Genomic DNA, 72,089 nt, shown 5'->3' with positions numbered 1-72,089 from the left:
ACCTACTCAGTCAATCAAACAGATTATTTTTACTTTTTAGAAACCTACAGGCTTCGCTAAATGCCTTAGGCCGGTTTCACATTTGCGGTTGTGACCGCAGCGTTTCTGCCATAAATATCCGCGTTGTGTATTCCTATATTTAACATTAGGGACGCATGCGTCTGCGATCGGTTGCTTTTAGCCGCGTTTGACGACGCATGTATCGTTTCGTCGTCTGTGGTTTGGCGCGGTAAACGCTACATGTAGTAATTTTAGAGGCATCAATTTGCCGCCTAGAAACATATGCGGTTGATTGCAGAAGGAATGCGCCAAAAAAACGTATTGCTGTCTATGTAAACGCATGCGTTCACAAGCACAAGCGTTTGCTTGTGTTCGTGAAAGCATGCGTTGCACCAGAGAAAAACATGTCTAGACACTGATAAGCCACCCCCCACATACAAGGAGATAAAGGGAGGGAGTGGACATTTGCAGGTCACTACTCAGCAGACAGCCAAGCAGAGCAGACAGACCACAGCACCTGGGAGCAAACAAGCCTCTGAACAATGTGAGTATATCCTAGCCAATGCCTTTATTTTCTATTTTCTGTCTCTACATGTCCTAATTTCTGCCATTTCTTTCTTTCTACATGCATCAGAATTAGTGTTGAGCATTCCGATACCGCAAGTATCGGGTATCGGCCGATATTTGCGGTATCGGAATTCCGATACCGAATTCCAATACTTCCCGCGTATCGGATACCGGAATCGGAAGTTCCCAGAATTCAAACTGAACGCAGCAGCCAATGAGGAATGATTGGAAGTGTGGGCACATCCTGTTTAGCATGGTGGGCATGTAAGTACTGGCAAGGCTTGGATTGGCTGCTGAAATGATGTCACTCTGCACTATAAAAAACGCTGCCGCCATTTTGCGCTCACTCTGCTGTGATTTCAGTTAGGGACAGGACGCTGTGTTCTAACTGAGGGCCAGTCGAGCTAGCTAATTGCTTTATTTTCCTTTCCAAAGGCTAATTTAGCAAAACGCTGTGTGTTCTTCACTGTTCACCTTGCTCTTGCCTTGCAGCGCTGTTTTAACAGCGTTCTGCAAGGTCTCTGTGTGTGTGTGTGTGTGCAGCTCACTCTGTAGTCTGTGTGCAGCCATATACCCGGTTGTATTCAGCTCAGGGGGGGTTCACACTGCCTCACACAGTTGTCCTTTTTTGCTCTTAGTGCAGCCTGCTGCACATTTTTTCTCAAATTTCCTATTAGTGTTTTTCCACCAGTCTCCAGCTCTATTGTAGAAAAACACTACATAGGATAACCTAGAGGGGGGTTTTTGGGCCTTGCAGCGCCGTTTACGGCTGTCTGCACGGTCTCCGTGTGAGCCCAGCTCGCCCTGTAGTCTGTGTGCAGCCATAGCCGGTTGGATTCAGCTCAGGGTTCGTTACTGGCTCATACCTTGAGAAAAATTTTACTTTTTTTCAAATAGTGCAGCCTGTTTAAAATTTGAAAAAAAAAAATTCCTATTAGTGTCTTTCCACTCGTATCCAGCTAAATAGTGGAAAAACACTATATAGGATAACCTAGAGGAGGGTTTTTTGGCCTTGCAGCGCCGTTTACGGCTGTCTGCACGGTCTCCGTGTGAGCCCAGCTCGCCCTGTAGTCTGTGTGCAGCCATAGCCGGTTGGATTAAGCTCAGGGTTCGTTACTGGCTCATACCTAGAGAAAAATTTTACTTTTTTTCAAATAGTGCAGCCTGTTTAAAATTTGAAAAACAAAAATTCCTATTAGTGTCTTTCCACTCGTAACCAGCTAAATAGTGGAAAAACACTATATAGGATAACCTAGAGGAGGGTTTTTTGGCCTTGCAGCGCCGTTTACGGCTGTCTGCACGGTCTCTGTGTGAGCGCAGCTCGCCCTGTAGTCTGTGTGCAGCCATAGCCGGTTGGATTCAGCTCAGGGTGCGTTACTGCCTCATACCTTGAAAAACAATTTCCTTTTTTTCAAATAGTGCAGCCAGTTTAAAATTTGAAAAAAAAAATTCCTATTAGTGTCTTTCCACTCGTATCCAGCTAAATAGTGGAAAAACACTATATAGGATAACCGAGAGGAGGGTTTTTTGGCCTTGCAGCGCCGTTTACGGCTGTCTGCACGGTCTCCGTGTGATTTAAACTAGCTCTGTAGCCCGATCTGCACCAAAAAAAAGTTAAGTTCACCAAACACAACTTAAAACTTGTGTAGGCCACATTTGAAAAATAATAAAGTTTAGTCCACAATTTACAACATTAGTGTTTCTTACACCTGTTAGGAGGAGCATTTCAGGAATAAGCACACTAAGGCCTTAGTACTTTTCTGCTTATCTTTATCTGTCAACCAAGATGAAGAGGGCAGGGAGTAGAGTTGAGCGACCTTGACCTTTTTAGAGTCGAGCCGGGTTTTGCGAAACCCGACTATGTCCAAAGTCGGGTCGAGTGAAATCGGCCGATTATGACGTAAAGTCGGGATCGACCGAAACACGAAACCCAATGCAAGTCAATGGGGCAGCATAGTCGGCAGTGAGTGGGGGCCAGGAAAACACCTAGAGTGCCCATTTTAATGTCAAAACCATCCATTCTTCTTAATGAAGCTTGTCAAGCGTAATTTACCTTATAATAATTGGAAGGCATTTGAAATTGGGGGTCATTTGGCTAAAGTTGTGGGGGGTAGGGCTGGTTCAAGTAATTAGTGGGCCCAGGAAATCTGGACCACGTCACGGCAGTGGAGCAGGGAGAGGTAAGTATTTCAACTTTGCAAGTGCTGTGAACCTGAGCAAGCAGGGGGGGCCCACTCGTTGGCATTGGCACTGGCACAGGGCCCCTCAAAGTACAGCGGTGTGTTTGCACGGCGGGGGCGCCTCCCACCGGCAGCAACACTTTTGCGTACTATGAGAGGCCCTGTGCCAGTGACGTCGCCAACTAGTATTCCTCCCCCCACCTGATGAAGGAACCTGCACTTTCATCTGCACCTTCCTCTTTGTCCCCGTGTAAGGTGGTATGGTATGCGGGAAGAGCAACCTGACTTTCAGCAGGGTCACAATGTTGTTGTGTAGCGTGCACGGGGAATGTTGCGTTATGGGTCAATGTACCAGCAGACTCATCTATCACTGGCTGGGCAATGGGCACGATGAAGTGGAAACACAGATATAGGCCCAAAGAAGAAAGTGGGCTAAATGCAGTTCAAAATTGGTAACACAGGAATAACCAGGGGGCATTGCAGTGGAGGACAACTGGAATGAGAGGCTGACACAGAGAGTAGGGCCAAATCAGTAAGTAGTCGAAATGCAGTTCAAAATTGGCAACCGTAGTAAACAGGCGGCACAGCTTTGTTCAGTGGAGGAGAACAGCAAGGAGTGGCAGACACCGATAGTAGGCCCCAACCCAACTAGTAGGCCAAATGCAGTTTAACATTAACAACTACTTAACGAGAGGCTGAAAATGGAATTTCAGGACAGGAAACCAGGAGAACAGCAAGGAGCGGCAGACACCGATAGTAGGCCCCAAACCAACTAGTACGCCAAATGCAGTTGTTCCATTTAACCACAATTTAATGAGAGCCTGAAGATAGAAGCTCAGGAAAGGCAACCTGGTGAAAACCTTGGAGTGTAACACAACCTGTCTCTACACCCCATACCAAATTTGTAGGCCTAATGCAGCGTAGTTTCCACCAACTACTAAACGAGAGCCGGAAGATCGAAGCTCATGAAAGGCAACCCGGGGAACACCTTGGAGTGTAACACAACCTCTCTCTACACCACGAAAGGGCTGATTCTTAGGAAGGAAGGCTGTTGTAAATAAGCATTGCGCGTCCGAGGGTGATTATATTCTTATTCGGTATCTACTCACCCTCGGACGCGCCATGCTTCTTGATTTGTAATTAATGTTTATTTGCAATGTGCTTTTGACTTACTCAATTATTTTTTTAATTATTGATTTTATTAAATTAATAGTTTAACATCTTATTGGAAATAATTTAAAGGAGACGCGACAGGACAACACTCGGTGGATGCCATATCTGTGTTAACAACTCCAAAAAACTTTCAGTTAACTTCTTGCAGGAGAAAGAAATTGTAGCTGTTGGACCTTTGTAGTACAGTTCCAGATATTTGTTGTGTGTTTGTTTTGATTGTTAAAATGTCTGCATTTGAGATCTCAACACGATCTTATTTTTTATAATCAAATTAATTTTTTTAATATTTTATTAGGTTGGTTCAAGGGGTACACGGGCCGCAGTAGACAGGTCACTGGAGGCCTAGTGGAAGGAGGGACCGCAGATGCGCCACTGTTTCACCCATACACAATTAGTAGGCCTAATGCAGCGTAGTTTCCAACAGCTACTAAACGAGAGCCGGAAGATCGAAGCTCAGGAAAGGCAACCTGGGGAACACCTTGGAGTGTAACACAACCTCTCTCTACACCACGGAAGGGCTGATTCTTAGGAAGGAAGGCTGTTGTAAATAAGCATTGCGCGTCCGAGGGTGATTATATTCTTATTCGGTATCTACTCACCTTCGGACGCGCCATGCTTCTTGATTTGTAATTAATGTTTATTTGCAATGTGCTTTTGACTTACTCAATTATTTTTTTAATTATTGATTTTATTAAATTAATAGTTTAACATCTTATTGGAAATAATTTAAAGGAGACGCGACAGGACAACACTCGGTGGATGCCATATCTGTGTTAACAACTCCAAAAAACTTTCAGTTAACTTCTTGCAGGAGAAAGAAATTGTAGCTGTTGGACCTTTGTAGTACAGTTCCAGATATTTGTTGTGTGTTTGTTTTGATTGTTAAAATGTCTGCATTTGAGATCTCAACACGATCTTATTTTTTATAATCAAATTAATTTTTTAAATATTTTATTAGGTTGGTTCAAGGGGTACACGGGCAGCAATAGACAGGTCAGTGGAGGCCTAGTGGAAGGAGTGACGGCAGACAGGCATCAAAGGCCTAACATTGGGCTGGCTGTAGGCAAGTTAAAATTGGTTCCAGGGGAACACGGCCATCAGTGGCCTGGTCAGTGTAGTTGTAGTTGAAAGAACGGGACGCAGACAGGCTTCGAAGGCCTAACATAATAACATAGGGCTGGCTGTAGGCAAGTTAAAATTGGTTCCAGGGGAACACAGCCATCAGTGGCCTGGTCAGTGTAGTTGTAGTTGAAAGAACGGGACGCAGACAGGCTTCGAAGGCCTAACATAACAAACTTGGGCTGGCTGTAGGCACTTTTAAATTTGTTCCAGGGGTACATGGGCAGCAGTGTATGGTCAGTGGAAGTCTAGTGGAAGGAGTGACCGCAGACAGGCTTCCAGGGCCTAACATAACAAACTTGGGCTGGCTGTAGGCACTTTTAAATTGGTTCCAGGGGTACACGGGCAGCAGTGGTCTGGTCTGTGGAAGTCTAGTGGAAGGAGTGACCGCAGACAGGCTTCGAAGGCCTAACATAACAAACTTGGGCTGGCTGTAGGCACTTTTAAATTGGTTCCAGGGGTACACGGGCAGCAGTGGTCTGGTCAGTGGAAGTCTAGTGGAAGGAGTGACCGCAGACAGGCTTCCAAGGCCTAACATAACAAACTTGGGCTGGCTGTAGGCACTTTTAAATTGGTTCCAGGGGTACACGGGCAGCAGTGGTCTGGTCAGTGGAAGTCTAGTGGAAGGAGTGACCGCAGACAGGCTTCCAAGGCCTAACATAACAAACTTGGGCTGGCTGTAGGCACTTTTAAATTGGTTCCAGGGGTACACGGGCAGCAGTGGTCTGGTCAGTGGAAGTCTAGTGGAAGGAGTGACCGCAGACAGGCTTCCAAGGCCTAACATAACAAACTTGGGCTGGCTGTAGGCACTTTTAAATTGGTTCCAGGGGTACACGGGCAGCAGTGGTCTGGTCTGTGGAAGTCTAGTGGAAGGAGTGACCGCAGACAGGCTTCGAAGGCCTAACATAACAAACTTGGGCTGGCTGTAGGCACTTTTAAATTGGTTCCAGGGGTACACGGGCAGCAGTGGTCTGGTCAGTGGAAGTCTAGTGGAAGGAGTGACCGCAGACAGGCTTCCAAGGCCTAACATAACAAACTTGGGCTGGCTGTAGGCACTTTTAAATTGGTTCCAGGGGTACACGGGCAGCAGTGGTCTGGTCAGTGGAAGTCTAGTGGAAGGAGTGACCGCAGACAGGCTTCCAAGGCCTAACATAACAAACTTGGGCTGGCTGTAGGCACTTTTAAATTGGTTCCAGGGGTACACGGGCAGCAGTGGTCTTGTCTGTGGAAGTCTAGTGGAAGGAGTGACCGCAGACAGGCTTCGAAGGCCTAACATAAACTTGGGCTGGCTGTAGGCACTTTTAAATTGGTTCCAGGGGTACACGGGCAGCAGTGGTCTGGTCAGTGGAAGTCTAGTGGAAGGAGTGACCGCAGACAGGCTTCGAAGGCCTAACATAACAAACTTGGGCTGGCTGTAGGCACTTTTAAATTGGTTGCAGGGGTACATGGGCAGCAGTGGTCTGGTCAGTGGAAGTCTAGTGGAAGGAGTGACCGCAGACAGGCTTCGAAGGCCTAACATAACAAAATTGGGCTGGCTGTAGGCACTTTAAATTGGTTCCAGGGGTACATGGGCAGCAGTGTATGGTCAGTGGAAGTCTAGTGGAAGGAGTGACCGCAGACAGGCTTCCAAGGCCTAACATAACAAAATTGGGCTGACTGTAGGCACTTTTAAATTGGTTCCAGGGTAACACGGCCAGCAGTGGCCTGGTCAGTGTAGTAGTTGTAGAAAGAAGGGACCGCAGACAGGCTTCGAAGGCCTAACATAACAAAAATGTCAAAACAATGGTATTGTCAGTGCCAGGCATTGAAGGATGTCAGCGCCTAGACTACACATTGGTGAAGCTGTGAGAGATAATTTTGCTAGTGGTAGAGCACTGTTTGAGCTGGGGGGGGGAACTGTCTTGTGGCCGGCGGTACAGGCACAGGGCCCCTCATATTACAACGGTGTGTCTGACGTTGGGTGCGCACCACCACCGCCAGAGACACTTTATTGTACTATGAGGGACCCAGTGGCAGTGCCGTCGACCAAAAGCGGCCACACCCACCTCTTCAGACAAACAGCACTCTCAAGGGTCCAAGCGCAAAGTGGCGATAGCACGGCCCCGTGTGGGGAGTTTGGCCATTTCGTGAGGTGGAAACATGTCGTATGCTGGACAATCAGGTGAAGAAAATTACGAGATTGGAAAAGTCATTCAGAATAGTCCACAGGCAAGACCTTTTCATAGGAAAGCTAGGTGTCAGCCGGGCAGGGTGGGGCAAAAGATTTTGAAATCCAGTTGTGGTTCATTTTAATGAAGGTTAGATCATCTACATTTTGGGTAGCCAGACGAGTCCTTTTTTCTGTTAGTATTGAACCTGCAGCACTGAATACTCTTTCTGATAGGACACTAGCTGCCGGGCAAGCAAGCTCCTGCAATGCATATTCTGCCAATTCTGGCCAGGTGTCTAATTTGGATGCCCAGTAATCAAATGGGAATGACGGTTGAGGGAGAACGTCGATAAGGGATGAAAAATAGTTTGTAACCATACTGGACAAATGTTGTCTCCTGTCACTTTGAATTGATGCTGCAGTACCTGTCCTGTCTGCGGTCATAGAAAAATCACTCCACAACCTGGTCAGAAAACCCCTCTGGCCAACGCCACTTCTGATTTCTGCCCCTCTAACACCTCTGGTCTGCTGGCCCCTGGAGCTCGTGTGAGAACGATCACGGGCGCTGTGTGCAGGGAATGCCAGAAGCAAACGGTCAACAAGAGTTGATTGTTTTGTTGCTAATATTAGTTCCAAGTTCTCATGTGGCATAATATTTTGCAATTTGCCTTTATAGCGAGGATCAAGGAGGCAGGCCAACCAGTAATCGTCATCGTTCATCATTTTTGTAATGCGTGTGTCCCTTTTGAGGATACGCAAGGCATAATCCGCCATGTGGGCCAAAGTTCCCGTTGTCAAATCTGCGGTTGTGCTTGGTTGAGGGGCAGTTGCAGGCAAATCTACGTCACTTGTGTCCCTCAAAAAACCAGAACCCGGCCTTGCCACGCCACCAATTTCCCGTGCCCCCGGGAAAGCTTCCTCATTAAAAATATACTCATCCCCATCATCCTCCTCATCCTCCACCTCCTCTTCGCCCGGTACCTCGTCATGTACACTGCCCTGACCAGACAATCGCTGACTGTCATCAAGGCTTTCCTCTTCCTCTGGTGCAGACGCCTGATCCTTTATGTGCGTCAAACTTTGCATCAGCAGACGCATTAGGGGGATGCTCATGCTTATTATGGCGTTGTCTGCACTAACCAGCCGTGTGCATTCCTCAAAACACTGAAGGACTTGACACATGTCTTGAATCTTCGACCACTGCACACCTGACAACTCCATGTCTGCCATCCTACTGCCTGCCCGTGTATGTGTATCCTCCCACAAAAACATAACAGCCCGCCTCTGTTCGCACAGTCTCTGAAGCATGTGCAGTGTTGAGTTCCACCTTGTTGCAACGTCTATGATTAGGCGATGCTGGGGAAGGTTCAAAGAACGCTGATAGGTCTGCATACGGCTGGAGTGTACAGGCGAACGGCGGATATGTGCGCAAAGTCCACGCACTTTGAGGAGCAGGTCGGATAACCCCGGATAACTTTTCAGGAAGCACTGCACCACCAGGTTTAAGGTGTGAGCCAGGCAAGGAATGTGTTTCAGTTGGGAAAGGGAGATGGCAGCCATGAAATTCCTTCCGTTATCACTCACTACCTTGCCTGCCTCAAGATCTACAGTGCCCAGCCACGACTGCGTTTCTTGCTGCAAGAACTCGGACAGAACTTCCGCGGTGTGTCTATTGTCGCCCAAACACTTCATAGCCAATACAGCCTGCTGACGTTTGCCAGTAGCTGCCCCATAATGGGAGACCTGGTGTGCAACAGTGGCAGGTGCGGATGGAGTGTTTGTGCGACTGCGGTCTGTGGACGAGCTCTTGCTTCTGCAGGAGGACGAGGAGGAGGAGGAGGGGGTGCGAACGGCTACAGACAACTGTTTACTAGACCGTGGGCTAGGCAGAACTGTCCCAAACTTGCTGTCCCCTGTGGACCCTGAATCCACCACATTTACCCAGTGTGCCGTGATGGACACGTAACGTCCCTGGCCATGCCTACTGGTCCATGCATCTGTTGTCAGGTGCACCTTTGTGCTCACAGATTGCCTGAGTGCATGGACGATGCGCTCTTTAACATGCTGGTGGAGGGCTGGGATGGCTTTTCTGGAAAAAAAGTGTCGACTGGGTAGCTCGTAGCGTGGTACAGCGTAGTCCATCAGGTCTTTGAAAGCTTCGCTTTCAACTAACCGGTAGGGCATCATCTCTAACGAGATTAGTCTAGCTATGTGGGCGTTCAAACCCTGTGTACGCGGATGCGAGGCTAAGTATTTCCTTTTTCTAACCATAGTCTCATGTAGGGTGAGCTGGACTGGAGAGCTGGAGATCGTGGAACTAGCGGGGGTGCCGGTGGACATGGCAGACTGAGAGACGGTGGGAGATGGTATTGTTGCCGCCGGTGCCCTAGATGCAGTGTTTCCTACTACGAAACTGGTGATTCCCTGACCCTGACTGCTTTGGCCTGGCAAAGATACCTGCACAGATACAGCAGGTGGTGCGCTAAATGGTGGTCCTACACTACCGGAAGGGATGTTGCGTTGATGACTAGCTTCATTGGCCGAGGGTGCAACAACCTTAAGGGACGTTTGGTAGTTAGTCCAAGCTTTCAAATGCATGGTGGTTAAATGTCTATGCATGCAACTAGTATTGAGACTTTTCAGATTCTGACCTCTGCTTAAGGAAGTAGAACATTTTTGACAGATGACTTTGCGCTGATCAATTGGATGTTGTTTAAAAAAATGCCAGACTGCACTCTTTCTAGCATCGGATACCTTTTCAGGCATTGCAGACTGAGCTTTAACCGGATGGCCACGCTGTCCTCCACCAGGTTTTGGCTTTGCCACGCGTTTTGGGCAAGATACGGGCCCGGCAGATGGAACCTGTGGCGATGTTGATGCCTGCTGCGGCCCCTCCTCCTCCTCTGCTTCAGAACTGCTGCCGCCTGCACCCTGTTCCCCCAATGGCTGCCAATCGGGGTCAAGAACTGGGTCATCTAATAACTCTTCTTGTACCTCCTGCGCAACTTCGTCTGTGTCACCGTGTCGTTTGGTGGTATAGCGTTCGTGATGGGGCAACATAGTCTCATCAGGGTCTGATTCTTGATCAGCACCCTGCGAGGGCAATGTTGTGGTCTGAGTCAAAGGACCAGCATAGTAGTCTGGCTGTGGCTGTGCGTCAGTGCACTCCATGTCAGATTCAACTTGTAATGGGCATGGACTGTTAACTGCTTCACTTTCTAAGCCAGGGACGGTATGTGTAAAGAGCTCCATGGAGTAACCCGTTGTGTCGCCTGCTGCATTCTTCTCTGTTGTTGTTTTTGCTGAAGAGGACAAGGAAGTGACTTGTCCCTGACCGTGAACATCCACTAACGACGCGCTGCTTTTACTTTTACCAGTTTCACGAGAGGAGGCAAAAGAGCTAGAGGCTGAGTCAGCAAGATAAGCCAAAACTTGCTCTTGCTGCTCCGGCTTTAAAAGCGGTTTTCCTAATCCCAGAAAAGGGAGCGTTCGAGGCCTTGTGTAGCCGGACGACGAACCTGGCTCCACAGCTCCAGACTTAGGTGCAATATTTTTTTCCCCACGACCACCTGATGCTCCACCACTACCACTACCCTCATTACCAGCTGACAATGAACGCCCCCGGCCACGACCTCTTCCACTAGACTTCCTCATTGTTTTAAAAACGTAACCAAACTAACGTTATTTGTTGCAGTCACACAACTTACACGGTGAGCTATAACTTCAGTATGATTTAGCTACCCCTTTACAGGTTGGTGAGACCACAGCGAAAATCAGGCCCAATGTTACACACTCTGTTTTTGGTGGCTGCAAATTAGAGAGATGCCCCACACGCAGGACTGTCACTGAAGCACAAATGTTAATATTAATGTCACACTATTATTTTTTTTTAATTTTTATTTTTTTCAGGAACACTTTAGAAACACCAAAAACAAAAAAAAAAATAGATTTTTGCAGGGAGAATTTAGAAAACAAATGTAACAAACTATATGCTTTCTATGGGCCACTGAGGGAGAGATGACGCACACAGGAATCAGGAGTGGCACACAAGCCCAGAGGCCAATATTTTTCTACCAATGATTGATGGAGTTATTTTCTCTGGTAGATTTTGGAACCCAAATCAAGGAAAAAAAATATAGGCTTTCTATGGACCACAATTGGAGAGAGAGAGAGAGAGAGAGAGAGAGAGAGAGAGAGAGAGAGAGAGAGAGAGAGATGGCACACCCAGGAGTCAAGACTGGCACACAAGCAGAAAGGCCAATATTAATCTCCCATTTTTTTGGGGGGTTTGTTTTTTTTTTTGTTTTTTTTTTCAGGGAGACTTTAGAAAAAAAAATAATAAAAAAAATATGATTTTATCAGGAAGAATTTAGAAACCAAATAAAATAAAATGATTTTTTCAGGGAGAATTTATAAAACAAATAAAAACAAAAATAGGCGTTCTATGGCCCACTGACTGAGAGTTGACGCACACAGGAGTCAGGAGTGGCACACAAGCCCAGAGGCCAATATTTTTCTACCAATGATTGATGTAGTTATTTTCTCTGGTAGATTTTGGAACCCAAATCAAGGAAAAAAAATATAGGCTTTCTATGGACCACAATTGGAGAGAGAGAGAGAGAGAGAGAGAGAGAGAGATGGCACACCCAGGAGTCAAGACTGGCACACAAGCAGAAAGGCCAATATTAATCTCCCACTGTTTTTTTTGGTTGTTTTTTTTTTTTTTTTTCAGGGAGAATTTAGAAAAAAAAATAATAAAAAAAATATGATTTTATCAGGAAGAATTTAGAAACCAAATAAAATAAAATGATTTTTTCAGGAAGAATTTATAAAACAAATAAAACAAAAAATAGGAGTTCTATGGCCCACTGACTGAGAGATGACGCACACAGGAGTCAAGACTGGCACACAAGCAGAAAGGCCAATATTAATCTCCCACTGTTTTTTTTTTTTTTTTTTCAGGGAGACTTTAGAAAAAAAAATAATAAAAAAAATATGATTTTATCAGGAAGAATTTAGAAACCAAATAAAATATAATGATTTTTTCAGGGAGAATTTAGAAAACAAATAAAACCAAAAATAGGCGTTCTATGGCCCACTGACTGAGAGAGAGAGAGAGAGAGATGGCACGCTTAGTACTGGCACACAAGCCCAAAGGGCAATATTAATCTCCCTTTTTTTTTCAGGGAGAATTTCTAAAACCCCAAAAAAAAAAAAAATAGGCTTTCTATGGCCCACTATTTGTGAGAGAGATGGGACGCTCAGGACTGGCACAGATGGCACGCTCAGGACTGGCACAGAAGCCCAGAGGCCAATATTAATCTCCCTTTTTTTCAGGGAGAATTTATAAAACCAAAAAAATATTTAAATAGGCTTTCTATGGCCCACTATTTGTGAGAGAGATGGCACGCTCAGGACTGGCACAGATGGCACGCTCACAACTGGCACACAAGCCCAGAGGCCAATATTAATCTCCCTTTTTTTCAGGGAGAATTTATAAAACCAAAAAAAAAATTAAATAGGCTTTCTATGGCCCACTATTTGTGAGAGAGATGGCACGCTCAGGACTGGCACAGATGGCACGCTCACAACTGGCACACAAGCCCAGAGGCCAATATTAATCTCCCTTTTTTTCTGGGAGAATTTATAAAACCAAAAAAATATTTAAATAGGCTTTCTATGGCCCACTATTTGTGAGAGAGATGGCACGCTCAGGACTGGCACAGATGGCACGCTCAGGACTGGCACAGAAGCCCAGAGGCCAATATTAATCTCCCTTTTTTTCTGGGAGAATTTATAAAACCAAAAAAATATTTAAATAGGCTTTCTATGGCCCACTATTTGTGAGAGAGATGGCACGCTCAGGACTGGCACAGATGGCACGCTCACAACTGGCACACAAGCCCAGAGGCCAATATTAATCTCCCTTTTTTTCAGGGAGAATTTATAAAACCAAAAAAAAAATTAAATAGGCTTTCTATGGCCCACTATTTGTGAGAGAGATGGCACGCTCAGGACTGGCACAGATGGCACGCTCACAACTGGCACACAAGCCCAGAGGCCAATATTAATCTCCCTTTTTTCAGGAAAAATTTATAAAACCAAAAAAAAAATTAAATAGGCTTTCTATGGCCCACTATTTGTGAGAGAGATGGCACGCTCACAACTGGCACAGATGGCACGCTCACAACTGGCACACAAGCCCAGAGGCCAATATTAATCTCCCTTTTTTCAGGGAAAATTTATAAAACCAAAAAAAAAATTAAATAGGCTTTCTATGGCCCACTATTTGTGAGAGAGATGGCACGCTCACAACTGGCACAGATGGCACGCTCACAACTGACACACAAGCCCAGAGGCCAATATTAATCTCCCTTTTTTCAGGGAAAATTTATAAAACCAAAAAAAAAATTAAATAGGCTTTCTATGGCCCACTATTTGTGAGAGAGATGGCACGCTCAGGGCTGGCACAGATGGCACGCTCACAACTGGCACACAAGCCCAGAGGCCAATATTAATCTCCCTTTTTTCAGGGAAAATTTATAAAACCCCAAAAAAAATTAAATAGGCTTTCTATGGCCCACTATTTGTGAGAGAGATGGCACACTCAGGACTGGCACACAAGCCCAAAGGCTAATATTAATCTCCCACTGTATTTTTATCAGGGAGAATTTATACACCCCACAAAAAAAAATACAGAAAAATGAAAAGGCTTTCTATGGCCCACTATGTGAGAGAGATGGCACACACAGGGATGGCACTCTAGCAGAAATGCCAAATTGCCAATCTTAATCTCCCACCAAAAAAAAAAAAAAACAGAGAATGTCCTACAATTACTATCTCCCTGCCTGCAGTAATCTCAGCCAGGTATGGCAGGCAGCAATAAGGAGTGGACTGATGCACAAATCAAATAAAAAGTGTGGACAAACAAAAAAGATAGCTGTGCAGAAAGGAAGGAACAAGAGGATTTGTGCTTTGAAAAAAGCAGTTGGTTTGCACAGCGGCGTACACACAGCAATGCAGCTATCAGGGAGCCTTCTAGGGCAGCCCAATGAGCTACAGCGCTGAGGGGGAAAAAAAAAAAAAAAACTTCCACTGTCCCTGCACACCGAGGGTGGTGTTGGACAGTGCAAATCGCTGCAGCACAAGCGGTTTTGTGGTTAATGGACCCTGCCTAACGCTATCCCTGCTTCTGACAAAGCGGCAGCAACCTCTCCCTAAGCTCAGATCAGCAGCAGTAAGATGGCGGTCGGCGGGAACGCCTCTTTATAGCCCCTGTGACGTCGCAGACAGCAAGCCAATCACTGCAATGCCCTTCTCAAAGATGGTGGGGACCAGGACCTATGTCATCACGCTGCCCACACTCTGCGTTTACCTTCATTGGCTGAGAAATGGCGCTTTTCGCGTCATTGAAACGCGACTTTGGCGCGAAAGTCGCGTACCGCATGGCCGACCCCGCACAGGGGTCGGATCGGGTTTCATGAAACCCCGACTTAGCCAAAAGTCGGCGACTTTTGAAAATGTTCGACCCGTTTCGCTCAACCCTAGCAGGGAGTAAGGCACGTGGGCGTGGGCGCGGAGCAGGGAGAGGAGCAGGGAGAGGACGTGGTGATTCTGTGCCTGCTGCGGGCGCCGGTGACTCGTCGTCACTCAGTTTCAGCAGGGAACAGTCCTTCATGCGCAGCTTTGTCGGAGAGCGCCGTGCACCGCTGCTACGTGAAGACCAAATTGAAGCCGTTGTCGGGTGGATGGCAGCTAACGCCTCGGCATCGACTTCAGTTAGTGCCACATCCTCTCAGGCACAGAGCACTGGAGAGCAGCCATCTGTCTCTTCACCACCTGCCAAATTGGCCAGGCAGTCAGAGAGCCCAGGACAGGAGCCGTCTCTACTTCTGTTCTCTGAATCTCTTGGCTTGGAAACAGGGGGCCAGCCAAGCAGCATTGGAGAAATGGAAGAAGAGGCAGTGTGCAGTGATGCCCAAAAGCTTTATCTCTCTGACTCTGAAGAGGCAGGTGGGCCAGTGCCTCCGGTGACCACAGCGCAGTACGCATCTGATGATGAAACTCAGGTGCCGCTTTCTGATGCGTACTGTGCTGCCGAGACTACCCAGGAGGAGCAGTTGGTGGCAGAGGGTAGTGGAGATGATGAGGTCCTTGACCCATCGTGGAGTGAGGAACAGGAAGGTGGTGGGAGCAGCTCTGAGGAAGAGCTTCCCCTTACGGGCCAAAGAGGGAGAGGGAGGGGGAAGACTGCGGAGCCTGTAGCCTCCACTTTGGCACCCGTTAGGAGCCTGTCTCTTTCCAAAGCCAAAAAGGGCGCTCCCAAGACTTGCAGTGCCTGGTCCTTTTTTGACACAGTTGCAGATGACATTTGTTTTGTCAAATGCAAGCTGTGTCATCAGAAAGTAAAAAGAGGTAAAAGTGTCAGCAACCTCAATACCACAAATATGTGGAAACATGTGCGGAACAGGCACGCGGTGAAGTTACAGAAACACAGTGAAGACGTAGGCCAACCAACAGCGGCAGCTACCACCCCTTCATCTCGTGTTGCCTCTTGCTCCACTGTTGTCCAGAGACCTAGTGTAATTCCACCCACAGCACCACCTTCCCAGTCATCCTCACACTCCCAGTCTACTCTACAGCCATCGGTAGTACAGGCATGGGAGAAAAGGCGGGCATTCTCGGCCAACCACCCCCGAGCACAGGCTCTGAATGCAGGCATTGCCAAACTGTTGTCCCTGGAAATGCTCTCGTTCAGGCTGGTGGAGACTGACAGCTTCCGTGACTTGATGGCATTGGCAGTCCCACAGTACAAGGTGCCCAGCCGCTTTTACTTCAGCAGGCAGGCTGTCCCTGCCCTGCACAGGCATGTTGAGGCAAACATAAAACATGCGCTACTGAACGCCGTCAGTAGCAAGGTCCACCTCACCACCGATGCGTGGACCAGTCAGCATGGACAGGGGCGATATGTTTCCCTCACTGCCCATTGGGTTAATGTTGTTGAGCCAGGTACAGATCATGCGAGTCCTGCCCACTCCAAGGATTGCAGGAATCCAGTCTGTACGCATCGACTCCTCCTCTTACACCAGTTCCTCTGATTCCTCTCTGCAGGATCCGTCACAGTCCACCTCCACATGGACCCGTGAACGTTTACCTATGACCGACATGAGCACAGCCGTGGCCAAACGTCAGCAGGCCGTCTTGAAACTAGTTTCATTGGGGCATCGAAGCCACACAGCGCAGGAGCTCTGGAATGCCATCAAGCAGGAGAGCGATGTGTGGTTACTGCCAGCGAATCTCCAGCCAGGCATGGTAGTGTGTGACAATGGCCGAAATCTGGTGGCAGCTTTGGCCCTTGGCAACCTCACTCACATCCCATGTCTGGCACATGTGCTCAATTTGGTTGTGCAGAGTTTTCTGAGGGACTATCCGGATCTTGATGCCCTGCTGCACAAGGTCCGCCTAGAGTGTGCTCACTTGCGGCGTTCCAGCTTGGCCAGATCCCGCATTGCTGCTCTGCAGCGCCGATTCCGCCTTCCGGAACACCGCATCATATGTGACCTACCTACCCGGTGGAATTCCACGTTACATATGTTGGAGCGGTTGTGTGAGCAGCAGCAAGCAGTTATGGAGTACCAGCTGCATCAGGCGCAAAGAAGTCGCAGTCAGCGCCGATCAGACTTCACAACCACAGAGTGGGCCACTATGAAGGACGTCTGCCAGGTTTTGCGTCCTTTTGATTATTCCACGCGGATGGCAAGTGCAGATGATGCACTAGTCAGCATGACTGTCCCCCTTATCTGCCTGCTTCAGCAAACTTTGCAAGGGTTAAGGGATGATGTGGTGGAAGAGGTGGAGGATGAGGAGTCACCTTTTCCATCAGCTTCTGGAGAGTCAGCGCCACGTGGTTCCTCACAAAGGGGTACGCAGGGGCCAATTTGTGAGGAGGATGAGGAGGAGTCAATGGAGGAGGAAGAGCTCCGTCCAGAGGAGGGAGCGACACAATTTTCCAGTGGTCAGTGTGTACAGCGAGGGTGGGGTGATAACGAGCGGGCAGAGATCATGTCTCAAGCAGGGGACAGCGTTTCTGGGCCAGTTGGCACTCTGCAGCACATGGTGGATTTCATGCTGCAGTGCCTGAGAAACGACCGCCGCATCGACCACATTCTCAACATGCCTGATTATTGGGTGTTCACCCTCCTCGATCCTCGCTACCGGGACAACGTCCAAAACCTCATCCCTGCGTTGACCCAGGAGCGTAAATTGCGGGAGTACCACGACACACTGGTGAATTCCATCATCTTCTCCTGTCCAACTGAGAGGAGTGCTGCTAGTGCTTTACAAAGCAGCTCAGTGCGTCGAGGCAGTGGGGGAGGCTCTGCCCAAAGAGGGAGCAGAAGCAGTGCCTCTGCCCAAGGCAAGCCCAGTATGGCACAACTCTGGCACACTTTTGTGTGCCCGCCCCAAATGTCTACACCATCACCGGCGGCTCCAGTCAGCAGGAGGCAACGGTTCCGTCAGATGGTGACAGACTACATGGCTTGCCCTCTTACTGTACTCCCAGACGGCTCTTCCCCGTTCAAGTTTTGGGTCCCTAAGCTGGATACATGGCCAGAGCTAAGCCAGTATGCATTGGAGGTGCTGGCTTGCCCTGCGGCTAGTGTCTTATCGGAACGTGTCTTTAGTGCCGCAGGTGGTGTACTAACAGACCGTCGCATGCGACTATCCTCCGACAACGTTGACCGGCTTACTTTCCTGAAAATGAACCAGGCCTGGATCTCGCAGGAATTTGCCACTCCTCTGCCTGATTAAGTAATTGGGTGTCATCCAGGTCTCCTGCTGTGTTCATCTTTCTACCACCTGAACTGCTATTCCTGGGCTCCAACACCGCCAGTTGCGGCTCAGAAGTGCAGGTTGCACAGTAAAAACGTACGACCCAGTGTTATTGGGTTTCAGTAACGTCAGCTGATCCCCAGCTGTGTAGCCGGCAATGTGTCCTGCGACCGCCACGCTGGCACAACAACCTAAATGTAAGGGAACCTGTCTCCCCCCCCCCCCCGTCGTTTGTTACTGAAAGAGCCATCTTGTGCAGCAGTAATGCTGCACAAGGAAAAGGTAGCTCTTTTTTTTTAGCTCTTTGCACACGCAGAACTTAACACTTATAAAATGTGTTCACTGATACCGTTATACCGTCCCGGAGCTGGGACTTTCCTTCGTAATGTGTCGCAGCACAGCCGTCATTCCTACCCCCTTGGTGCCATGCGCTGCCTCCTCAGCGTTGTTTTAAGCTGTCACGGAGCCTGCGCTGTTCTGTTATTCCTTGGGCATGCCCTATTTGCGCTGCCTGTCTTCTGACATAATTTGGTGTCAGGCTGGCTGCGCCTGTGCGGCCGCGCTGCCCGAGATCCCGCCTCGCAGTGTCTTCTGATTGAGTGGCACTGCGGGCCTGGGATCCATGGGCATGCGCAGTGCATATCTTCCCCTCGGGCTCTCGCTCATTTCCCTCCGCCTTCTTTAGACTGTGCGCCGTCAGCTGATCCCTAGCATGCCACGGCTGTGACACCGCACAGTCTGAAGAAGAGGGAAGGAGGGGAGTGAGAGTCGAGGTTATGCACTGTGCATGCCCATGGTTCCAAGGCCCGCAGTGGGATTACGTTAGACGAGACTGCGAGGTGGGATCTGGAGCAGCGTGGACGCACAGGCACTGACAGCCTGACACCAAATTATGTCAGAAGACAGGCAGCGCTAATTGGGCATGGCCAAGGGCTAACAGAACAGCGCAGGCTCCGTGACAGCTTAAAACAACGCTGAGGAGGCAGCGCACGGCATCAAGGGGATAGGAATGACAGCTGTGCTGTGTCCCATTACGAAGGAAATTCGCACCTCCGGAACGGTTTAACGGTATAAAGGGACACATTTTTAGTGTTTACTTCGGTGTTTGCAAGGAGCATAATTAAAAGAGCAACATTTTCCTTTTGCATCCTTAGTGCTGCACAAGATGGCTCTTTCAGCTACAAACGTCTTGGGGGGGGGTTAAAGGTTCCCTTTCAACTTGCTCCAATCAGGCTTCGGCCTACACTCTGTTCCTCTGCTCCTCCTGCTGTCCCTGGGCTCTAACACCGCCAGTTGGTGCCTGGAAGTGCTGTGTGCACAGTCAACAGTCGCACCTCTGTTATTGGGGTTCAGTAACGTCAGCTGATCCCCAGCTGTGTGTGCGGCAATACCTCCAATCTGCTCCTCCTGCTGTCCCTGGGCTCTAACACCGCCAGTTGGTGCCTGGAAGTGCTGTGTGCACAGTCAACAGTCGCTCCTCTGTTATTGGGGTTCAGTAACGTCAGCTGATCCCCAGCTGTGTGTGCGGCAATACCTCCAATCTGCTCCTCCTGCTGTCCCTGGGCTCTAACACCGCCAGTTGGTGCCTGGAAGTGCTGTGTGCACAGTCAACAGTCGCTCCTCTGTTATTGGGGTTCAGTAACGTCAGCTGATCCCCAGCTGTGTATCCGGCAACGTGTCATGCGACCGCCACGCTGGCACAACTAAAATGTAAGGGGACCTGTCCCCCCCCCCCTAGGCGTTTGTTACTGAAAGAGCCACCATGTGCAGCACTAATACTGCACAAGGGAAAGGTCGCTCTTGAAATTATGCTCCTTGCAAACGCTGAACTACACACTCATGTAATGTGTCCCCTCACACCGTCCAACCGTCCCGGAGGTGGGACTTTCCTTTGTAATGTGACGCAGCACAGCCGTCATTGCTACCCCCTTGGCACCGTGCACTGCCTCCTTAGCGTTGTTTGATTCCGTCATGGACCCTGCGCTGTTATGTTATCCCTTGGCCATGCACAGTTTGCACTGCCCGTCCTCTGACATCATTTGTTGTCGTCCTGGCTGCGCCTGTGCGTCCACGCTGCCCGAAATCACACCTCGCAGTGTCGTCTAATGTGATCCCACAGTGGGCCTGGTATCCATGGCCATGCGCAGTGCATATACTAGCCTCTCACTCCCCTTCTTCACGCTTCTTCAGACTAGGCGGCGTCAGCTGATCCCTAATAGCATGCCACGGCCGTGACGCCGCACAGTCTGAAGAAGCAGGAAGGAGGTGAGTGAGAGGCGATGATATGCACTGCGCATGCCCATGGATCCCTGGCCCGCAGTGGGACTACATTAGATGACACTGCAAGGTTGGATCTCGGGCAGCTTGGACGTACAGGCACTGCCAGCCTGACACCTACATGATGTCAGAAGACGGGCACCGCTAACTGTGCATGGCCAAGGGATAACATTACAGCGCGGGCTCCGTGACAGAACCAAACAACGTTGAGGAGGTGGCGCCCGGCACCAAGGGGGTTGGAATGATGGCTGTGCTGTGTCACATTACAAAGGAAAGTCCCACTTCCGGGATGGTTTGACGGTGTGAGGGGACACATTATATGAGTGTGTACTTCAGCGTTTGCAAGGAGCATAATTTTCGGAGCCACCATTTTCCATGTGCAGTATTACTGCTGTACAAGATGGCTCTTTCAGCAACAAATGCCTGGGGGGGGGGGGTTAAAGGTTCCCTTTCAACTTGCTCCACTGCAGGCTTCGGCCTACACTCTGCTCCTCTTTGATTCCCTGGGTTTCAACACTGTCAGTTGCCACCTGGAAGTGTTGTCTACACAGAAAAAACACTAGGTGATGTGTCAGTGGGGTTCAGCACCGCCAGCTGTTCCCCTGCTGTGTAGTCGGCAACGTGTCCAGCACAAGCCACGCTGGCACAACAGAACAAAAGCTGCCACCAGTGCAGGCTTTGGCCTACACTCTGCTCCTCTCCTCCTCCTGCTGACCCTGGGCTCAAACACCGCTAGTTTTTGCCCGGAAGTGCTAGCTGCACAGAGAAAAACACCAGCCAATGTGTTAGTGGGGTTCAGCAACGCCAGCTGTTCCCCTGCTGTGTAGCCGGCAACGTGACCTGCAAACGCCACGCAGGCACATGAACTGAAATTAAAGGGAACCTGGCCCCACCCCCCCAGGTGTTTCTATGTATAACAGCCACCTAGTACAGCAGTACTGCTGCATTTGTACAAGGTGGCTGACTTTTTCTCCTTGCCCACGTTGAACTCAACACGTACAAAATGTGTCTTATTGAGACCATTCCACTGTCCCTGAGGTGTGACTTTCCTTTCTAATGATACGCAGCACCCCCCTTGGTAGCGTTTCCCGTCTTTTGTCATCATGGTTAGCTGGCTGCGCCTGTGCATCCGCCCTGCTAGAAACAACGCCCCTCGTTGTCATATTTATTTTGTCAGCGAGGGTGTGGTTTATGGGCACAAGCAATGCATATGTTCGCCTGTCTTAACTCATCTCCTTCCGCCTTCTTCAGACTGTGCGGCCTCCTGGCCGTGGTAGGCGATAAGGGATCAGCTGAGGCCGCCCAGTCTGGAGCAGGTGTAAGGACATGTGTAAGCGGCAAACCTATTTACTGCACAAGGCCACGAATCCCAGCCACGCAGTGTGATTTTTTGAAAACACACTGTGGGTCTGGGATTCATGTCCATCGCTAACCGCAACGGCCGACATGAAATGAGGTCAGAAGACAGGAAGCGCTCACAGCGCATGGCCAAGGGATCACAATAGCGCAGACTCCTGTACAGCAAATAACAACGCTCAGGAATCTGCGCCCAGTACCTAGGTGCAAATTTTGACACCTGTGCTGCGTCTCGTTAAAAAGACAAGTCACGCCTCCACAACTGTTTTACAGTATAATGGGCTAAATAGTGTACGTGTTTTAGTCAGCGTGTGCAAGGAGCAAACCAAATAGAGCAACCTTTTACTTGTGCAGCATTAATGTTGCACAAGGTGTGGCTCTTGTACCTTGCAACACCTGAGGGGGGTTAAAGGTAACCTTTGAAATTGGTTCAACTAGGCTTCGGCCTACACTCTGCTCCTCTCCTGCTGACCCTGGGCTCAAACACCGCTAGTTTTTGCCCGGAACTGCTAGCTGCACAGAGAAAAACACCAGTCAATGTGTTAGTGGGGTTCAGCACCGCCAGCTGTTCCCCTGCTGTGTAGTCGGCATCGTGTCCAGCACAAGCCACGCTGGCACAACTGACCAAAAGCTGCCACCAGTGCAGGCTTCGGCCTACACTCTGCTCCTCTCCTCCTCCTGCTGACCCTGGGCTCAAACACCGCCAGTTTCTGCCCGGAAGTGCTAGCTGCACAGAGAAAAACACCAGCCAATGTGTTAGTGGGGTTCAGCACCACCAGCTGTTCCCCCGCTGTGTAGCCGGCATCGTGTCCAGCACAAGCCACGCTGGCAGAACTGACCAAAAGCTGCCACCAGTGCAGGCTTCGGCCTACACATTGCTCCTCTCCTCCTCCTGCTGACCCTGGGCTCTAACACCGCCAGTTTTTGCCCGGACATGCGAGCTGCACAGAGAAAAACACCAGTCAATGTGTCAGTGGGGTTCAGCAACGCCAGCTGTTCCCCTGCTGTGTAGCTTGCAACGTGACCTGCAAACGCCACGCAGGCACATGAACTGAAATTGAAGGGAGCCTGCCCCCCACCCCCAGGTGTTTCTATGTAAAACAGCCACCTTGTACAGCAGTACTGCTGCATTTGTACAAGGTGGCTGACTTTTTCTCCTTGCCCACGTGGAACTCAACACGTACAAAATGTGTCTCATTGAGACCATTCCACTGTCCCTGAGGTGTGACTTTCCTTTCTAATGATACGCAGCACCACCCTTGTTAGCGCTGCCCGTCTTTTGACATCATTGGTTAGCTGGCTGCGCCTGTGCGTCTGCCCTGCTCGAAACAACGCCCCTCGGTGTCTTATTTTTTTGAACAGCGAGGGTGTGATTGATGGGCATGTGCAGTGCATATGTTTGCCTGTGTTCACTCATCTCCTTCCGCCTTCTTCAGACTGGGTGTCCTCATGGCCGCGGCAGGCGATAAGGGATCAGATGAGGCCGCCCAGTCTGAAGCAGGTGTAAGGACATGTGTGAGCGTCAAACATATTTACTGAACAAGGCCACGAATCCCAGCCACGCAGTGTGATTTTTTGAAAACACACTGTGGGTCTGGGATTCATGTCCATCGCTAACCGTAACGGCCGACATTAAATGAGGTCAGAAGACAGGAAGCGCTCACAGCGCATGGCCAAGGAATCACAATAGCGCATACTCCTGTACAGCAAATAACAACGCTCAGGAATCTGCGCACAGCAGCTAGGTGTAAATTTTGACACCTGTGCTGCATCTCCTTAAAAAGACAAGTCACGCCTCCACTACTGTTTGACAGTATAATGGGCTAAATAGTGTACGTGTTTTATTCAGCGTGTGCAAGGAGCAAAATTAAATAGAGCAACCTTTGACTTGTGCATCATTAATGCTGTTCAAGGTGTGGCTCTTGTACCTTGCAACACCTGAGGGGGGGTTAAAGGTAACCTTTGAAATTGGTTCAACTAGGCTTCGGCCTACACTCTGCTCCTCTACTCCTCCTGCTGACCCTGGGCTCAAACACCGCTAGTTTTTGCCCGGAACTGCTAGCTGCACAGAGAAAAACACCAGTCAATGTGTTAGTGGGGTTCAGCAACGCCAGCTGTTCCCCTGCTGTGTAGTCGGCAACGTGTCCAGCACAAGCCACGCTGGCACAACAGAACAAAAGCTGCCACCAGTGCAGGCTTGGTCCTACACTTTGCTCCTCTCCTCCTCCTGCTGACCCTGGGCTCAAACAACGCCAGTTTCTGCCCGGACATGCTAGCTGCACAGAGAAAAACACCAGCCAATGTGTTAGTGGGGTTCAGCACCGCCAGCTGTTCCCCTTCTGTGTAGTCGGCATCGTGTCCAGCACAAGCCACGCTGGCACAACTGACCAAAAGCTGCCACCAGTGCAGGCTTCGGTCTACACTTTGCTCCTCTCCTCCTCCTGCTGACCCTGGGCTCAAACAACGCCAGTTTCTGCCCGGACATGCTAGCTGCACAGAGAAAAACACCAGCCAATGTGTTAGTGGGGTTCAGCACCGCCAGCTGTTCCCCTGCTGTGTAGCTGGCAACGTGTCCTGCAAACGCCACGCAGGCACATGAACTGAAATTGAAGGGAGCCTGCCCCCCACCCCCCCATATGTTTCTATGTATAACAGCCACCTTGTACAGCAGTACTGCTGCATTTGTACAAGGTGGCTGACTTTTTCTCCTTGCACACGTGGAACTCAACAAGTACAAAATGTGTCTCATTACAGACCATTACAATGTCCCTGAGGTGTGACTTTCCTTTTTAATGACACGCAGCACCCCCATTGTTAGCGCTGCCCGTCTCCTGACATCATTGGTTGGCTGGCTGTGCCTGTGCATCCCCCCTGCCCGACACAACGCCCCCCGTTGTCTCATATATTTTGACTGCGAGGGTGTGATTGATGGGCACGAGCAGTGCATATGTTCCCCTGTCTTCACTCCCCTCCTTCCGCCTTCTTCTGACTGTGCGGCCTCATGGCCGCGGCATGCGATAAGGGATCAGCTGAGGCCGCCCAGTCTGAAGCAGGTGTAAGGACATGTGTGAGCGGCGAACATATTTACTGCACAAGACCTCGAATCCCAGCACCGCAGTGTGACTTTAGGAAAAGCCACTGTGGGTCTGGGATTTATGGCCATCATTAACCGCACCGGCCAACATGAAATGAGGTCATGAGACGGCCTGCACTAACAGGGTATTGCCAAGGGATAACACAAGAGGGCAGTTTCCTGTACTGCAAATAACAACGGTAAGGAATCTGCGCCCAGCACCTAGGTGTAAATTTGTACACCTGTGCTGCGTCTCCTTAAAAAGACTAGTAGTCACGCCTCCACTACTGTTTGACAGTATAATGGGCTAAATAGTGTACGTGTTTAATTCAGCGTGTGCAAGGAGCAAAATTAAATAGAGCAACCTTTGACTTGTGCATCATTAATGCTGTTCAAGGTGTGGCTCTTGTACCTTGCAACACCTGAGGGGGGAGTTAAAGGTAACCTTTGAAATTGGTTCAACTAGGCTTCGGCCTACACTCTGCTCCTCTCCTCCTCCTGCTGACCCTGGGCTCAAACACCGCTAGTTTTTGCCCGGAACTGCTAGCTGCACAGAGAAAAACACCAGTCAATGTGTTAGTGGGGTTCAGCAACGCCAACTGTTCCCCTGCTGTGTAGTCGGCAACGTGTCCAGCACAAGCCACGCTGGCACAACAGAACAAAAGCTGCCACCAGTGCAGGCTTGGTCCTACACTTTGCTCCTCTCCTCCTCCTGCTGACCCTGGGCTCAAACAACGCCAGTTTCTGCCCGGACATGCTAGCTGCACAGAGAAAAACACCAGCCAATGTGTTAGTGGGGTTCAGCACCGCCAGCTGTTCCCCTGCTGTGTAGTCGGCATCGTGTCCAGCACAAGCCACGCTGGCACAACTGACCAAAAGCTGCCACCAGTGCAGGCTTCGGCCTACACTTTGCTCCTCTCCTCCTCCTGCTGACCCTGGGCTCAAACAACGCCAGTTTCTGCCCGGACATGCTAGCTGCACAGAGAAAAACACCAGCCAATGTGTTAGTGGGGTTCAGCACCGCCAGCTGTTCCCCTGCTGTGTAGCTGGCAACGTGTCCTGCAAACGCCACGCAGGCACATGAACTGAAATTGAAGGGAGCCTGCCCCCCACTCCCCCAGGTGTTTCTATGTATAACAGCCACCTTGTACAGCAGTACTGCTGCATTTGTACAAGGTGGCTGACTTTTTCTCCTTGCACACGTGGAACTCAACAAGTACAAAATGTGTTTCATTACAGACCATTACAATGTCCCTGAGGTGTGACTTTCCTTTTTAATGACACGCAGCACCCCCATTGTTAGCGCTGCCCGTCTCCTGACATCATTGGTTGGGCTGGCTGTGCCTGTGCGTCCCCCCTGCCCGACACAACGCCCCCCGTTGTCTCATATATTTTGACTGCGAGGGTGTGATTGATGGGCACGAGCAGTGCATATCTTCACCTGTCTTAACTCATCTCCTTCCGCCTTCTTCAGACTGTGCAGCCTCATGGCCGCGGCATGCGAGAAGGGATCAGCAGAGGCCGCCCAGTCTGAAGCAGGTGTAAGGACGTGTGTGAGGGGCCAAAATATTTACTGCTCAAGGCCACGAATCACAGCACCGCAGTGTGACTTTATGAAAAGGCACTGTGGGTCTGGGATTTATGGCCATCGTTAACCGCACCGGCCAACATGAAATGAGGTCATAAGACGGGCAGCTCTAACAGGGCATTGCCAAGGGATAACACAAGAGCGCAGACTCCTGTACAGCAAATAACAATGCTCAGGAAGCTGCGCCAAGCACCAAGGCGTTATTTGGGACACCTGTGCTGCGTCTCCTTAAAAAGCCAAGTCACGCATCCACTACAGTTTGACTCTAGAATGGGCTAAATTGTGTACGTCTTTCATTCAGCGTGTGCAAGTAGACAAATTAATAGAGCAACCTTTCACTTGTGCAGCATTAATACTGCACAAGGTGTGTCTCTTGTACTTTGTAACACCTGAGGGGGGGTTAAAGGTTTCCTTTGAAATTGGTTCAAATAGGCTTCGGCCTACACTCTGCTCCTCTCCTCCTCCTCCTGCTTCAACACGGGCTCTAACATCGCTAGTTTTTGACCGCAAGTGCTAGCTGCACAGAGAAAAACACACGCCATTGTGTTAGTGGGGTTCAGCAACGCCAGCTGTTCCCCCACTGTGTAGCCGGCAAAGTGTCCTGCAAACACAACGCAGACACAAAGCTGCCTCCAGTGCAGGCTTCGGCCTACACTCTGCTCCCCCTGCTTACCCTTAGCTCCAACACCGCTAGTTGGGGCTCTAGGAAGACAATCTTTAATAGGCAACGCATCTGGGTTCCAGCACCGCCAGCTGGTTCTCGGCAGTGTTCTTGTCACAGGTACTCCCTCGTGCCAAGCCTGGTTTCAGCACTGTCAGCTGTTTCCGGGTTGTGTCAAGCTCACTGAGACGCCTATGCTTGCCCCGTCGTGGTGCGGTCGGGTTAGCCAACTCCAGGGTGCCTCCAGTTTAGGAGCTTCCTATGTGGGCTGCGTGAACTGGTAGTCAAGGCTGGTTCTGTAGTGCCAGTAGGCCCAGCTCCCCCTGTAGGACTGTTGGGGTTCGGTAACTGCGGCTGCCTCGCGGCCTAGCTGTTCTCTCCTCTCCTGTGGGCCTTGGGGTCCACCACCTGGTTCCAGCACCGTCAGCTGGTTCCAGGCCGAGCCTTTGGCTTAAGTGCCTCCTCCTGGGTATCCGAGTTCCGCCAACGTCAGGCGGTCCTTGGTAGTGCTTTTAACCCCTTCAAGACCCAGCCTATTTTGACCTTAAAGACCTTGCCGTTTTTTGCAATTCTGACCAGTGTCCCTTTATGAGGTAATAACTCAGGAACGCTTCAACGGATCCTAGCGGTTCTGAGATTGTTTTTTCGTGACATATTGGGCTTCATGTTAGTGGTAAATTTAGGTCAATAAATTCTGCATTTATTTGTGATAAACACGGAAATTTGGTGAAAATTTTGAAAATTTCGCAATTTTCACATTTTGAATTTTTATTCTGTTAAACCAGAGAGATATGTGACACAAAATAGTTAATAAATAACATTTCCCACATGTTTACTTTACATCAGCACAATTTTGGAAACAAAATTTTTTTTTGTTAGGAAGTTATAAGGGTTAAAATTCGACCAGCGATTTGTCATTTTTACAACGAAATTTACAAAACCATTTTTTTTAGGGACCACCTCACATTTGAAGTCAGTTTGAGGGGTCTATATGGCTGAAAATACCCAAAAGTGACACCATTCTAAAAACTGCACCCCTCAAGGTACTCAAAACCACATTCAAGAAGTTTATTAACCCTTCAGGTGCTTCACAGCAGCAGAAGCAACATGGAAGGAAAAAATGAACATTTAACTTTTTAGTCACAAAAATTATCTTTTAGCAACAATTTTTTTATTTTCCCAATGGTAAAAGGAGAAACTGAACCACGAAAGTTGTTGTCCAATTTGTCCTGAGTACGCTGATACCTCATATGTGGGGGTAAACCACTGTTTTGGCGCACGGCAGGGCTTGGAAGGGAAGGAGCGCCATTTGACTTTTTGAATCAAAAATTGGCTCCACTCTTTAGCGGACACCATGTCACGTTTGGAGAGCCCCCGTGTGCCTAAAAATTGGAGCTCCCCCACAAGTGACCCCATTTTGGAAACTAGACGCCCCAAGGAACTTATCTAGATGCATAGTGAGCACTTTGAACCCCCAGGTGCTTCACAAATTGATCCGTAAAAATGAAAAAGTACTTTTTTTTCACAAAAAAATTCTTTTAGCCTCAATTTTTTCATTTTCACATGGGCAACAGGATAAAATGGATCCTAAAATGTGTTGGGCAATTTCTCCTGAGTACACCAATACCTCACATGTGGAGGTAAACCACTGTTTGGGCACATGGTAAGGCTCGGAAGGGAAGGAGCGCCATTTGACTTTTTGAATGAAAAATTATTTCCATCGTTAGCGGACACCATGTCGCGTTTGGATAGCTCCTGTGTGCCTAAACATTGGCGCTCCCCCACAAGTGACCCCATTTTGGAAACTAGACCCCCCAAGGAACTAATTTAGATGCCTAGTGAGCACTTTAAACCCTCAGGTGCTTCACAAATTGATCTGTAAAAATGAAAAAGTAATTTTTTTTCACAAAAAAATTCTTTTCGCCTCAATTTTTTCATTTTCACATGGGCAGTAGGATAAAATGGATCATAAAATTTGTTGGGCAATTTCTCCCGAGTACGCCGATACCTCATATGTGGGGGTAAACCACTGTTTGGGCACTCGGCAGGGCTCAGAAGAGAAGGCGCGCCATTTGACTTTTTGAATGGAAAATTAGCTCCAATTGTTAGCGGACACCATGTCGCGTTTGGAGAGCCCCTGTGTGCCTAAACATTGGAGCTCCCGCACAAGTGACCCCATTTTGGAAACTAGACCCCCCAAGGAACTTATCTAGATGCATATTGAGCACTTTAAACCCCCAGGTGCTTCACAGAAGTTTATAACGCAGAGCCATGAAAATAAAAAATAATTTTTCTTTCCTCAAAAATGATTTTTTAGCCTGGAATTTCCTATTTTGCCAAGGATAATAGGAGAAATTGGACCCCAAAAATTGTTGTCCAGTTTGTCCTGAGTACGCTGATACCCCATATGTGGGGGTAAACCACTGTTTGGGCGCACGGCAGGGCTCGGAAGGGATGGCACGCCATTTGGCTTTTTAAATGGAAAATTAGCTCCAATCATTAGCGGACACCATGTCACGTTTGGAGAGCCCCTGTGTGCCTAAACATTGGAGATCCCCTAGAAATGACACCATTTTAGAAACTAGACCCCCAAAGGAACTAATCTAGATGTGTGGTGAGGACTTTGAACCCCCAAGTGCTTCACAGAAGTTTATAACGCAGAGCCATGAAAATAAAAAAAAAAAATATTTTCTCAAAAATGATCTTTTAGCCTGCAATTTTTTATTTTCCCAAGGGTAACAGGAGAAATTTGACCCCAAAAGTTGTTGTCCAGTTTCTCCTGAGTACGCTGATACCCCATATGTGGGGGTAAATCACTGTTTGGGCACATGCCGGGGCTCGGAAGTGAAGTAGTGACGTTTTGAAATGCAGACTTTGATGGAATGCTCTGTGGGCGTCACGTTGCGTTTGCAGAGCTCCTGATGTGGCTTAACAGTAGAAACCCCCCACAAGTGACCCCATTTTGGAAACTAGACCCCCAAAGGAACTTATCTAGATGTGTGGTGAGCACTTTGAACCCCCAAGTGCTTCATAGAAGTTTATAATGCAGAGCCGTGAAAATAATAAATACGTTTTCTTTCCTCAAAAATAATTATTTAGCCCAGAATTTTTTAATTTTCCCAAGGGTAACAGGAGAAATTTGACCCCAATATTTGTTGTCCAGTTTCTCCTGAGTACGGTGATACCCCATATGTGGGGGTAAACTACTGTTTGGGCACATGCCGGGGCTTGGAATTGAAGTAGTGACGTTTTGAAATGCAGACTTTGATGGAATGCTCTGCGGGCGTCACGTTGCGTTTGCAGAGCCCCTGATGTGCCTAAACAGTAGAAACCCCCCACAAGTGACCCCATTTTGGAAACTAGACCCTGAAAGGAACTTATCTAGATGTGTCGTGAGCACTTTGAACCCCCAAGTGCTTCATAGAAGTTTATAATGCAGAGCCGTGAAAATAATAAATACGTTTTCTTTCCTCAAAAATAATTATTTAGCCCAGAATTTTTTATTTTCCCAAGGGTTACAGGAGAAATTGGACCCCAAAAGTTGTTGTCCAGTTTCTCCTGAGTACGCTGATACCCCATATGTGGGGGTAAACCACTGTTTGGGCACACGTCGGGGCTCAGAAGGGAAGTAGTGACTTTTGAAATGCAGACTTTGATGGAATGGTCTGCGGGTGTCACGTTGCGTTTGCAGAGCCCCTGGTGTGCCTAAACAGTAGAAACCCCCCACAAGTGACCCCATTTTAGAAACTAGACCCCCCAAGGAACTTATCTAGATATGTGGTGAGCACTTTGAACCCCCAAGTGCTTCACAGACGTTTACAACGCAGAGCCGTGAAAATAAAAAATCATTTTTCTTTCCTCAAAAATTATGTTTTAGCAAGCATTTTTTTAGATTCACAAGGGTAACAGGAGAAATTGGACCCCAGTAATTGTTGCGCAGTTTGTCCTGAGTATGCTGGTACCCCATATGTGGGGGTAAACCACTGTTTGGGCACACGTCAGGGCTCGGAAGTGAGGGAGCACCATTTGACTTTTTGAATACGAGATTGGCTGGAATCAATGGTGGCGCCATGTTGCGTTTGGAGACCCCTGATGTGCCTAAACAGTGGTAACCCCTCAATTCTAACTCCAACACTAACCCCAACACACCCCTAACCCTAATCCCAACTGTAGCCATAATCCTAATCACAACCCTAACCCCAACACACCCCTAACCACAACACTAACCCCAACACACCCCTAACCCTAACCACAACCCTAATTCCAACCCTAACCCTAAGGCTATGTGCCCACGTTGCGGATTCGTGTGAGATATTTCCGCACCATTTTTGAAAAATCTGCGGGTAAAAGGCACTGTGTTTTACCTGCGGATTTTCCGCGGATTTCCAGTGTTTTTTGTGCGGATTTCACCTGCGGATTCCTATTGAGGAACAGGTGTAAAACGCTGCGGAATCCGCACAAAGAATTGACATGCTGCGGAAAATACAACGCAGCGTTCCCGCGCGGTATTTTCCGCACCATGGGCACAGCGGATTTGGTTTTTCATATGTTTACATGGTACTGTAAACCTGATGGAACACTGCTGCGAATCCGCAGCCAAATCCGCACCGTGTGCACATAGCCTAATTCTAAAGGTATGTGCACACGCTGCGGAAAACGCTGCGGATCCGCAGCAGTTTCCCATGAGTGTACAGTTCAATGTAAACCTATGGGAAACAAAAATTGCTGTACACATGCTGCGGAAAAACTGCACGGAAACGCAGCGGTTTACATTCCGCAGCATGTCACTTCTTTGTGCGGATTCCGCAGCGGTTTTACAACTGCTCCAATAGAAAATCGCAATTGTAAAACCGCAGTGAAATGCGCATAAAAACGCGGTAAATCCGCCATAAATCCGCAGCGGTTTAGCACTGCGGATTTATCAAATCCGCAGCGGAAAAATCCGCAGAGGACCAGAATACGTGTGCACATTCCTAACCCTAACCCTAGCCCTAACCCTACCCCTACCCCTAACCCTACCCCTACCCCTAACCCTACCCCTAACCCTAACCCTATTCTAACATTAGTGGAAAAAAAAAAATTTCTTTATTTTTTTATTGTCCCTACCTATGGGGGTGACAAAGGGGGGGGGTCATTTATTATTTTTTTTATTTTGATCACTGAGATATAATCTATCTCAGTGATCAAAATGCACTTTGGAACGAATCTGCCGGCCGGCAGATTCGGCGGGCGCACTGGGCCTGTGCCCGCCATTTTGGAAGATGGCGGCGCCCGGGAGAAGACGGACGGGACCACGGCTGGATCGGTAAGTATGATAGGGTGGGGGGGGGACCACGGGGGGGGAAATCGGAGCACGGGGGGGGGATCGGAGCACGGGGGGGGGAATCGGAGCGCGGGAGGGGTGGAACGGAGCGCGGGGGGCTGGAATGGAGCACGGGGGGGTGGAACGGAGCATGGGGGGGGTGGATCGGAGTGCAGGGGGGGTGATTGGAGCACGGGGGGGTGATTGGAGCACGGGGGGAGCGGACACGAGCACGGGGGGGAGCGGAGCACAGGACGGAGGGGAGCCGGAGCAGTGTACCGGCCAGATCGGGGGGGTGGGGGGGCGATCGGAGGGGTGGGGTGGGGGCACACTAGTATTTCCAGCCATGGCCGATGATATTTCAGCATCGGCCATGGCTGGATTGTAATATTTCACCCGTTATAATGGGTGAAATATTACAAATCGCTCTGATTGGCAGTTTCACTTTCAACAGCCAATCAGAGCGATCGTAGCCACGAGGGGGTGAAGCCACCCCCCCTGGGCTAAACTACCACTCCCCCTGTCCCTGCAGATCGGGTGAAATGGGAGTTAACCCTTTCACCCGATCTGCAGGGACGCGATCTTTCCATGACGCCGCATAGGCGTCATGGGTCGGAATGGGCACCGACTTTCATGACGCCTACGTGGCGTCATGGGTCGGGAAGGGGTTAAGCACGGGCACCTACAGCTTAATAACCGGGTTCCAGCACCGCCAGCTGGTCCTCGGTCGTGCCATTGGCTCTTGCACACTGGGGCAACGCATCTGGGTTCCAGCAATGCCAGCTGGTTCTCGGCAGTGTTTTTGACACAGGTACTCCCTCGTGCCAAGCCTGGTTTCAGCACCGTCAGCTGTTTCCGGGTTGTGTCAAGCTCACTGAGACGCCTATGCTTGCCCCGTCGTGGTGCGGTCGGGTTAGCCAACTCCAGGGTGCCTCCAGTTTAGGAGCTTCCTATGTGGGCTGCGTGAACTGGTAGTCAAGGCTGGTTCTGTAGTGCCAGTAGGCCCAGCTCCCCCTGAAGGACTGTTGGGGTTCGGTAACTGCGGCTGCCTCGCGGCCTAGCTGTTCTCTCCTCTCCTGTGGGCCTTGGGGTCCACCACCTGGTTCCAGCACCGTCAGCTGGTTCCGGGCCGAGCCTTTGGCTTAGGTGCCTCCTCCTGGGTATCCGAGTTCCGCCAACGTCAGGCGGTCCTTGGTAGTGCTTTTAAGCGCGGGCACCTACAGCTTAGTAACCGGGTTCCAGCACCGTCAGCTGGTCCTCGGTCGTGCCATTGGCTCTTGCACACTGGGGCAACGCATCTGGGTTCCAGCAACGCCAGCTGGTTCTCGGCAGTGTTTTTGACACAGGTACTCCCTCGTGCCAAGCCTGGTTTCAGCACCGTCAGCTGTTTCCGGGTTGTGTCAAGCTCACTGAGACGCCTATGCTTGCCCCGTCGTGGTGCGGTCGGGTTAGCCAACTCCAGGGTGCCTCCAGTTTAGGAGCTTCCTATGTGGGCTGCGTGAACTGGTAGTCAAGGCTGGTTCTGTAGTGCCAGTAGGCCCAGCTCCCCCTGTAGGACTGTTGGGGTTCGGTAACTGCGGCTGCCTCGCGGCCTAGCTGTTCTCTCCTCTCCTGTGGGCTTTGGGTCCACCACCTGGTTCCAGCACCGTCAGCTGGTTCCGGGCCGAGCCTTTGGCTTAGGTGCCTCCTCCTGGGTATCCGAGTTCCGCCAACATCAGGCGGTCCTTGGTAGTGCTTTTAAGCGCGGGCACCTACAGCTTAGTAACCGGGTTCCAGCACCGCCAGCTGGTCCTCGGTCGTGCCATTGGCTCCTGCACACTGGGGCAACGCAGCTGGGTTCCAGCACCGCCAGCTGGTTCTCGGCAGTGTTCTTGTCACAGGTACTCCCTCGTGCCAAGCCTGGTTTCAGCACCGTCAGCTGTTTCCGGGTTGTGTCAAGCTCACTGAGACGCCTATGCTTGCCCCGTCGTGGTGCGGTCGGGTTAGCCAACTCCAGGGTGCCTCCAGTTTAGGAGCTTCCTATGTGGGCTGCGTGAACTGGTAGTCAAGGCTGGTTCTGTAGTGCCAGTAGGCCCAGCTCCCCCTGTAGGACTGTTGGGGTTCGGTAACTGCGGCTGCCTCGCGGCCTAGCTGTTCTCTCCTCTCCTGTGGGCCTTGGGGTCCACCACCTGGTTCCAGCACCGTCAGCTGGTTCCGGGCCGAGCCTTTGGCTTAGGTGCCTCCTCCTGGGTATCCGAGTTCCGCCAACGTCAGGCGGTCCTTGGTAGTGCTTTTAAGCGCGGGCACCTACAGCTTAGTAACCGGGTTCCAGCACCGCCAGCTGGTCCTCGGTCGTGCCATTGGCTCCTGCACACTGGGGCAACGCATCTGGGTTCCAGCACCGCCAGCTGGTTCTCGGCAGTGTTCTTGTCACAGGTACTCCCTCGTGCCAAGCCTGGTTTCAGCACCGTCAGCTGTTTCCGGGTTGTGTCAAGCTCACTGAGACGCCTATGCTTGCCCCGTCGTGGTGCGGTCGGGTTAGCCAACTCCAGGGTGCCTCCAGTTTAGGAGCTTCCTAAGTGGGCTGCGTGAACTGGTAGTCAAGGCTGGTTCTGTAGTGCCAGTAGGCCCAGCTCCCCCTGTAGGACTGTTGGGGTTCGGTAACTGCGGCTGCCTCGCGGCCTAGCTGTTCTCTCCTCTCCTGTGGGCCTTGGGGTCCACCACCTGGTTCCAGCACCGTCAGCTGTTTCCGGGCCGAGCCTTTGGCTTAGGTGCCTCCTCCTGGGTATCCGAGTTCCGCCAACGTCAGGCGGTCCTTGGTAGTGCTTTTAAGCGCGGGCACCTACAGCTTAGTAACCGGGTTCCAGCACCGTCAGCTGGTCCTCGGTCGTGCCATTGGCTCTTGCACACTGGGGCAACGCATCTGGGTTCCAGCACCGCCAGCTGGTTCTCAGCAGTGTTTTTGTCACAGGTACTCCCTCGTGCCAAACCTGGTTTCAGCACCGTCAGCTGTTTCCGGGGTGTGTCAAACTCGCTGAGACGCCTATGTTTGCCCCGTCGTGTTGCAGTCGGGTTAGCCAACTCCAGGGTGCCTCCAGTTTAGAAGCTTCCTATGTGGGCTGCGTGAACTGGTAGTCAAGGCTGGTTCTGTAGTGCCAGTAGGCCCAGCTCCCCCTGTAGGACTGTTGGGGTTCGGTAACTGCGGCTGCCTCGCGGCCTAGCTGTTCTCTCCTCTCCTGTGGGCCTTCGGGTCCACCACCTGGTTCCAGCACCGTCAGCTGGTTCTCGGCAGTGTCTTTTGCTCTTGTACCTTCTGCTCCCCATCCTGGTTCCAGTACTGTCAGCTGGTTCCGGGCAGAGCCTTTGGCTTAGGTGCCTCCTTCTGGGTATCCAAGTTCCACCAACGTCAGGTGGTCCTTGGTAGTGCTTTCAGGCACGGGTACCTCCTGCTTAGTAACCGGGTTCCAGTAACGTCAGCTGGTCCTCGGTAGTTCCATTGGCTCTTGGACCTTCGGCTACCCATCCGGGTTCCAGTACCGTCAGCTGGTTCTCGGCAGTGTCTTTTGCTCTTGTACCTTCTGCTCCCCATCCTGGTTCCAGTAACGTCAGCTGGTTCCGGGCAGAGCCTTTGGCTTAGGTGCCTCCTTCTGGGTATCCGAGTTCCGCCAACGTCAGGTGGTCCTTGGTAGTGCTTTTTAGCACGGGTACCTCCTGCTTAGTAACCGGGTTCCAGTAACGTCAGCTGGTCCTCGGTAGTTCCATAGGCTCTTGAACCTTCGGGTAGCCATCCGAGTTCCAGTTCCATCAGCTGGTTCTTGGCATTTTCTCAGCCTTCTTGTACCTTCTGCTACATTTCCAAGTTTAAGACCCTAAAGTCGACGACCCAGAAGACCACCCCGATGACGACGACCCGGAAGACCACCCCGATGACGACGACGACGACCCGGAAGACCACCCCGATGACGACGGCGGAGACGACGACGGCGGAGACGACGACGGCTGAGACGACGACGGCGGAGATGACGACACTGGAGACGACGACCCTGGAGACGACGACATGGAAGACCGAGAAGCAGAAGAACAAGAGGCTGCAGAACAAAGAGCAGAAGAACATTAAGCATAAGACTTAATATCAGAGCAAAAGATATTATCTAAATTATATGCAGAAGAAGACTAAGCAGTGTATGGGGGTGAGTCCGTTCCTCCTCGTGGTGCCCCTGGATAATGCCTGATGCTGCAGGCCAAACTGAACGCGGACAAATGTAACTTTTGTGACTGGCAGAACGGAAGGTGTAATCTTCCAACTTTTATAGATAACAACTACGGGAATGCCTGTCACAAATGAGAATATGATGAAGAAGTAGAATAGGAAGAATAATAACAGTGGAATAAAAAGAATATGTAGAATAGGAAGAATAATAATAGTTGAATAAAATGAATATGAAGAATGTAATAAAAAAAAAATAGGTAGAAGATGAAGAAGAAGATGAATAAGGTGAAGAAGAAGTTGATGTCAAAGATGCTGATGATGATGAAGATGAAAGTGTGGGAAAAGTAAAAAAAAAAAGAAAAAAAAGAAGGGGAAGGGCGTGGAATAGTGAAACATCAATATCTGACAAAATAAAAAAAAATTTACATACTCAATATCTTTTTCACTCCGAACGTCTTTAAAAAAAAAAAACATGCTATTCTATTTGATTGGGCTAAACCTCATTGCCTTTAATGTCTCCGCCACCTCCCACAATACATCCTACATTATTCTTAGTTGTTTTCCTTGATGTAGAATGAACCTACAAGGAAAGAAAGGGTTTATTTTAATTCCGATATTTTGGTCTTATTGACTTGCATTGGGATCGGGTATCGGTATTGGCGATATCCGATATTTTTTGAATATCGGCCGATCCCAACCGATACCGATACTTTCCGATATCGGAAGGTATCGCTCAACACTAATCAGAATGTCTTCTTCTTCTGATGAGGAGCAACATCCTGGGCCTTCTAAAGTAGAACATGTCAGTGAAGTGAGTACACGCCTCCTCAGATTGGTAAGTATTCACTGTCACATCAACACGTATGACAAATTTTTTTGTATGTTTTTTTAGAGCACTTCTTCCACTGCGGTAGAGGTTGAGCAGGAGGAGCGGGGTCACCGTCGGGTGGCACGGTGGCAGCGTGTACATATACGTGACTGACTGTTTATTGTATCCTCACTTTACAATTCTTGAATCTTCCTTTCTTTACTTTTCTCTTTCTTTCCCTTTTGCTTCTGCACTCCTTTTCTTTTCCTTTCAATATTCATGCCATTTCTCTGCCTCTGTTTTATTTCTTTCTTCTGTTAATGTCTCCAACATTAATGTCCTTTTTTTTAGGTTCCAGAACGGGATGAGGACCTCATAGACAATGACCACCTCATCTCCTTGGTCTATGAGCGAGTTCCGTTGTGGGACACCCAGGTTCCCGAGCACTCGGTCAACGTGACGATCCGGCGGCTATGGAATGAGGTGATCAAAGCGATGTGGGATGGCTGGGACAATGCCCTGAATCGGGTCCGAAATGCATTTTGTAAGTATTGCAATGCAGTGTGAAGCAGCAGAGACCTTGGCTGTGCTCACACAACTGTGTGTGATGAGAGAAACTCTCAGGAGTTTCTCTCATCACACACAGTTGTGTGAGCACGGCCAAAAGTACATTGTCTAACCATTATGTTTTGTTTTTTCAACAGTGCTCAAAGTCAATACACGTTGGCGTTCAATGAAGGACCGCTTCAACAAGGACCTGCATCAAGAGTGCCGGCTTCCTAGTGGTTCAGGAGCAAGGATCCAAAAATACAAATATCACCGCATTCTTGCATTTTTGAGACCGGTCCTTGCCCAGAGAACGTAAGTATATTTTTGGTGAAAAAAAAAGTTTTGTATTGCATTAGGCTGCCGTCACACTAGCATTTTTGGTCACTATTTTACATCAGTATTTGGAGTGGATGATTAATGCAGAAGTGGTGCATATGTTTTTATCATAGTTTTCCTCACATTTTTCCACTCCTGTTTTTGGCTTACCAATACTGATGTAAAATAGTGAGCAAATACTGGCAGTGTGACGGCAGCCTACACAACAGATCTATAGTCATCAAGTCAGGTGTCAGAAATAATGAATTTTACATTTACATCACTATTTGGAATCCAAACCCAGGAGTGGGTGATTAATGCAGAAGTGGTGCATCTGTTTCGATTATACTTTACCTCGTACTCTTGTACTCCCGGTTTTGGCTTACAAAGTCTGATGTAAAATTATGACCAAATACTGCTAGTGTGACCTCAGCCTTAATCTGTATGTTTATATTCCACAGGAGTTTGCGTTTTGTAAATGTTTGGTATTAATTTTTTTTCTCCTTTTTTCACAGCACATGGAGCACCACTGTTGGCCCAGGTTCTGGAGCGGTCCTTCATCAGACAGCCACGGACCCTTCCCAGCCATCCTCCAGCGCTGCAGCAAGTGGGCCTGCCACACTCACTGGAGACCAGGAAGCTGGTCCATCATGTGATTTCTTTCCCCAGTCCTCTGCCTCTGCCTATTTTTTATGGGCTCCTCCCGGCAGCAGCAGAGGGCCACGGACAGGTCACTCATGCCCAAGTTTTTGCACTTTGAGCTCAGTTTTCCACGAGGGACTCAAGGCGATGGGTGACCAACTGGATACTGCCCTTAGCCTTATGAGTACACGTATCCAGGAGGTTACTACCGCCCTTGCCCAAGTGAAAGCCAACCTCCAGAGGCCAGCACATCATTTTTTTAATCAAATTGAACAGGGCATGTCGGAACACCTTACTCCCAATCTCCAGATTAGTGTTATGCAGGCCTGCAATGCTGCTTATGTGCAGGCTATGCAGCAGAGATGGTATTTTCAGCAGACAGTGGGGGCATTTCCACCTGTGCCCACACTGTCACACTTTACCTCAATGCTGACCTCTGCTGCATACCACTGCATGGCCACCTCCATTCCAAGCACTGCCGGACACCACTACAGCTCTACCACCATGCTGAGTGCTGTAGGACAGCCCACCGCCACCACCATGACAACTGCTGCTCCTGCTTGGACCTCCTCCACTGCCACCACCATGCGGCAGCCTCAGGACCCTGGCATGGCCTTCAGTACCACCACCACAAGAATGCCGCTGCCGGACCCTGGCCTGGCGTTCCCCGCCAACACAGCAGCAATGCCGCTGCAAAGGCACACGGACCATGACAGGACGGCCACCATGGCCAGGCCGAAACCAATGAGCCCAACAAGTCTCCCAGGACAGCTGCGCTGATCCAAGAAAGGGAAAGGCAAAAAAAAGCAAAAGACGATAGCTACCCCTCCCCCCTCACCTCCCAATGTGTCTATAATGTCTGGTTTGTCTCACCCTTCCAGTGTGTCTCTGCCCTCTCATGTGTCTAGCCCAATCCCTGAATTTCCTGACCCCAGTAATTTAATTGCACCTTCTCCAGCCACCCCTGCGTCGTCCACAGATAGCCAGCCCTCACAGCTCCATACCCCCCATTTACGTCAATCAACCCCAAGCGGGCACAGTTAATTTTTTTTTTGTTTCTTTGTTTTGTTAAAATAAATAATAATGTTTTTGCCCCCAATAAGGTTTGGTTAATTGTGTATTTCGCCGCCGGCAACACACACCGTGCACTAAGTAAAAAAATGCGCTGAACACTTTTTTGGGGCCACCTCCTAGCTCCAGTACTTAGTTAGTACAACACTGAAGCTTTGTGTGTGTTTGGCATAGAGATATGAGGTGGCCCAAAAAAAATACTTGTATTTTCTCCAAAAAGTCTTCTTTCTGTTTACTCTGTGATTTTTGGTCGCAGACTGAAGATAAAATGGTGGTAATACACAGCTGAATACACACCAGAACTATACTGAACAGGTCATCTGTTCAAAAAATCATTACTTATGACACCTGACCTGGTGAGTTGAGAAATGCCTTAAAGTACCTCCATTTTATCTTCTGCGTACATAAAATCTATTTCACAGAAAGTGAAGGGACGATGGAGGTCATACAAGGCATATCTATACTCACCAGGACATGTGTCAGAAATAATGAATTCATGAGACATTTATTTGTGGATCATGAATTCATTATTTCTGACACCTGATTTGATGACTATAGATCTGTTGTGTAGGCTGCCGTCACACTGTCAGTATTTGCTCAATATTTTACATCAGTATTGGTAAGCCAAAAACAGGAGTGGAACAATGTGAGGAAAAATATAATAAAAAGATATGCACCACTTCTGCATTTATCACCCATTCCTGGTTTTGGTTTACAAATACTGATGTTAAGTACTGAACAAATACTGCTAATGTGACGGCACCAAACAGCCATCGTCTCTTCAGTCTGCGTCAAATAGCTACTGGTAAACTGAGTCAGGACGCAATGACGTCAACAACCTAAGCCCAAAAAAACAAATTGTTTTTTATAGGAAATACATAGGAGACATGGTCAAGATAATAAAACATGTTTTTTATTAACAACAAACATTATTAACATTTAAAACATTACAGACCTGAAGCCAACAGGACATTTTACACAATATTGTCCTGCCATGCCACATGTCCAATCTCAGAATCAAAAAAGGCAGCAAATTGGTCCCGCATGTGGCCAACTTCAACAGTTGACCGCAGTGGGTGATGCCAGTAATCAGGCAAAGGGTTTGCAACTTGTTCATCAAGTTCAACGGTGGGTCGCTCCTTAGCCAGAATGTAATTGTGGAGAACCACACAGGCTTTTACCACCTTATCCACTGTCTCCATTTTTAGATTTATGGCTGTTGCAAGAATGTGCCATTTTGAGACTAGAATCCCAAAGGTACACTCTACAGTTCTTCGTGCCCTGGTCAGTCTGTAGTTAAAGATCCTTTTAGTGTGGTTCAAGTCACGACTGGAATATGGCTTCAGTAGGCTTTTGCACATCTAAAAGGCCTCATCCCCAAACATTACAAATGGCATCGGTGGGCCTTGAGTGTTGGGGAGAGGTTGTGGCTGTGGAAAATTAATATTTTTGCCATAAACACATCGGCCCATATCCGAGTTTTTGAATGTCTGTGAATCATTGCCACGGCCAAAAGCACCAATGTCCACGGCAATGAAGCGACAGTCCGCATCGGCTATTGCCATGAGAACTAATGAAAAATATTTTTTATAGTTGAAGAACTGTGATCCCGTTCTGGCTGGTTTGATAATCCAGATGTGCTTCCCATTCACCGCACCCAAACAGTTGGGGAAAACACACACAGTCCAGAATTTATCAGCAATTTCCATCCACATGTCCTCGGTGGGTATGGGTATAAATTCTTCACGGAGAACGTGGCAGGTGTCAAAAACTATTCCGGACAGGGTGGAAATTCCAAGCCGGTACTGGAAGTGGAGGGATGACAAGCTCTCTCCGGTTGCCAGAAATCTGTAATAAAATAAAGAAAAAATCATTTAAAAAAATGCAAAGAATACATGTCAGACCAACAATAATTATGACTGGCATTTGTTTAGAATTATTACGTACCTTAAGGTAACCGGGAGACATTCCTCTGCTGGAATCGCTCTACGGAGCTGGGTGTCCTGTCTCCGGATGACTCCTTGAACACGAGCAAGCAACTCCAAAAAAGAGGCTTGCGACATCATGGTATATTCCGGGAATTTTTCCGGGTTGTCATTAAGCTCCCCATACAGTGTGTGATATGCACCATGCTCTCCCGCAATTCTATAATGGGGCGTTGCCAAAAACGCCTACGCCGTCTCCTCCGTCTTTCACGGTTTTGGTGTTGCTCCCAAGCGAACGCACAGGCAATAAAAAGCTTGATGCTTAGATCCAGGTTGAAGTAAAAACTATCCATAGGAAGATTTATCATGACACAGGATACAGTAGCACACTGTTAAGATTTCAGCAGTCCGAGGGTCTATATATAGAGATCCCATAATACACGCCCTCTGTAGTCCCATTGGCGGTGCCTGGTTATCTAGTTTTTTCTCCTGTAAAATTTTCCAACATGCGCACTAAAATGCAAACGCATGAAAAAACACAGTAAAAAGCATGGAAACGCAGCATTTTAAAACTGCATGCACCTAAAAACCGCTGCATTTGTACGCGCTTCTATGCATTTTTCCGGGACTTGAGTTTGCAGATTATACGCTGCAGATTCTAACACAAATGTGAAAGTAGCCTAATTTTGACTTTGTTTCTATAAATCTTCAAAGAGAAGACATAAAAAAGAATATATCCTCAAAAAAGATAAACCGACCCAAGTATAAGCCGACCCCCCTAATTTTGCCACAAAAACTGGGAAAACTTAATGACTCGAGTATAAGCCTAGGGTGGGAAATGCAGCAGCTACCGGTAAATGTCAAAAGTAAAAATAGATACCAATAAAAGTTAAATTAATTGAGACATCAGTAGGTTAAGTGTTTTTGAATATCCATATTGAATCAGGAGCCCCATATAATGCTCCATACAGTTTATGATGGGCCCCATAAGATGCTCCATATTAAAATATGCCCCATATAATCCTGCATAAAGGTTAATAATGGCCCCAGAAGATGCTCCATAGACACATTTGCCCAATATAATGCTGCACAAATGCTGATTATGGCCCCATAAGATGCTCCATAAAGATATTTGCCCCATATAGTACTGCACAAACCTTGATTATGGCCCTATAAGATGCTCCATACAGACACTTGCCCCATATACCGTAATGCTCCACAAATGTTAATTATGGCCCCATACAGACACTTGCCCCATATAGTGCTGCACAAATGTTATGGCCCCATATAGTGCTGCACAAACGTTATGGCCCCATATAGTGCTACACAAACGTTATGGCCCCATATAGTGCTGCACAAATGTTTATGGCCCCATATAGTGCTGCACAAACATTATGGCCCCATACAGTGCTGCACAAATGTTATAACCCTATATAGTGCAGCACAAATGTTATGGCCCCATATAGTGCTGCACAAACGTTATGGCCCCATATAGTGCTGCACAAATGTTATGGCCCCATATAGTGCCGCACAAATGTTATGGCCCCATATAGTGCTGCACAAATGTTATGGCCCCATATAGTGCTGCACAAATGTTATGGCCCCATATAGTGCTGCACAAATGTTATGGCCCCATATCGTGCTGCACAAATGTTATGGCCCCATATAGTGCTGCACAAATGTTATGGCCCCATAGATGCTCCATACAGACACTTGCCCCATTTGCTGCAATAAAAAAAATAAATCACATACCTCTCCGTCGCTCAGGCCCCCGGCACTTTCAATAGTTAGCTCCTTGTTCCGGTGTGGCTCCGTCTTCTGCACTGACGTTCAGCAGAGGGCGCGCACTGACCACGTCACCGCGCCCTCTGACCTGAGCATCACTGCTGAAGACAGAGCGATGCCCGGAATGAGGAAAGATGACTATCGCGCAGCGCTCCCCCTCCCCGTATACTCACCTGGTCCTGGCGCGGTGCAGTCACTGCTTCCCCGACGCCGCAGCTTCATCCTGTACTGAGCGGTCACCGTTACCGCTCATTACAGTAATGAATATACAGCTCCACCTCTATGGGAGATGGAGCCGCGTATTCATTACTGTAATGAGCGGTACCATGTGACCGCTCAGTACAGGGAGAAGCTGCAGCGCCGGGGAAAGCCAGAGACCTGCACGGACCGCGCCAGGACCAGGTGAGTATAATTTCACAGCCCCCACTCCCCCTCCCTTGCCGACCCCTGCATATGACTTGAGTATAAGCCAAGAGGGGGACTTTCAGCCCAAAAAAGTGGACTGAAAATCTCGGCTTATACTCAAGTATATACGGTAATTAGACTATGCAAAAGCGTTCTAACTTCTAATTTTGAAAATCAAGTTACTGTGTTGTCAGATGAAATAAGAGCATCACTTACTAAAAAAAGTAGATATTATTACACCTAGAATTATAGACTTCTTTGTACAGTCAGAAATTATGCATCTAAATTAGTAATCTGGGCTAGTATCCTAAATTGTATAGTTAAAGCACCACTCCAACCTTTTTTTTAATTTCACCACTGGAGTGGTGCTTAATAGGGTTGAGCGAAACGGGTCGAACATTTTCAAAAGTCGCCGACTTTTGACAAAGTCGGGTTTCATGAAACCCGATCCGACCCCTGTGCGGGGTCGGCCATGCGGTACGCGACTTTCGCGCCAAAGTCGCGTTTCAATGACGCGAAAAGCGCCATTTCTCAGCCAATGAAGGTAAACGCAGAGTGTGGGCAGCGTGATGACATAGGTCCTGGTCCCCACCATCTTAGAAAAGGGCATTGCAGTGATTGGCTTGCTGTCCGCGGCGTCACAGGGGCTATAAAGGGGCGTTCCCGCCGACCGCCATGTTACTGCTGCTGATCTGAGCCTAGGGAGAGGTTGCTGCCGCTTCGTCAGAAGCAGGGATAGCGTTAGGCAGGGTCCATTAACCACCAAACCGCTTGTGCTGTAGCGATTTTCACTGCCCAACACCACCTTCGGTGTGCAGGGACAGTGGAAGCTACATTTTTTTTTTCCCCTCAGCGCTGTAGCTCATTGGGCTGCCCTAGAAGGCTCCCTGATAGCTGCATTGCTGTGTGTACGCCGCTGTGCAAACCAACTGCTTTTTTCAAAGCACAAATCCTCTTGTTCCTTCCTTTCTGCACAGCTATCTTGTTTGTTTGTCCACACTTTTTATTTAATTTGTGCATCAGTCCACTTCTTATTGCTGCCTGCCATACCTGGCTGAGATTACTGCAGGGAGATAGTAATTGAAGGACAGTTCCTTTTTTTTTTTTTTTTTGTGGGAGATTAAGATTGGCATTTCTGCTAGAGTGCCATCCCTGTCTGTGTCATCTCTCACTCAGTGGGCCATAGAAAGCCTATTTATTTTTTTGCTTGATTTGGGTTCTAAAATCTACCTGAAAAAATCACTACATCAATCAGTGGGAGAAAAATATTGGCCTCAGGGCTTGTGTGCCACTCCTTACTCCTGTGTGTGCCATCTCTCAGTGGGCCATAGAAAGCCTATTTATTTTTTTGCTTGATTTGGGTTCCAAAATCTACCTGAAAAAATCAATAAATCAATCAGTGGGAGATTAATATTGGCCTTTGGGCTTGTGTGCCAGTCCTAAGCGTGCCATCTCTCTCTCTCAGATAGTGGGCCATAGAAAGCCTATTTATTATTTTTTTTATTGGGTTTATAAATTTTCCCTGGAAAAAAAAAAAAAGTGGGAGATTAATATTGGCCTCTGGGCTTGTGTGCCAGTCCTGAGCGTGCCATCTCTCTCACAAATAGTGGGCCATAGAAAGCCTATTTATATTTTTGGTTGATTTGGGTTCTAAATTCTACCTGAAAAAATCAATAAATCAATCAGTGGGAGATAAATATTGGCCTCTGGGCTTGTGTGCCACTCCTGACTCCTGTGTGCGTCCTCTCTCACTCAGTGGGCCCTAGAAAGCCTATTTTTTGTTTTTATTTGTTTTCTAAATTCTTCCTGAAAAAATCATTTTATTTTATTTGGTTTCTAAATTATTCCTGAAAAAAATCATTTTTTTTGTATTTTTTTTTTCTAAAGTCTCCCTGAAAAAAAAAAAAAAAACAAATCAGTGGGAGATTAATATTGCCCTTTCTGCTTGTGTGCCAGTCTTGACTCCTGGGTGTGCCATCTCTCTCTCTCCAATTGTGGGCCATAGAAAGCCTATTAATTTTTTTGCTTTATTTGGGTTCCAAAATCTACCTGAAAAAATCACTAAATCAATCAGTGGGAGATAAATATTGGCCTCTGGGCTTGTGTGCCACTCCTGACTCCTGTGTGCGTCCTCTCTCACTCAGTGGGCCCTAGAAAGCCTATTTTTTGTTTTATTTGTTTTCTAAATTCTCCCTGAAAAAATCATTTTATTTTATTTGGTTTCTAAATTATTCCTGAAAAAAATCATTTTTTTTGTATTTTTTTTTTCTAAAGTCTCCCTGAAAAAAAAAAAAAAAACAAATCAGTGGGAGATTAATATTGCCCTTTCTGCTTGTGTGCCAGTCTTGACTCCTGGGTGTGCCATCTCTCTCTCTCCAATTGTGGGCCATAGAAAGCCTATTAATTTTTTTGCTTGATTTGGGTTCCAAAATCTACCTGAAAAAATCACTAAATCAATCAGTGGGAGATAAATATTGGCCTCTGGGCTTGTGTGCCACTCCTGACTCCTGTGTGCGTCCTCTCTCACTCAGTGGGCCCTAGAAAGCCTATTTTTTGTTTTATTCGTTTTCTAAATTCTCCCTGAAAAAATCATTTTATTTTATTTGGTTTCGAAATTATTCCTGAAAAAAATCATTTTTTTTGTATTTTTTTTTTCTAAAGTGTCCCTGAAAAAAAAAAAAAAACCCAAATCAGTGGGAGATTAATATTGCCCTTTCTGCTTGTGTGCCAGACTTGACTCCTGGGTGTGCCATCTCTCTCTCTCCAATTGTGGGCCATAGAAAGCCTATTAATTTTTTTGCTTGATTTGGGTTCCAAAATCTACCTGAAAAAAATCACTTAATCAATCAGTGGGAGATAAATATTGGCCTCTTGGCTTGTGTGCCACTCCTGACTCCTGTGTGCGTCCTCTCTCACTCACTGGGCCCTAGAAAGGCTATTTTATGTTTTATTTGTTTTCTAAATTCTCCCTGAAAAAATCATTTCATTTTATTTGGTTTATAAATTCTTCCTTAAAAAATCATTTTTTTTTTTTTTCTAAAGTAACATAGTAACATAGTAACATAGTTAGTAAGGCCGAAAAAAGACATTTGTCCATCCAGTTCAGCCTATATTCCATCATAATAAATCCCCAGATCTACGTCCTTCTACAGAATCTAATTGTATGATACAATATTGTTCTGCTCCAGGAAGACATCCAGGCCTCTCTTGAACCCCTCGACTGAGTTCGCCATCACCACCTCCTCAGGCAAGCAATTCCAGATTCTCACTGCCCTAACAGTAAAGAATCCTCTTCTATGTTGGTGGAAAAACCTTCTCTCCTCCAGACGCAAAGAATGCCCCCTTGTGCCCGTCACCTTCCTTGGTATAAACAGATCCTCAGCGAGATATTTGTATTGTCCCCTTATATACTTATACATGGTTATTAGATCGCCCCTCAGTCGTCTTTTTTCTAGACTAAATAATCCTAATTTCGCTAATCTATCTGGGTATTGTAGTTCTCCCATCCCCTTTATTAATTTTGTTGCCCTCCTTTGTACTCTCTCTAGTTCCATTATATCCTTCCTGAGCACCGGTGCCCAAAACTGGACACAGTACTCCATGTGCGGTCTAACTAGGGATTTGTACAGAGGCAGTATAATGCTCTCATCATGTGTATCCAGACCTCTTTTAATGCACCCCATGATCCTGTTTGCCTTGGCAGCTGCTGCCTGGCACTGGCTGCTCCAGGTAAGTTTATCATTAACTAGGATCCCCAAGTCCTTCTCCCTGTCAGATTTACCCAGTGGTTTCCCATTCAGTGTGTAATGGTGACATTGATTCCTTCTTCCCATGTGTATAACCTTACATTTATCATTGTTAAACCTCATCTGCCACCTTTCAGCCCAAGTTTCCAACTTATCCAGATCCATCTGTAGCAGAATACTATCTTCTCTTGTATTAACTGCTTTACATAGTTTTGTATCATCTGCAAATATCGATATTTTACTGTGTAAACCTTCTACCAGATCATTAATGAATATGTTGAAGAGAACAGGTCCCAATACTGACCCCTGCGGTACCCCACTGGTCACAGCGACCCAGTTAGAGACTATACCATTTATAACCACCCTCTGCTTTCTATCACTAAGCCAGTTACTAACCCATTTACACACAATTTCCCCCAAAAGTCTCCTTTTTAAAAAAAAAAAACACAAATCAGTGGGAGATTAATATTTACATTTGCGCTTCAGTGACAGTCCTGCGTGTGTGGCATCTCTCTCATTTGTTGCCACCAACAACAGAGTGTGTAACATTGTGCCTGATTTTCGTTGTGGTCTCACCCACCTGTAAAGGGGTAGCTAAATCATACTGAAGTTATAGCTCACCGTGTAAGTTGTGTGACTGCAACAAATACCGTTAGTTTGGTAACGTTTTTAAAACAATGAGGAAGTCTGGTGGAAGAGGTCGTGGCCGGGGGCGTTCATTGTCAGCTGGTAATGAGGGTAGTGGTAGTGGTGGAGCATCAGGTGGTCGTGGGAAAAAAAATATTGCACCTAAGTCTGGAGCTGTGGAGCCAGGTTCGTCGTCTGGCTACACAAGGCCTCGAACGCTCCCTTTTCTGGGAGTAGGAAAACCGCTTTTAAAGCCGGAGCAGCAAGAGCAAGTTTTGGCTTATCTTGCTGACTCAGCCTCTAGCTCTTTTGCCTCCTCTCGTGAAACTGGTAAAAGTAAAAGCAGCGCGTTGTTAGTGGATGTTCACGGTCAGGGACAAGTCGCTTCCTTGTCCTCTTCAGCAAAAACAACAACAGAGAAGAATGCAGCAGGCGACACAACAGGTTACTCCATGGAGCTCTTTACACATACCGTCCCTGGCTTAGAAAGTGAAGCAGTTAACAGTCCATGCCCATTACAAGTTGAATCTGACATGGAGTGCACTGATGCACAGCCACAGCCAGACTACTATGCTGGTCCTTTGACTCAGACCACAACATTGCCCTCGCAGGGTGCTGATCAAGAATCAGACCCTGATGAGACTATGTTGCCCCATCACGAACGCTATACCACCGACCGACAAGGTGACACAGACGAAGTTGCACACGAGCTACAAGAAGAGGTAATAGATGACCCAGTTCTTGACCCCGATTGGCAGCCATTAGGGGAACAGGGTGCAGGCGGCAGCAGTTCTGAAGCGGAGGAGGAGGGGCCGCAGCAGGCATCAACATCGCAACAGGTTCCATCTGCCGGGCCCGTATCTTGCCCAAAACGCGTGGCAAAGTCAAAACCTGTTGGAGGACAGCGTGGCCATCCGGTTAAAGCTCAGTCTGCAATGCCTGAAAAGGTATCAGATGCTAGAAAGAGTGCAGTCTGGCATTTTTTTAAACAACATCCAATTGATCAGCGCAAAGTCATCTGTCAAAAATGTTCAACTACCTTAAGCAGAGGGCAGAATCTGAAAAGTCTCAATACAAGTTGCATGCATAGACATTTAACCACCATGCATTTGCAAGCTTGGACTAACTACCAAACGTCCCTTAAGGTTGTAGCACCCTCGGCCAATGAAGCTAGTCATCAACGCAACATCCCTTCTGGCAGTGTAGGGCCACCATTTTCGGCACCACCTGCAGTATCTGTGCAGGTTTCTTTGCCAGGCCAAAGAAGTCAGGGTCAGGGAATCACCAGTTTCGTAGTAGGAAACACTGCATCTAGGGCACCGGCGGCAACAATACCATCTCCCACCGTCTCTCAGTCTGCCATGTCCACCGGCACCCCCGCTAGTTCCACGATCTCCAGCTCTCCAGTCCAGCTCACCCTACATGAGACTATGGTTAGAAAAAGGAAGTACTTAGCCTCGCATCCGCGTACACAGGGTTTGAACGCCCACATAGCTAGACTAATCTCGTTAGAGATGATGCCCTACCGGTTAGTTGAAAGCGAAGCTTTCAAAGCCCTGATGGACTACGCTGTACCACGCTACGAGCTACCCAGTCGACACTTTTTTTCCAGAAAAGCCATCCCAGCCCTCCACCAGCATGTTAAAGAGCGCATCGTCCATGCACTCAGGCAATCTGTGAGCACAAAGGTGCACCTGACAACAGATGCATGGACCAGTAGGCATGGCCAGGGACGTTACGTGTCCATCACGGCACACTGGGTAAATGTGGTGGATGCAGGGTCCACAGGGGACAGCAAATTTGGGACAGTTCTGCCTAGCCCACGGTCTAGGAAACAGTTGGCTGTAGCCATTCGCACCCCCTCCTCCTCCTCCTCGTCCTCCTGCAGAAGCGAGACCTCGTCCACAGACCGCAGTCGCACAACCACTCCATCCGCAGCTGCCACTGTTGCACACCAGGTCTCCCATTATGGGGCAGCTACTGGCAAACGTCAGCAGGCTGTATTGGCTATGAAGTGTTTGGGCGACAACAGACACACCGCTGAAGTTCTGTCCGAGTTCTTGCAGAAAGAAACGCAGTCGTGGCTGGGCACTGTAGATCTTGAGGCAGGCAAGGTAGTGAGTGATAACGGAAAGAATTTCATGGCTGCCATCTCCATTTCCCAACTGAAACACATTCCTTGCCTGGCTCACACCTTAAACCTGGTGGTGCAGTGCTTCCTGAAAAGTTATCCAGGGTTATCCGACCTGCTCCTCAAAGTGCGTGGACTTTGCTCACATATCCGCCGTTCGCCCGTACACTCCAGCCGTATGCAGACCTATCAGCGTTCTTTGAACCTTCCCCAGCATCGCCTAATCATAGACGTTGCAACAAGGTGGAACTCAACACTGCACATGCTTCAGAGACTGTGTGAACAGAGGCGGGCTGTTATGTTTTTGTGGGAGGATACACATACATGGGCAGGCAGTAGGATGGCAGACATGGAGTTGTCAGGTGTGCAGTGGTCGAAGATTCAAGACATGTGTCAAGTCCTTCAGTGTTTTGAGGAATGCACACGGCTGGTTAGTGCAGACAACGCCATAATAAGCATGAGCATCCCCCTAATGCGTCTGCTGATGCAAAGTTTGACGCACATAAAGGATCAGGCGTCTGCAGCTGAGGAAGAGGAAAGCCTTGATGACAGTCAGCCATTGTCTGGCCAGGGCAGTGTACAGGACGAGGTAGCGGGCGAAGAGGAGGAGGAGGACGAGGAGGATGATGGGGATGATTATATTTTTAATGAGGAAGCTTTTCCGGGGCCAGTGGAAATTGTTGGCGCGGCAAGGCCGGGTTCTGGTTTTTGGAGGGACACAAGTGACGTGGATTTGCCTGAAACTGCCCCTCAACCAAGCACAACCACAGATTTGAGAACTGGAACTTTGGCCCACATGGCGGATTATGCCTTACGTATCCTCAAAAGGGACACACGCATAACAAAAATGATGAACGATGACGATTACTGGTTGGCCTGCCTCCTTGATCCTCGCTATAAAGGCAAATTAAAAAAAAAATATAATGCCACATGAGAACTTGGAACTAATATTAGCAACCAAACAATCAACTCTTGTTGACCGTTTGCTTCTGGCATTCCCTGCACACAGCGCCCGTGATCGTTCTAACACGAGCTGCAGGGGCCAGCAGACCAGAGGTGTTAGAGGGGCAGAAATCAGAAGTGTCGTTGGCCAGAGGGGTTTTCTGACCAGGTTGTGGAGTGATTTTGCTATGACCGCAGACAGGACAGGTACTGCAGCATCAATTCAAAGTGACAGGAGACAACATTTGTCCAGTATGGTTACTAACTATTTTTCATCCCTTATCGACGTTCTCCCTCAACCGTCATTCCCATTTGATTACTGGGCATCAAAATTAGACACCTGGCCAGAATTGGCAGAATATGCATTGCAGGAGCTTGCTTGCCCGGCAGCTAGTGTCCTATCAGAAAGAGTATTCAGTGCTGCAGGTTCAATACTAACAGAAAAAAGGACTCGTCTGGCTACCCAAAATGTAGATGATCTAACCTTCATTAAAATGAACCACAACTGGATTTCGAAATCTTTTGCCCCACCTTGCCCGGCTGACACCTAGCTTTCCTATGTAAAGGTCTTGCCTGTGGACTATTCTGAACGACTTTTCCAATCTCGTAATTTGCAGCACCTGATTGTCCAGCATCCGACATGTTAACACCTCCCTAAATGGCCAAAGTCCCCACACGGGGCCGTGGTATCGCCACTTGGCGCCAGCACCCGTGAGAGTACTGTTTGTATGAAGAGGTGGGTGTGCCCGCTTTTGGTCGACGGCACTGCCACTAGGTCCCTCATAGTACAATAAAGTGTCTGGCGGTGGTGGTGCGCACCCAACGTCAGACACACCGTTGTAATATAAGGGGCCCTGGGCCTGTACCGCCGGCCACAAGACAGTCCCCCCCCCAGGTCAAACAGTGCTCTACCACTTGCAAAATTTTCTCTCACAGCTCCACCAATGTTTAGTCTATGCGCTGACATCCTTCAATGCCTGGCACTGTCAATACCATTGTATTGACATTTTTCTTATGTTAGGCCTTCGAAGCCTGACTGCGGTCACTCCTTCCACTAGGCCTCCACTGACCTGTCTACTGCTGCCCGGGTTCCCCTGGAACCAATTTTAAATTGCCTACAGCCAGCCCAATTTATTATGTTAGGGCTTCGAAGCCTGTCTGCGGTCCCTCCTTCCACTAGGCCTCCACTGACCTGTCTACTGCTGCCCGGGTTCCCCTGGAACCAATTGTAAATTGCCTACATCCCAATTTTTGTTATGTTAGGCCTTCGAAGCCTGTCTGCGGCCCGTTTTTCCACTACTACTACACTGACCAGGCCATTGCTGCCCGTGTTCCCCTGGAACCAATTTTAAATTGCCTACAGCCAGCCCAATTTATTATGTTAGGGCTTCGAAGCCTGTCTGCGGTCCCTCCTTCCACTAGGCCTCCACTGACCTGTCTACTGCTGCCCGGGTTCCCCTGGAACCAATTTTAAATTGCCTACAGCCAGCCCAATTTATTATGTTAGGGCTTCGAAGCCTGTCTGCGGTCCCTCCTTCCACTAGGCCTCCACTGACCTGTCTACTGCCGCCCGTGTTCCCCTGGAACCAATTGTAAATTGCCTACAGCCAGGCCAATTTATTATGTTAGGGCTTCGAAGCCTGTCTGCGGTCCCTCCTTCCACTAGGCCTCCACTGACCTGTCTACTGCTGCCCGGGTTCCCCTGGAACCAATTTTAAATTGCCTACAGCCAGCCCAATTTATTATGTTAGGGCTTCGAAGCCTGTCTGCGGTCCCTCCTTCCACTAGGCCTCCACTGACCTGTCTACTGCTGCCCGGGTTCCCCTGGAACCAATTTTAAATTGCCTACAGCCAGCCCAATTTATTATGTTAGGGCTTCGAAGCCTGTCTGCGGTCCCTCCTTCCACTAGGCCTCCACTGACCTGTCTACTGCTGCCCGGGTTCCCCTGGAACCAATTTTAAATTGCCTACAGCCAGCCCAATTTATTATGTTAGGGCTTCGAAGCCTGTCTGCGGTCCCTCCTTCCACTAGGCCTCCACTGACCTGTCTACTGCTGCCCGGGTTCCCCTGGAACCAATTTTAAATTGCCTACAGCCAGCCCAATTTATTATGTTAGGGCTTCGAAGCCTGTCTGCGGTCCCTCCTTCCACTAGGCCTCCACTGACCTGTCTACTGCTGCCCGGGTTCCCCTGGAACCAATTTTAAATTGCCTACAGCCAGCCCAATTTATTATGTTAGGGCTTCGAAGCCTGTCTGCGGTCCCTCCTTCCACTAGGCCTCCACTGACCTGTCTACTGCTGCCCGTGTACCCCTTGAACCAACATCAGAAAATATAAAAATAAGTATTTTGCTTATAAAAAAGAAAATACTGGAGAGATATCAAATGCAGACATTTTAACATTAAAAACAAACACATACAACAAAAATCTGGTACAGTACTAAAAATGGCCACCAGCTACAATAACTTTCTCCTGCAAGTAGTTAACTGAAAGTTTTTTTCAATTTAAAACACAGATATGGCATCCACCGAGTGTTGTCCTGTCGCGTCTTCTATATATTATTGCCAAGAAGATGCAAAACAATGAAAATAATAAAATCATTATTTACCAAAAAAATAGAGTAAGTCAAAACCACATTGCAAATAAACATTCATTACAAATAAAGATGCAGGGCGCGTCCGAGGGTGAGTATATACCTAATAAGAATATAATCACCCTCGGACGCGCCCTGCTTCTTTCCAACAGCCTTCCTTCCTAAGAATCAGCCCTTCCGTGGTGTAGAGAGAGGGTGTGTTACACTCCAAGGTGTTCCCCAGGTTGCCTTTCCTGAGCTTCGATCTTCATGCTCTCGTTTAGTAGTTGTCGGAAAGTAGGCTGCATTAGGCCTACAAAATGGGTATGGGGTGGAGAGAGATGGTGTGTTACACTCCAAGATGTTCTCCAGGTTTCCTCGCCATTGCTTCGATCTTCCGACTCTCGTTTAGTAGTTGTAGAAAACTACACTGCATTAGGCCTACAAAATGGGTATCGGGTGGAGAGAGATGGTGTGTTACACTCCAAGGTGTTCCCCAGGTTGCCTTGCCATTGCTTCGGTCTTCCGACTCTCGTTTAGTAGTTGTAGAAAACTACACTGCATTAGGCCTACAAAATGGGTATCGGGTGGAGAGAGATGGTGTGTTACACTCCAAGGTGTTCCCCAGGTTGCCTTGCCATTGCTTCGGTCTTCCGACTCTCGTTTAGTAGTTGTAGAAAACTACACAGCATTAGGCCTACAAAATGGGTATGGGGTGGAGAGAGATGGTGTGTTACACTCCAAGGTGTTCTCCAGGTTTCCTCGCCATTGCTTCGATCTTCCGACTCTCGTTTAGTAGTTGTAGAAAACTACACTGCATTAGGCCTACAAAATGGGTATGGGGTGGAGAGAGATGGTGTGTTCCACTCCAAGGTGTTCTCTAGGTTGCCTTTCCTGAGCTTCTATCTTCAGGCTCTCGTTAAATTATGGTTAAATGGAACAACTGCATTTGGCGTACTAGTTGGTTTGGGGCCTACTAACAGTGTCTGCCGCTCCTTGCTGTTCTCCTGGTTTCCTGTCCTGAAATTCCGTTTTCAGGCGCTCGTTAAGTAGTTGTTAATGTTAGACTGCATTTGGCCTACTAGTTGGGTTGGGGCCTACTATCGGTGTCTGCCACTCCTTGCTGTTCTCCTCCACTGAACAAAGCTGTGCCGCCTGTTTACTACGGTTGCCAATTTTGAACTGCATTTCGACTACTTACTGATTTGGGCCTACTCTCTGTGTCAGCCTCTCATTCCAGTTGTCCTCCACTGCAATGCCCCCTGGTTATTCCTGTGTTACCAATTTTGAACTGCATTTAGCCAACTTTATTCTTTGGGCCTATATCTGTGTTTCCTCCTCATCCTGCCCATTGCCCAGCCAGTGATAGATGAGTCTGCTGGTACATTGACCCATAACGCAACATTCCCCGTGCACGCTACACAACAACATTGTGACCCTGCTGAAAGTCAGGTTGCTCTTCCCGCATACCATACCACCTTACACGGGGACAAAGAGGAAGGTGCAGATGAAAGTGCAGGTTCCTTCATCAGGTGAGGGGAGGAATACTAGTTGGCGACGTCACTGGCACAGGGCCTCTCATAGTACGCAAAAGTGTTGCTGCCGGTGGGAGGCGCCCCCGCCGTGCAAACACACCGCTGTACTTTGAGGGGCCCTGTGCCAGTGCCAATGCCAACGAGTGGGCCCCCCCTGCTTGCTCAGGTTCACAGCACTTGCAAAGTTGAAATACTTACCTCTCCCTGCTCCACTGCCGTGACGTGGTCCAGATTTCCTGGGCCCAGTAATTACTTGAACCAGCCCTACCCACCACAACTTTAGCCAAATGACCCCCAATTTCAAATGCCTTCCAATTATTATAAGGTAAATTACGCTTGACAAGCTTCATTAAGAAGAATGGATGGTTTTGACATTAAAATGGGCACTCTAGGTGTTTTCCTGGCCCCCACTCACTGCCGACTATGCTGCCCCATTGACTTGCATTGGGTTTCGTGTTTCGGTCGATCCCGACTTTACGTCATAATCGGCCGATTTCACTCGACCCGACTTTTGAGATAGTCGGGTTTCGCGAAACCCGGCTCGACTCTAAAAAGGTCAAGGTCGCTCAACTCCAGTGCTTAACCCCTTTACCCCCAAGGGTGCACGTTATGGACCGGGCCAAATTTTACAATTCTGACCACTGGCCCTTTATGCGGTTATAACTCTGGAATGCTTCAACGGATCCCGGTGATTCTGACACTGTTTTCTCGAGACATATTGTACTTCATGACAGTGGTAAAACTTATTTGATATTACCTGCGTTTATTTGTGAAAAAAACAGAAATTTGGCGAAAATTTTGAAAATTTCGCAATTTTCCAAATTTGATTTTTTATGCAATTAAATCACAGAGATATGTCACACAAAATACTTAATACATAACATTTCCCACATGTCTACTTTACATCAGCACAATTTTGGAACCAAAATTTTTTTTTGTTAGGGAGTTATAAGGGTTAAAAGTTGACCAGCAATTTCTCATTTTTACAACACCATTTTTTTTAGGGACCACATCTCATTTGAAGTCATTTTGAGGGGTCTATATAATAGAAAATACCCAAGTGTGACACCATTCTAAAAACTGCACCCCTCAAGGTGCTCAAAACCACATTCAAGAAGTTTATTAACCCTTCAGGTGTTTCACAGGAATTTTTGGAATGTTTAAATAAAAATGAACATTTAACTTTTTTCACAAAAAATTTACTTCAGCTTGTTTTATGTTACCAAGGGTAACAGGAGAAAATGGACCCAAAACCTTGTTGTACAATTCGTCCTGAGTATGCCGATACCCCACATGTGGGGGTAAACCACTGTTTGGGCACAAGACAGAGCTCGGAAGCGAAGGAGCGCCATTTGACTTTTCAATGCAAAATTGACTGGAATTGAGATGGGACGCCATGTTGCGTTTGGAGAGCCACTGATGTGCCTAAACATTGAAACCCCCCACAAGTGACACCATTTTGGAAAGTAGACCCCCTAAGGAACTTATCTAGGGGTGTGGTGAGCACTCTGACCCACCAAGTGCTTCACAGAAGTTTATAATGCAGAACCGTAAAAATAAAAAATCATTTTTTTCACAAAAATTATATTTTTGCCCCAATTTTTTATTTTCCCAAGAGTAAGAGAAGAAATTGGACCCCAACAATTGTTGTACAATTTGTCCTGAGTGCGCTGATACCCCACATGTGGGGGTAAACCACTGTTTGGGTGCATGGGAGAGCTCGGAAGGGAAGGAGCGCCGTTTGACTTTTCAATGCAAAATTGACAGGAATTGAGATGGGACGCCATGTTGCGTTTGGAGAGCCACTGATGTGCCTAAACATTGAAACCCCCCACAAGTGACACCATTTTGGAAAGTATACCCCCTAAGGAACTTATCTAGATGTGTGGAGAGCACTTTGACCCTCCAAGGGCTTCACAGAAGTTTATAATGCAGAGCAGTAAAAATAAAACAACATTTTTTTCCTACAAAAATTATTTTTTAGCCCCCAGTTTTGTATTTTTCCAAGGGTATCAGTAGAAATTGGACCCCAAAAGTTGTTGTCCAATTTGTCCTGAGTACGCTGATACCCCATATGTTGCGGTAAACCCCTGTTTGGGCACACGGGAGAGCTCGGAAGGGATGGAGCACTGTTTTACTATTTCAATGCAGAATTGGCTGGAATTGCGATCGGACACCATGTCGCGTTTGGAGAGCCCCTGATGTGCCTAAACAGTGGAAACCCGCCAATTATAACTGAAACCCTAATCCAAACACACCTCTAACCCTAATCCCAACGGTAACCCCAACCACACCTCTAACCCAGACACACCTAATCCTAATCCCAACCCTATTCCCAACCGTAAATGTATTTCAAACCCTAACCCTAACTTTAGCCCCAACCCTAACCCTAACTTTAGCCCCAACCCTAACTGTAGCCTTAACCCTAGCCCCAACCCTAGCCCTAACCCTAGCCCTAACCCTAGCCCCAACCCTAACCCTAGCCCTAACCCTAACCCTAGCCCTAACCCTAACCCTAGTCCTAACCCTAACCCTAGCCCTAACCCTAACCCCAACCCTAGCCCTAACCCTAGCCCTAACCCTAATGGGAGAATGGAAATAAATACATTTTTTAAATTTTTTAATTTTTCCCTAACTAAGGGGGTGATGAAGGGGGGTTTGATTTACTTTTATAGCGGGTTATTTAGCAGATTTTTATGATTGGCAGCCGTCACACACTGAAAGACGCTTTTTATTGCAAAAAATATTTTTTGCGTTACCACATTTTGAGAGCTATAATTTTTCAATATTTTGGTCCACAGAGTAATGTGAGGTCTTGTTTTTTGCGGGACGAGTTGACGTTTTTATTGGTAACATTTTCGGGCAAGTGACATTTTTTATTCTGATTTTTGTGAGGCAGAATGACCAAAAACCAGCTATTCATGAATTTCTTTTGGGGAAGGTGTTTATACCGTTCCGCGTTTGGTAAAATTGATAAAGCAGATTTATTCTTCGGGTCAGTACGATTACAGCGATACCTCATTTATATAATTTTTTTTATGTTTTGGTGCTTTTATATGATAAAAAACTATTTTATAGAAAAAATTATTATTTTTGCATCGCTTTATTCTGAGGACTATAACTTTTCTATTTTTTTGCTGATGATGCTGTATGGTGGCTCGTTTTTTGCGGGACAAGATGACGCTTTTAGTGGTACCATGGTTATTTATATCTGTCTTTTTGATCGCGTGTTATTCCATTTTTTGTTTGGCGGTATGATAATAAAACGTTGTTTTTTGCCTCTTTTTTTTTCTGATATATTTTTACAGGTGGGGTCGTTACGGACGCGGCGATACTAAATATGTGTACTTTTATTGTTTGTTTTTTTATTTAGATAAAGAAATGTATTTATGGGAATAATTTTTTTTTTTTCATTATTTAGGAATTTTTTTTTTTTTTTTTTTTTTTAACACGTGTGGAAATTTTTTTTTTTTACTTTGTCCCAGGGGGGGACATCACAGATCGGTGATCTGACAGTTTGCACAGCACTCTGTCAGATCACCGATCTGACGTACAGCACTGCAGGCTTCACAGTGCCTGCTCTGAGCAGGCTCTGTGAAGCCACCTCCCTCCCTGCAGGACCCGGATGCCGCGGCCATCTTGGATCTGGGTCTGGAGCAGGGAGGGAGGTAGGAAGACCCTCGCAGCAACGCGATCACATTGCGTTGCTGCGGGGGGCTCAGGGAAGCCCGCAGGGAGCCCCCTCCCTGCGGGATGCTTCCCTGTACCGCCGGCACACCGTGATCATGTTTGATCACGGTGTGCCGGGGGTTAATGTGCCGGGAGTGGTCCGTGACCGCTCCTAGCACATAGTGCCGGATGTCAGCTGCGATAGGCAGCTGACACCCAGCTGCGATCGGCCGCGCTCCCCCCGTGAGCACGGCCGATCGCGCTGGACGTACTATTCCATCCTTGGGAAGTAGGGCCCACCCCACATGGACGGAATAGTACGCCTATTGGCAGAAAGGGGTTAAAATCCAAGTTCTCTGTCCACAGGGTCTGATACTCACATTCCAGCGTTTTCATCTGTTTTTGCAGCTTTGGTCCACCTTTTACAGTTTATGACCTGCTGGCTGCTACAGTGTATCATGGAATGAGCTGGAGGTCACTAATCACTGTAAGTCTATAAGAGCTTTATTCTGGCTCTCATAGACTTGTATTGAGAGCTTGTGAAGTAGCCTCTGAGTTCTAGCCACTCAGAAGCTGCGCTCACAAAATGGTGCCTCAGGACCGGACTGGCGTCGAAAAAATGGTGTAAATGCCAGAGGGTGATTATATGACTGGGGCAGGTGACTTATGTTTAAAGCACCACTCCAGCAGTAAAAACAAAAAAAGTGCTGGAGTGGTTCTTTAGGATTGGCAGAAACAGACGTCCACTAATTTGAGCTATATGTAGATGCTCCAGCTAAAACTTTATTATGAGTGGAGATAATAATAATCTTTATTTTTATATAGCGCTAACATATTCCGCAGTGCTTTGCAGTTTTGCACACATTATCATTATGAACGAAATGTTTGGAAAGTGATCGCCAAACATAAATTCGTCATGAATAAGGCACATTCGGATTCATGATCAGAAACACAAGCAAATTTTAATAAAATCAGAAAACGTTGTTAACATTCTGTAAAAGTGCGGGAAAATATTTGCATTTCCACTAAAGTATTTTTAGCACTTTGGCTAGGATAATGGTAGTGTACTGTATAATGTGTGATGAGCGTTGGGCACGTTTTTGATGTAGGTAGGGGTTGGGGAGGACTTAGAGGAGCTGCGTGCTTGTAAATTATTTTTTTCGAACTTTATGTATACACATTGCGGCTAGACAATCAGGGCACAGCAAATATCCATGATGTCCAGACACAAAGGGAAGTGCCATTGGCTGCTGAAATCACACGTCCCTCTCTGTGTAAAGACTGGACATCTTGTTTTAATACCATTTTGTGAGTATAAGCGCAGAGAAGCTGGTCCTGGGTGCTTATAGATTTAGATAGTGTCCTGTGTGGCTGTCATGCAGATTTTTTTTTCCTTGTGCCATTAGTGAGGTTCCCAGACAAAGACAGCAGGGCACATTTCATAGAAGTGTGCTGTGCACTGCTTTTATTGTGCTCCATGCATGAATAGACCTTTTTAAAATCTATTTATTTCTGTTGTTAAACGTGATACAGCACGCCATATCTTACCTTGTCATTTAGCGGCAGTGAAATTCCTCTTTGTACAGAGCAGTTGCAGAGTAAAAAAAAAATTATGATAGATTCCCACCTTCTCATTTTGTAGCGGTGGAATTCATCTGTGTGCAGAGCTCATGCAGAGTTAAATTTTTTTTTCTGTGACAAACGTGATACAGCAGGCTAGATCTGAGTTTGAAATTATTTGGAGCATATATTCTATTGTATACAGGCCTCATCCACACTAAAAAAAATATTTCCTTTTGTTCCTAATGTGATACAGTAGGGGACATATCACTTTGAAATTGTTTGGAGCATATATTCTATGTTATACAGGCCTCATCCACACTGCAACAATTCTTTCTTCTGTTGCTAATGTGATACACTAGGGAAGATTTCACTTTCAAATTGTTTGGAGCATATAGTCTTTGTTATAGTGGCCTCATCTACACTAAAAAAAACTTTCTTCTGTTACTAATGTGATTCAGCACCCCATATTTCAATTTGTCGTTTACTGTCGCTGAAATTTAGCTGTGTGCAGAGCTGTTGCAAAGTAAAAAACCTGATTCTTTTAGTTGCTAATGTGATTCAGCACGTCATATTTCACATTGTCATTTAGTGCCTTTGAAATTAAGCTGCGTGCAGAGCTGGTGCAAAGTAAAAAGTCAAATTTTTTGTTGCTAATCATGTGCTTAATGGAAACTGGAAGCACTATGAGGACTGCAGCTGCAACTGTTTTTGTAATGAGACAAACTTCACTTCTGTTGTACTCTGTTAGCTCTGATCCCACTGCAGAGTTGTGTGATTATGAATGTAAAGTAACAACGAAATAACTAAAAACTGACTGGCACGTCCACGCAAGTGTGAATAGGTGCTAACTTAGGAGCAGCTACTTCCATGTATAATATACAAAAAGTTGCACTCCATTGTGCTAAAGCATGAAATATGAATAGCTATATGGCTTCTGAATGCTAGAAAAAAATGAGATGCTTTGCACACAATTTGGCCAAGTTATGTCTGCTCTTCAACCAACGTCAAGGTGGTCTCAGAAAAAACTGCCTGAGTACATGTGGAGCTTGCCTGGTTGATAGAGAATGCCCACATGTATTCAGCCTGTCTAGCAGTCGCAAATCATGCAGCTGCGTCAACAAAAACTAAATTTCCAATTACTCACAAATACTCGGAGACCACCGCCAGCATGCTCGGGAAAACCCGATCAACGAGTATACTTGCTCATCACTAGCCTGGGTGAATGTGGACACCTCTCTCAGCAACGCCTGCATTTATGGATTAGTAGGAACCTGCTGAAATTAAAATCTCCACATGTTAAAGGGAGGATTGCTCAGTCAGAGAGCTAACATAGAAATAATACAAAAATTGACTGGCACATCCAAGCTAGTGTGAATAGGTGCTAACTTAGGAGCAGCTACCTCCATGTATAATGTACAAAAAATTTGTACTCTATCGTGCTAAAGCATGTCAATGTGAAATATATGAAATATGAATAGCTTCTGAATACTAGAGAAAAAATGAGATGCTTTGCACACAATTTGGCCAAGTTTGGCATTGCTGAGAGAGGTGTCCACATTCACCCAGGAATTCAGACATCAGCCTAAGAGGTAGTCACATGGATAGGGACCCTTTAGTTTTTTCTGAGACCACCTTGACGTTGGTTGATGGGCAGGCATAACTTGGCCAAATTGTGTGCAAAAATGTTTCATTTTTTTCTAGTATTTAGAAGTTGTATAGCTATTTATATTTCATATATTTCACATTGACATGCTTTAGCACAATAGAGTACAACTTTTTTTGTATACTATGAAAGTAAAGTGTCAGTTATTGTATGTCTCACACTGAAAAATTGCAATCTGCTATGAAGCTTAGTATACCTCTGAGCTGCATTGGAGTACCTACATGGCAGCCTTTGGGCCTTCATCTGGCCCATGTGGCCATGGTAACTTATTAATGCCGACAATGATGTAGCAGGTGAACAATGGTAGATGGCGCACGAGTCTACTGCGCCATATGAAGGCCGCAGTTGCAGATTGGCAGCAGCATTTAAATGGTTAACAGCAGCTTAACTCAGACCACTGCTATTAGACAGAGATGCCGAATATGGAATATAGCTTACATCTTGCTTGTGTAAAGAAAACTCAGCTCCTATGCCCTTTCTACACACCAGCACTCCAGTGATGACTTACTCATGTCATTTTCCTTAAAGGGTTAAACATTCGTGCCAAATTTGGGGATATACTGCATGAAATTAAACCCCTGAAGTCAGATACTTTACATACTTTTTACTTGCAGCTTTGCATATACTAATGAGACAAGACAATGGTTAAGCTATTTGCCAAATTATTCTAGCCTCATGTTTCCTAATCACACACATATTAGGTAGTGTATGGAGATTGTCAGTCATGCTCAAGATGGTGTGATTAAAATATCCAAAAAAGGACTTGTCCAGGGAAAAAAGAAACCCTGCTGTACTAATCTTGCCTCTTCAGCATATGCACCGCTGTCAGAAAAAAATTGCGGTACATTCTTGAATGATTGCTGCATTATTATGGAACATCAGACACCTTATTGAAATAAATTAATTGACAAGCATAACAAACTAGTAGGGATTTGAAAAGCCCCAAGGGTGGTTTGCACGTTAATGACCGGGCCAATTTTTACAATTCTGACCAGTGTCCCTTTATAATAATAATAATAATAATTTTTATTTATATAGCGCCAACATATTCCGCAGCGCTTTACAAATTATAGAGGGGACTTGTACATACAATAGACATTACAGCATAACAGAAATACAGTTCAAAACAGATATCAAGAGGAGTGAGGGCCCTGCTCGTAAGCTTACAAACTATGAGGAAAAGGGGAGACACGAGAGGTGGATGGTAACAATTGCTATAGTTATTCGGACCAGCCATAGTGTAAGGCTTGGGTGTTCATGTAAAGCTGCATGAACCAGTTAATTAATTTTTTTTTTTTTTTTTTTAATATAGGCCACACAGGGATCGTTAGGTTAATGCATTGAGGCGGTAGGCCAGTCTGAACAAATGAGTTTTTAGGGCACGCTTAAAACTGTGGGGATTGGGGATTAATCGTATTATCCTAGGTAGTGCATTCCAAAGAATCGGCGCAGCACGTGTAAAGTCTTGGAGACGGGAGTGCGAGGTTCTGATTATTGAGGATGCTAACCTGAGGTCATCAGCGGAGCGGAGGGCACGGGTAGGGTGGTAGACTGAGACCAGAGAGGAGATGTAGGGTGGTGCTGAGCCATGGAGTGCTTTGTGGATGAGGGTAGTAGTTTTGTACTGGATTCTTGAGTGGATGGGTAACCAGTGTAATGACTGGCACAAGGTAGAGGCATCGGTGTAACGGTTGGTGAGGAATATGATCCTGGCAGCAGCATTCAGGACAGATTGGAGCGGGGAGAGTTTGGTAAGAGGGAGGCCGATTAGTAGAGAGTTACAATAGTCCAGACGAGAATGAATAAGTGAAACAGTAAGAGTTTTTGCAGAGTCGAAAGTAAGAAAAGGGCGAATTCTAGAAATGTTTTTGAGATGCAGGTAAGAAGAGCGAGCCAGTGATCGGATGTGGGGGGTGAATGAAAGGTCAGAATCAAGGATGACCCCAAGGCAGCGGGCATGTTGCTTTGGAGTAATGGTGGAACCGCAAACGGAGATGGCAATGTCAGGCAAAGGTAGGTTAGTAGAGGGAGAGAACACGAGGAGTTCAGTTTTTGACAGGTTTAGTTTCAGATAGAGGGAGGACATGATGCTAGAGACAGCGGTAAGACAATCACTGGTGTTTTCTAATAAGGCAGGCGTGAGATCAGGAGAAGAAGTGTATAGTTGGGTGTCGTCAGCATAGAGATGGTACTGGAAGCCAAATCTACTGATTGTTTGTCCAATAGGGGCAGTATACAAAGAGAAGAGGAGGGGGCCTAGGACTGATCCTTGAGGAACCCCAACAGTAAGGGGAAGGTGAGAGGAGGAGGAACCAGCGAAACATACAGTGAAGGATCGGTCAGAGAGATAGGAGGAGAACCAGGAGAGAACGGTGTCCTTGAGGCCGATGGAGCGGAGCATAGTGAGGAGGAGCTGATGATCCACAGTATCAAATGCTGCAGAGAGATCCAAGAGAATTAGCATGGAGTAGTGACCATTAGATTTAGCTGTTAGTAGGTCATTAGAGACTTTAGTGAGGGCAGTTTCAGTAGAGTGTAAAGAGCGGAAACCAGATTGAAGAGGGTCGAGAAGAGAGTTATCTGAGAGATAGCGGGTAAGACGGGAGTGGACCAGGCGTTCGAGGAGTTTAGAGATGAAGGGAAGATTAGAGACAGGTCTATAATTAGCGGCACAGTTTTGGTCGAGGGATGGTTTTTTAAGTAATGGATGTATGATGGCATGCTTAAATGAGGAGGGAAAAATACCGGAAGTGAGGGAAAGGTTGAATATTTTTGTTAGGTGAGAGGTGACAGCCGGGGAAAGGGACTGGAGGAAATGTGACGGAATGGGGTCACTGGTGCAAGTGGTCGGGCGAGAAGATGCAAGGAGCCTGCTTACTTCTTCTTCTGTAACTGGTTCAAAGTCAGAGAGTGAACTAGATGCAGTGGGGGAGGGAGGACAGTGCATGGTATGAAGAGATTGGGAGATGATTTCCTGTCGAATATGGTCAATTTTTTCTTTGAAGTAATTGGCCAGATTGTCAGCACGGAGATCCGTGGTTGGGGCCTGCGCTCTTGGGTTGAGTAGGGACTGGAACGTGTCAAAGAGACGTTTAGGGTTATTGGACAGGGAGGTGATGAGGGTGTTGAAGTAGGTTTGTTTGGAGAGGTGAAGGGCAGAATTGTATGTCTTTAGCATGAACTTATAATGGATGAAATCTTCGGGTAGATTAGATTTTCTCCACAGACGTTCTGCGCACCTGGAGCACCGCTGCAGGAAACGTGTTTGCAGCGTGTGCCACGGTTGTTGCCGTCTGTGCCGAGTTGTTTTATGTATAGGAGGAGCAGCTTCATCCAGGGCACTTTGCAGGGTTTCATTGTAATGCTTCAGAGCAGAATCAGGACATGAGATGGAGGAGATTGGGGCCAATGAGGACTGCAAGTTCTTCATAAGTTCCTGGGTGTTAATGGCCTGTATGTTTCTATAAGTGTGGAAAGTGGGGGTGACCTGAGCGGGATGGCAGTTCTTGATAGAGAATGAAAGAAGGTGGTGGTCAGAGAGTGGGAGAGGGGAGTTTGTGAAATCATCCACTGAGCAAAGCCGGGAGAAGACCAAGTCAAGGGAGTTTCCATCTTCATGTGTTGGCGAGTTAGTATGCTGCGAGAGGCCGAAAGAGGAGGTTAGAGCCAAAAGGTGAGAAGCAGATGGGGAGAGGGGAGAGGCAATAGGGATGTTGAAATCACCCATGATAAGGGTGGGGGTGTCACAGGAAAGAAAGTGTGGAAGCCAGGTGGCAAAGTGATCCAGGAACTGATGAGAGGGGCCGGGAGGACGATACACCACCACCACTCGCATGGAGAAGGGGACGTAGAGTCTGACCACATGGACCTCAAAGGAAGGGAAGATAAGTGAGGGTACTTGGGGGATAACTTGGAAAGTACATTTTGGTGAAAGGAGCAGACCAACGCCTCCACCTGCTCTGTTGTCCGATCTTGGGGTATGAGAAAAGTGTAGTGCACCATATGAAAGAGCAGCAGCAGCAGTGGTGTCTGACTGCTGGATCCAGGTTTCAGTAAGAGCCAGGAGATTAAGAGAATTAGAAAGGAAGAAGTCATGAATGAAGGAGAGTTTATTACACACAGAGCGAGAATTCCAAAGGGCACAATTCAAAGAGACAGAAGGCATGCAGGGAATATTAATAAGGTTAGAGGGGTTTCTGGGTGTAGCAATTGGGAGGTTTGACTGGCTATAACCTTTATGAGGTTATAACTCTGGAACGCTTCAACGGATCTTGGCGATTCTGACATTGTTTTCTCGTGACATATTGTACTTCATAGTAGTAAGATTTCTTCGATATAACTTGCGTTTATTTGTGAAAAAAACGGAAATTTGGCGAATATTTTGAAAATTTTGCAATTTTTCAAATTTGAATTTTTATGCCCTTAAATCACATAGATATGTCATGTAGAATAATTAATAAGTAACATTTCCCACATGTCTACTTTACATCAGCACAATTTTGGAACCAAAAATTTTTTTTGTTAGGGAGTTATAAGGGTTAAAAGTTGACCAGCAATTTTTCATTTTTACAACACCAATATTTTTTAGTGACCACATCACATTTGAAGTCATTTTGAGGGGTCTATATGATAGAAAATAACCAAGTGTGACACCATTCTAAAAACTGCACCCCTCAAGGTGCTCAAAAGCACATTTAAGAAGTTTATTTACCCTTCAGGTGTTTTACAGGAATTTTTGGAATGTTTAAAAAAAAAATTAACTTTTAACTTTTTTTCAAAAAATTGTTTCAGCTCTAATTTGTTTTATTTTCCCAAGGGTAAGAGAAGAAATTGGACCCCAAAGTTGTTGTTCCCTTTGTTCTGAGTACGTTGATACCCAACATGTGGGGGTAAACCACTGTTTGGGAGCATGGCAGAGTTCGGAAGGGAAGGAGCGCCATTTGACTTTTCAAGGCAAAATTTACTGGAATTGAGATGGAACGCCATGTTGTGTTTGGAGAGCCCCTGATGTGCCTAAACATTGAAACCCCCCACAAGTGACACCATTTTGGAAAGTAGACCCCCTAAGAAACTTATCTAGATGTGTGGTGAGCACTTTAACTCACCAAATGCTTCACAGAAGTTTATAATGCAGAGCTGTAAAAATAAAAAATCATATTTTTTCACAAATATGATATTTTCGCCCCCAATTTTTTATTTTCCCAAGGGTAAGAGAAGAAATTGGACCCCAAAAGTTATTGTGCCATTTGTTCTGAGCACGCCGATACCCCACATGTGGGGGTAAACCACTGTTTGGGTGCATGGCAGAGCTCGGAAGGGAAGGAGCACCATTTGACTTTTCAATGCAAAATTGACTGGAATTGAGATGGGACACCATGTCACGTTTGGAGAGCCCCTGATGGGCCTAAACATTGAAACCCCCCACAAGTGACACCATTTTGAAAACTAGACCCCTAAGGAACTTATCTAGCTGTGTTTTGACAGCTTTGAACCCCCAAGTGTTTCACTACAGTTTATAATGCAGAGCCGTGAAAATAAAAATTATTTTTTTTTACAAAAATTATTTTTTAGCCCCCAGTTTTGTATTTTCCCAAGGGTAAGAGGAGAAATTCGACCCCAAAACTTGTTATCCAATTTATCCTGACTATGCTGATACCCCATATGTGGGGGGAACCACCGTTTGGGCGCATGACAGAGCTCTGAAGGGAAGGAGCACCATTTGGAATGCAGACTTAGATGGATTGGTCTGCAGGCATCACGATGCATTTGCAGAGCCCCTGATGCACCTAAGCAGTAGAAACCCCCCACAAGTGACACCATTTTGCAAACTAGACCCCCTATGGAACTTATCTAGACGTGTTTTGACAGCTTTGAACCCCCAAGTTTTTCACTACAGTTTATAACGCAGAGTCGTGAAAATAAAAATTATTTTTTCCCCTCAAAAATGTTTATTTAGCCCCCCAAATTTTTATTTTCCCAAGGGTAAGAAGAGAAATTGGACCCCAAATGTTGTTGTCCAATTTGTCCTGAGTACGATGATACCCCATATGTGGGGAAGAACCACCGTTTGGGCGCATGGCAGAGCTGGGAAGGGAAGAGGCGCCATTTGGAATGCAGACTTAGATGGATTGGTCTGCAGGCATCACGATGCATTTGCAGAGCCCCTGATGCACCTAAACAGTAGAAACTCCCTACAAGTAACACCATTTTGGAAACTAGACCCCTCAAGGAATTTATCTAGATGTGTTTTGACAGCTTTGAACCCCCACGTGTTTCACTACAGTTTATAACGCAGTCGTGAAAATAAAAAATAATTTTTTTCCCACAAAAATGTTTTTTTAGCCCCCCAAATTTTTATTTTCCCAAGGGTAACAAGAGAAATTGGACCCTAAAAATTGTTGACCAATTTGTCCCGAGTACGCTGATACCCCATATGTGGGGAAGAACCACCGTTTGGGCGCATGGCAGAACTCAGAAGGGAAGGAGCGCCATTTGGAATGCAGACTTAGATGGATTGGTCTGCAGGCGTCATGTTGCATTTGCAGAGCCCCTGATGCACCTAAACAGTAGAAACCCCCAGAAGTGACACCATTTTGGAAAGTAGACCCCCTAAGGAACTTATCTAGATGTGTTTTGACAGCTTTGAACCCCCAAGTGTTTCACTATAGTTTATAACGCAGAGTCGTGAAAATAAAACTTAATTTTTTTCCCACAATAATGTTTTTTTAGACCCCCCAAATTTTTATTTTCCCAAGGGTAACAAGAGAAATTGGACCCCAATAGTTGTCCAATTTGTCCTGAGTATGCTGATACCCCATATGTTGGGGTAAACCCCTGTTTGGGCGCACGGGAGAGTTCGGAAAGGAAGGACCACTGTTTCAATTTTTCAACGCAGAATTGGGTGGAATTGAGATCGGATGCCATGTTGCGTTTGGAGAGCCCTGATGTGCCTAAACAGTGGAAACCCCCAATTCTAACTGAAACCCTAACCCCAACACACCCCTAACCCTAATCCCAACCATAACCCTAACCACACCCCTAACCCTGACACACCCCTAACCCTAATCCCAACCGTAAATGTAACCCTAACCCTAACTTTAGCCCCAACCCTAACTTTAGCCTCAACCCTAACTTTAGCCCCAACCCTAACCCTAACTTTAGCCCCAACCCTAACCCTAACTTTAGCCCCAACCCTAACTCTAACTTTAGCCCCAACCCTAGCTTTAGCCCCATTCCTAACCCCAACCCCAACCCTAACCCTAGCCCCAGCCCCAACCCTAACCCTAGCCCTAGCCCTAACCCTAGCCCTAACCCTAACCCTAGCCCTAACCTTAGCCCTAACCCTAGCCCTAACCCTAGCCCTAACCCTAGCCCTAACCCTAGCCCCAACCCTAACCCTAACCCTAGCCCTAACCCTGATGGGAAAATGGAAATAAAGACATTTTTTTTATCTTTTTTATGCTTCCCTAACTAAGGGGGTGATGAAGAGGGGTTTTATTTACGTTTATAGTGGGTTTTTTAGCAGATTTTTATGATTGGCAGCCGTCACACACTAAAAGACGCATTTTATAGCAAAAAATATTTTTTGCATTATCACATTTTGAGACCTATAATTTTTCCATATTTTGGTCCACAGAGTCACTTGACATGTTGTTTTTTGTGGGACGAGTTTACATTTTTATTGGTACCATTTTCGGGCACGTGACATTTTTTGATCACTTTTTATTCCGATTTTTGTGAGGCAGAATGACCAAAAACCAGCTATTCGTGAATTTCTTTTTTGGGGGGGCGTTTATACCGTTCCGCGTTTGGTAAAATGGATAAAGCAGTTTTATTCTTCGAGTCAGTACGTTTACAGCGATTCCTCATTTATATCTTTTTTTATGTTTTGGCGCTTTTTATACGATAAAAACTATTTTATAGAAAAAATAATTATTTTTGCATCGCTTTATTTTGAGGACGGTAACTTTTTTATTTTTTCGCTGATGATGCTGTATGGCGGCTCGTTTTTTGCGGGACAAGATGATGTTTTCAGCGGTGCCATGGTTATTTATATCCATCTTTTTGATCGCATGTTATTCCACTTTTTGTTCGGCAGTATGATAATAAAGCGTTGTTTTTTGCCTCGTTTTTTTTTTTTTTGTTTCTTTTTTACGGTGTTCACTGAAGTGGTTAACTAGTGGGACAGTTTTATAGGTCAGGTGGTTACGGACGCGGCGATGTTAAATATGTGTACTTTTATTGTTTTGTTTTCTTTATTTAGATAAAGAAATGTATTTATGGGAACAATATTTTTTTATTTTTTTTCTTTATTTAGGAATTTTTTAAAAATAATTTTTTACACATCTAAAAAATTTTTTTTTAACTTTTTTACTTTGTCCCAAGGGGGACATCACTGTACAGTGACAGATCGCTGATCTGACACTTTGCAGAGCACTGTGTCAGATCAGCGATCTGGCGTGCCCTGCTCCTAGGTAACAGAGCCTGCTCTGGTCCCGGAAGTACTCCCTGCAAGACCTAGAAGTAGCCCCGTGGCCATTTTGGATCCGGGGCCTGCAGGGAGGAGATGCTTGGTACAAGGTGAGTACATCGCCTTGTACTGGGGGTCTCAGGGAAGCCTGCAGGGAGCCCCCTCCCTGCGCGATGCTTCCCTATACCGCCGGCACACCGCGATCATGTTTGATCGCGGTGTGCCGGGGGTTAATGTGCCGGGAGCGGTCCGTGACCACTCCTGGCACATAGTGCCGGATGTCAGCTGCGATAGTCAGCTGACACCCAGGTGCGATCGGCCGCGCTCCCCCCGTGAGCGCGGCCGATCCACTATGACGTACTATCCCGTCACTGTGAATTAAGTCCCAGGTCACCTTGACGGGATAGTACGTCATATGGGATTAAGGGGTTAAAAGCAAATTCAAAAGTTCCCTTTGACTACAAGTTTAAGTGGGTTTTTAAGGGTCCATTGATTGCCTCATTGGTGGCAGTTAAGGGTAGGTGGCAGATAAGAGCAGAATTATTAGAAATCAGCGAATTTGATGAGAGTCAAATTCAGCAGATCAGTCTAATTTGGTGGTGATTGTCACTGCGCATCAAATGTTTTCTAGTATGCAATGGGTCTCTACAGACCACAGAGCACCATAAATATAGTATGAAAAAAAAATTAATGTTGTGGCAATCATTTTCCACCAGTTCAGACCACTGCCTGGTACCCAGCTTCATCCAACCTTTTCTTTCGTTCTTCCTTGGAAGTGAGACTTTAATTTAAGATGCTCATAGAGAACATGGCACATTGATGGAAGGAGGAAAGAAGAGGCTGTATGGAGGGAAGGAAAGGCGTTGAGGTGAATATTATTTTACAGAGAATCGAGTGTATTCAGTTTTTCTCGATCAAAAATGAAAACTAAAGAAAGAGGTCAAACCTTGATTCTTCACTCTAGTAATCTTTATATGTAGATCTAACAAAGCAATCCAGTTTGGGTTTCTATAGGCATCATATTTCTTTTGTAAGATTTCACAGATTTTTTGAGGTTAGGGCCCAATTCATTAAGACTAAGGATGTGCACGAGAGTCTTCAAAAAGTCAGGTCTTGGAAAAGATTGACATCTTACATCTGCTGCACACCACCGCCAAAAATGTTACTCCAGTCAGAGCTTGGAATATGTTTCTGTCAAAGTCCA

The sequence above is a fragment of the Ranitomeya imitator genome, chromosome 3, assembly GCF_032444005.1.
Source record: "Ranitomeya imitator isolate aRanImi1 chromosome 3, aRanImi1.pri, whole genome shotgun sequence".
In the NCBI taxonomy this organism is placed as follows: Eukaryota; Metazoa; Chordata; class Amphibia; order Anura; family Dendrobatidae; genus Ranitomeya; species Ranitomeya imitator.
This window is presented reverse-complemented; position numbering follows the sequence as displayed.